Below are 72,089 nucleotides of genomic sequence, written 5' to 3'. Positions count from 1 at the left end.
ATAATTGTGAATATAATGTCACTTCATTAAACACGATTTTTAAATCATTAATATGCGCCGCCAGATGGAGTACCATTTGGCAGCGCATAACCTTGGGTTTCGGATTGTGCGGAAATTCTCGAGATCACCCTAAAACGGTCGAACGAGTAAGACTCTATGAACGTGCTTGCCATTCGAGGTCATCTAGACTCATAAAAAGATATTTTTCCTCGCAAATTCGCACCACGCACCAAACACCACCGACGGTTCATTGTGCTTGGTGTTTTGTGTCTTTGGCCAAAATGATAGATCTATCGTATCTTTTGACTCGTAGCTCCAATTTAGTCACCGTTTTTTCAAACCGTTTTTTTTTCGAGATCTATCCTTTGGCAAACTACCGTAGGCGGTTCGTCCCAAATATTTTACTAAACGAGACCTCGAAAGCCTTCAAATTTGCCTTTTTTTCTATTTTTGACCGTTTTGAATTTCTTTCATATTATTCCTTTTGTGTATGCATGACATAGCATGTTACGTATTTTTTTAAGGCCTATTATTTCACTCACAATGTAACTATGTATAACGCATATAATTTTGAATCTAGTGTCACTTCATTAAATACGCATTTTAAATCATTAATACGCGCCGCCAAATGGAGTACCATTTGGCGGTGCATAACCTTTGGTTTTAGATTGTGCTGAAATTTGCGAGATCACCCTAAAACGACCCTAACATCAACACTCTCAGAAAGTCTCTTGCCATTCGAGGTTATCAGGATGTCGTAAAAAGACGGTTTACTCATTTTTAATGTTCACTTTGAAAGTTTTCAATTTATATCGTATTATTCCTTTTTGAATGCTTGACTTAGCATGGTATATATAGTTTTAAGGCCTATTATTTCACTCGCAATGTAAATATGTATAACACACATAATTGTCAATGAAATGTCACTTCATTAAACACGCTTTTTAAATCATTAATATGCGCCGCCAGATGGAGTACCATTTGGCGGCGCATAACCTTGGGTTTCGTATTGTGCGGAAATTCTCGAGATCACCCTAAAATGGTCGAACGAGTAAGACTCTATGAACGTGCTTGCCATTCGAGGTCATCTAGATTCATAAAAAGACATTTTTCCTCGCAAATTCGCACCACGCACCAAACACCACCGACGGTTCGTTGTGCTTGGTGTTTTGTGTCTTTGACCAAAATGATAGATCTATCGTATCTTTTGACTCGTAGCTCCGATTTAATCACCGTTTTTTTTCAAATCGTGTATTTTTTTTCGAGATCTATTCGTTGGCAAACTGCCGTAGGCGGTTCGTCCCAAATATTTTTCGAAACGAGACCTCGAAAGCCTTCAATTTTGCCTTTTTTCTATTTTTGACCGTTTTGAATTTCTTTCATATTATTCCTTTTGTGTGTGCATTACTTAGCGTGCTACATATTTTTTAAGGCCTATTATTTTACTCACAGTGTAATTATGTATAACGCATATAATTTTCAATCTAGTGTCACTTCATTAAATACGCATTTTAAATCACTAATACGCGCCGCCAAATGGAGTACCATTTGGCGGCGCATAACCTTTGGTTTTAGATTGTGCATAAATTCTCGAGATCACCCTAAAACGACCCTAACATCAACACTCTCGGAAAGTCTCTTGCCATTCGAGGTCCTCAAGATGCCGAAAAAAGACAGTTTACTCATTTTTAATGTTCATTTTGAAAGTTTTCAATTTATATCGTATTATTCCTTTTTGTATGCATGACTTAGCATGGTATATATAGTTTTAAGGCCTATTATGTAACCACCCGGATTTTTCCGATCGTTTTATACATATGAGATTAATATTTACATAAGTTAAACATTACCAACATGATAAGCAATCCAAATTGTTGAGTCTTGTGTTTTTAAAAAGAGTTTTACACAGCGTTTGACCGTCCAATTTGATTGATGATATCACGAACTATATAACATACGATAATTATACGATTGTGTACATATACATATTTAACATGATCTAAGGATGGTTTAACATATCATTGTGTACTAATAACAATGAGTTATAAGTATACTTTGAGACTACTAACTTAAGTTTTCAAAACGGTAACTATACGTAACGTTCTTTGACATATATACCTATACTCTATAATGCTTATACAAGTATCGTATATGAAATGTCCCGTTCATATTGATTATAAACGTTCCATATTAATTGATTTCGTTGCGAGGTTTTGACCTCTATATGAGATGTTTTTCAAAGACTGCATTCGTTTTTAAAACAACCATAACCTTTATTTTATCAATAAAGGTTTTAAAAATATTACGTAGATTATCAAATAATGATAATCTAAAATATACTGTTTACACACGACCATTACATAATGGTTTACAATAGAAATATATTACATCGACATATGTTTCTTGAATGCAGTTTTTACACAATATCATACAAATATGGTGTAACGACCCGCACTTTTTCGATCATTCTATACTTATAAGATTAATATTTACATAAATTAAACCTTGCCAACATGATAAGCAATCCAAATTGTCGAGACTGATATTTCCGAAAAGAGTTTTACACAACGTTTGACCGTCTAGTTTGACCGATGATATCACGAACCATACAATATATGATAATTATACGTTTGTGTATATATATGTATATATACATATTTAACATGATTAAGGAATGTTTTAATATCTCATTTTATATTAATAACAACAAGTTATATGTGTATTTTGAAACTACTAACTTAAGTTTTCAAAACGATAACTATACGTAACGTTATTTGACATAAATACTTAAGACATATAATGTTTATACATATATTGTATAAGTAATGTATTTAATCACTTTTAAGAACTTAAATACATAAAATCATATAAGTGTATTCACAAAAGATAGCTATATTTGAATCCTCATTCCATTTTTCACAAAATTTCTATACGTATATCTAGAGTATAAGTACTCGTATCATACCTAGCTTCTATACGTATTTACTAATAGTAAATACACATCAAATCACCACCTAACCCACCCTTGTTACTGCCCTTGGAGCTAGGTAATTAGATTTTGGAAGCAAGCATGACAAATACACAAAAATACAACATGGGAATTTTGTCCATGTCTCCCATGGAACACGTTTTTGAGGTGTATATATGCACCATCATTTTGATTCATTTACTACTTCAATCTCTTAGCTAAAACACACACACTTACAACTCTTAAACACCTTCAACAATCCAGCAAAGTTCCATAAAGATCTAGCTTCAAAAACCATACTAAAACACCATAAGAAAACCATACAAAAACACTTCAAGAAAACCCTCCAAGAACACCAACTTACTTCCAATCTTTCATCCACTTCTATCACCCTTTTGATTCTAGCTTCTTACTCCTCTTTTACAGCAACTTCATCCAAGGAACTTGAGGTAGAATCTATATTCATAACATTATTCGATTCATATATATATAGCTATCTTATTTTGTGGTACAAAAGTTTAACAACAAGAACATAGTTTGAATGTTTTCAAACTTGTTTGCAAACTAAATAGATCCTTCTAACTTAACTTTTAAAATACTTCAAGACATGTAACATAACTTATTTATATGTTAATTTAACAAGGTAAAACTTGGTTTTTCAAAGTATAAGTATTTTTGGAAAAATGGTCATTAAATGATTTTGTTGTAACAAAATGTTTAACTTCATATGTTTCACTAATGTTTCACTTATGCCGTATGATTTTGAATACAAACCAAGGTATTTACAGTTCATAGTCTTAAAGAAGAACTCGATCCAAGAAGATGGCAATTTGAATCAACGAAAACGGATTTGTAACGAAGAAACTATGACCGAAACAAAATTGGTTATCCTAGATCATTTCAACTACGGGATCAATTGGAAAAAAATGATATAAATCACATATTTCTAAGATAACATGATATTTTATATATATGTACTTATAATTCAATTTTATATGGTTCAGGATCACCCGTAAACAACACGAGAAGATTAATCATAAGATCCCATGATTGTACGCAACACGTCATTTGACAACACCGGTACTTTATGTACGCAACACGTCATTTGACAACACCGGTACCATGGGTCAAGATTAATCTCGACCAATACATATACGATGGGGTTTTATTTATTTCGTTGGGGGTTTTATTTATTTCATTGCGGGTATATTAAACATCTAAAAATGAACCATTAAAATTGAATTACTAACAACGAACTACTAACTACGGACTAAGGAAATATTCAAAATATTAAAAGTATAACAAGTATATATATATATAACGTTTGTTTTAAAATGAAAACATATTGATATATTATATATGGATAGGTTCGTGATATCAACCGGAAGACCGAGTCAAATTATTTATATCATCAAGACAAGAGTGAGTATATAGTCCCTTTTAAACTCTAAATATTTTTGGGCTGAGAATACATGCGCTGTTTTTATAAATGATTTACGTTATGGACACAAGTAACTGAAAAATATATTCTACGTTGATTTGTACCACTGGCATACTTCCCTGTAGCTTGGTAACTAATATTTACAGCGGTATTGTAAACGCGAATCCTGTTGATAGATCTATCGGGCCTGACAACCCCAACCGGACTGGACGACCAGTATTCAACGGTTGCACAGTACTTCGTTTTGTGACTACACTTGGTACGGTGTAGTAAGATTTCATATTAAAGGGAATATGCGACGTGATTGAATGTTAAGTATGGTTACCAAGTGCTCAACCACTTAGAATATTTTTATGAAATGTTTATATACGAAATCTTGTGGTCTATATATATATATTGCTGCGCACTAAACCTATATCTCACCAACTTTATGTTGACGTTTTTAAACATGTTTATTCTCAGGTGATAATTAAAGCTTCCGCTGCATTATGTTGAATCTAAGCAGGATCATGCGTACTCATATTTGTGTCAAAAATAAAACTGCATATCCGAGGACGTGTGTTGTAAAATATGCTAGAAATCGTGTTGTTATTATCATTTGTAAAGTTTGTAAGTCGAAGATTATCGTTAAACGATAATCATCTTTTTATTGTCTAAAGCTTGTAACAAAAATAATGGTTTGGTTTGTAATGTATAATATATGCAGTTTTCCTTTTTAAAAATGTCGCATATAGAGGTCAATACCTCGCAATGAAATCATACGTTATCTAACACGTTCTTATGGTTAAGGACGGGTTATGACATGTGGTATCAGAGCGTTGGTCTTAGCGAACCAGGTTTGCATTAGTGTGTCTAACCGAGAAGTCGTTAGGATACATTAGTAAAGTCTGGACTTTGACCGGGTCTGATTTTAAAAAAAAAAAAAAAAAAAAAAAACCATTGCTTATCACTGTTGGTTAAAATTTATATGTAAATATTATATAAGTACTAATGGGTTAGTTGTTGTGTGATAGATGTCGAGCTCAAAAATTGTTATCACAATCAACGACTCCGAATCAGAATCTTCAGATGGCGTTCCAGTCATTAACCTGTCCGATGACGAAAATGATATCCTTGGGGAAGACTCACAAATTCCGGATGAACCAACTATAGAGAACCCGGAAAGTGAACCCGAGGAGGAAAGTGAACCCGAGGAGGAAAGTGAACCCGAGGAGGAAAGTGAACCCGAGGAAGAAATACAGGAAATTACAAAAGACGAGTTCGAACTAGGAAAGAAACGAAAGGCTAATGAATTAGAAAATCCAAATCCCGAGTTTAATGAGAATGATGTGGCACCAATTCCACTCAACACTACCACCCCTATTCCCGCTATTCCTATTCGTTCTGTCCCGGCATCCAGTTCTTCAGTCCCACAGCCAAAATATAGGCAGACAGTTAGGATAAGCGTTAAGCAAATCTTTGTGTCTAAACGTCCTAGAAAATAGATCAAACGATGCGCTGCTGTGTCAAACCATGGAACCGAATAATGTTTTGTATAATATTAATAGTGTGGTTTGCTTAATGTTCGATGTAAGATAAGCATATGTAAAATATTGAAGTATGAAATGCAATAATTTTCCATGGTTAAGTATTATTTAGATTGTAGTAATTGATTCTGTACTAAGCTATTAAGTATGAACATTAACGGGTAGGTACTACCCAAGATATAATTATAAAACGCTAATAAGAAGAAAAGGCTTTTATAATAATACCTAGTTCATATTATTAATAAGCTATAATGTACTATAAATACACACTACATCTATAATAATCCATGTGAATAATTATTTTCTTTCATTAGGAAATGGCGCGATTGAATCGAATGACGGAACAAGAACTCGAGGAACTCATCAACCAGCGAGTGAACGACAGAATGTTATGGGTTGAGGCTGCAAGAGCTGCTGCAGTTAATCCAAATCCTCGTGTAGGATGCTCCTACAAGACGTTCCAAGCTTGCAAGCCATCATCATTCAGTGGAACGGAAGGACCTATCGGTTTAACCCGATGGATAGAAAAGATGGAGACGGTGTTCAAAATCAGCGGTTGTGATGAAAAAGACATGACCAAGTTTGCATCGTGCACTTTACAAGATAGTGCACTCACATGGTGGAAGAATTATGTGAAGGCGGTAGGAGGAGATGTAGCTTATGATACTCCATGGGAAGAATTCAAAGCAATGATAATCACCGAGTATTGTCCAAGGAATGAGGTTATTAAGTTAGAAGATGAGTTACGAAGTTTGAAGGTGGTTGGTACTGAAATCACCAACTACAACCAGCGATTCATGGAATTAGTTTTGCTATGTCCTGAATTGGTTCCAACCGAAGAACGGAAGATTGAAATGTACAAAGCTGGTTTGCCCAAAAAGGTCAAGGCAAATGTTACAGCATCAAAACCTAAGACAATTCATGAAGCTATAACCATGGCAAACGAGCTAATGGATCAGGTCATCATGGATAAGAAAGTATCCAATACTGATGTGAAGGTATCAGGTAACAAAAGAAAGTGGAATGGAAATTATGATCGAGGTAACCAACAACAATCTTTTAAGAAACAAGAAAACACGCAAGGTGCGGGTAGTGGTTTAAGCTTTGGTTATAAAGGACAAAATCCTTTATGCAACCGTTGCCACAAACATCACTTTGGTTACTGTAGTGTGTTATGCACCAAGTGTAATCGACAAGGTCATCTTGCGGAAGATTGTAAGGCTCTCGTTACAAATGGCAACAAGACTCCTGCCACCAACGCAAATAGAACTGCTTTGGCTACCATTACTTGTTTTGGTTGTGGAAAACAAGGTCACTATAAGAGTCAGTGCCCGAATCAGAATGGCGGACCTGCACGTGGAAGAGCGTTTGTTATTAATGCTAGAGAGGCACGAGAAGACCCGGAGCTTGTTACGGGTACGTTTACCATTAATAACTTATCAGCATCTATTTTATTTGATACTGGCGCCGATAGAAGTTATGTGTGTAGAAATTTTTACACTAAATTGAATTGTTCATCATTACCTCTAGATGCTAAGTACATGATTGAGTTAGCTAATGGTAAACTAATTAAAGCCGATAAAATTTGTCGTGATTGTGAAATAAATCTAGCCGGAGAAACGTTTAAAATCGACTTAATACCCGTAGAATTAGGAGGTTTTGATGTAATAGTCGGCATGGACTGGATGTCCAAAATAGGAGCGGAAGTTGTTTGTGCTAAGAAGGCAATTCGTATTCCTGGTAAGGATAAAATACCGGTGATGATTTATGGAGAGAAGGGTAATTCAAAGCTAAAACTCATTAGCTGTTTTAAAGCCAAGAAGTGTTTAGAAAAGGGATGTTACGCTATTTTAGCACATGTTAATAAAGTCGAAAAGAAAGAAAAGTGCATCAACGACGTGCCTGTGGCAAGAGATTTTCCTGAAGTTTTTCCGGAAGAATTGCCGGGATTACCTCCATTTAGATCGGTAGAATTTCAAATAGATTTAGTACCAGGAGCTGCACCAGTGGCTCGTGCTCCATATAGACTTGCACCGTCCGAGTTAAAAGAACTTCAAAGTCAGTTAAAAGAATTACTGGACCGTGGATTCATACGACCGAGTACTTCACCGTGGGGAGCTCCAATTTTGTTTGTTAAGAAGAAAGATGGATCTTTTAGGATGTGTATAGACTATCGTGAATTAAATAAGTTAACTATCAAGAATCGGTATCCACTACCGAGAATTGATGATTTATTTGATCAATTGCAAGGATCATGTGTTTATTCAAAAATCGACTTAAGATCGGGCTATCATCAACTACGCGTCAAAGAAGAGGATATTCCGAAAACTGCTTTTCGGACACGTTATGGTCATTACGAATTTTTGGTTATGCCGTTTGGATTGACGAATGCGCCAGCTGTATTCATGGACCTCATGAATCGAGTTTGTAGTCCGTATTTAGATAAGTTTGTTATCGTTTTCATTGATGATATTCTTATCTATTCCAAGAGTGAGCAAGAGCATGAAGAGCATGTAAGGTTGATATTAGAGTTGTTAAGAAAAGAACAACTTTATGCTAAATTTTCTAAGTGTGCTTTCTGGTTGAAAGAAGTGCAATTTCTTGGCCACGTTGTTAGTAGCAAAGGAATTCAGGTTGATCCAGCAAAAATTGAAGCCATTGAAAAATGGGAGACTCCTAAGACACCAATGCAGATACGCCAATTTTTGGGTTTAGCCGGTTATTATAGAAGGTTTATTCAAGATTTTTCCCGAATAGCTAAGCCGTTGACAGCGTTAACGCAAAAAGGGAAGAAATATGAATGGACCTCGGAGCAGGAGAACGCATTTCAAATACTGAAGAAGAAGTTAACTACGGCGCCTATTTTATCGTTACCAGAAGGGAACGATGATTTTGAAATATATTGTGACGCTTCGCGACAAGGTTTTGGTTGTGTTCTTATGCAACGAAAGAAAGTAATTGCATTTGCATCCCGACAATTGAAGATTCACGAGCGGAATTATACGACGCATGATCTAGAATTGGGAGCAGTCGTGTTTGCATTGAAGATGTGGAGACACTACTTGTATGGGGTTAAATTCACTGTGTTTACTGATCATAAAAGCCTTCAACATATTTTTGATCAGAAACAATTGAACATGAGGCAACGTAGGTGGGTCGAGTTAATAAACGACTATGATTGTGAAATTCGTTATCATCCCGGGAAGGCGAATGTGGTGGCTGATGCTTTAAGCAGAAAAGAACGAGAACCAATTCGAGTACGAGCGATGAACATAAAAATTCGCATGAATCTCAACTCACAAATCAAAGAAGTTCAACGAGAAGCACTTACTAAAGAAAATATAGGAAATGAAATAATGAAGAAGTATGCGAAGCAACTCGTTATGCGGGAAGATGGAATTCGATATTTTGCAAATCGTATTTGGGTACCGAAGTTGGGTGGATTAAGGAAGTTGATATTGAACGAGGCACATAAGACAAGATATTCGATACATCCTGGAGTTGGAAAGATGTACCAAGATCTTAAGACGCATTATTGGTGGCCTAATTTAAAAACAGACGTTGCAACATATGTTGGGGAGTGTTTAACTTGTTCCAAGGTTAAAGCAGAACACCAGAAGCCGTCAGGGTTACTTCAACAACCAGAAATTCCAGAATGGAAATGGGACGGTATTACCATGGATTTCATCACGAAGTTACCAAAGACTGCCTGGGGATACGACACCATTTGGGTGATTGTTGATCGTCTCACCAAGTCTGCACATTTCTTGCCTATAAAGGAAACGGATAGAATGGAGAAACTATTACGATTGTATATAAAGGAAGTTGTTTCAAGGCATGGAATACCTATTTCCATTATATCCGATCGTGATAGTAGATTTACCTCAAAATTCTGGCAATCACTACAGGAGGCACTAGGAACTCGGTTGGATATGAGTACCGCATATCATCCACAAACCGATGGACAGAGTGAAAGAACGATTCAGACTCTCGAAGACATGCTCAGGGCATGTGTGATCGATTTTGGAAACGGATGGGATAAATATCTACCGTTAGCAGAATTCTCGTATAATAATAGTTATCATGCGAGCATTGGAGCTGCGCCATTCGAAGCATTGTACGGAAGGAAGTGTAGATCTCCTATCTGTTGGAATGAAGTAGGAGATCGACAATTAACTGGTCCCGAGATCATACATGAAACTACTGAAAAGATAGTACAAATCAAAGAGAGATTGAAAACAGCCCGTAGTCGCCAAAAGAGCTACGCCGATGTCCGAAGGAAACCATTAGAGTTTCAGATCGGTGACATGGTTATGCTAAAGGTGTCACCTTGGAAAGGTGTAATACGTTTCGGAAAAAGGGGTAAACTGAACCCAAGGTACGTAGGCCCGTTTAAGATCATCGAACGCATTGGACCGGTAGCTTATCGACTCGAGTTACCGCAACAACTCGCCGGAGTACATAATACCTTTCACGTCTCAAACCTTAAGAAGTGTCTTGCAAAGGAAGACCTCACCATTCCTCTTGAAGAAATTCATGTCGACGAGAAACTACAATTCGTCGAAAAACCAATCGAAATCATGGACCGTGAGGTTAAACAGCTCAAACAGAGTAATATACCGATTGTTAAGGTTCGTTGGAATGCTAGAAGAGGTCCCGAGTTTACTTGGGAACGAGAGGATCAGATGAAGCAAAAGTATCCACACTTGTTTTTCGATGACGCAAAATAGGTACAATTTTAAAATTTCGGGACGAAATTTATTTAACGGGGAGGTAATGTAACGACCCGCACTTTTTCGATCATTCTATACTTATAAGATTAATATTTACATAAATTAAACCTTGCCAACATGATAAGCAATCCAAATTGTCGAGACTGATATTTCCGAAAAGAGTTTTACACAACGTTTGACCGTCTAGTTTGACCGATGATATCACGAACCATACAATATATGATAATTATACGTTTGTGTATATATATGTATATATACATATTTAACATGATTAAGGAATGTTTTAATATCTCATTTTATATTAATAACAACAAGTTATATGTGTATTTTGAAACTACTAACTTAAGTTTTCAAAACGATAACTATACGTAACGTTATTTGACATAAATACTTAAGACATATAATGTTTATACATATATTGTATAAGTAATGTATTTAATCACTTTTAAGAACTTAAATACATAAAATCATATAAGTGTATTCACAAAAGATAGCTATATTTGAATCCTCATTCCATTTTTCACAAAATTTCTATACGTATATCTAGAGTATAAGTACTCGTATCATACCTAGCTTCTATACGTATTTACTAATAGTAAATACACATCAAATCACCACCTAACCCACCCTTGTTACTGCCCTTGGAGCTAGGTAATTAGATTTTGGAAGCAAGCATGACAAATACACAAAAATACAACATGGGAATTTTGTCCATGTCTCCCATGGAACACGTTTTTGAGGTGTATATATGCACCATCATTTTGATTCATTTACTACTTCAATCTCTTAGCTAAAACACACACACTTATAACTCTTAAACACCTTCAACAATCCAGCAAAGTTCCATAAAGATCTAGCTTCAAAAACCATACTAAAACACCATAAGAAAACCATACAAAAACACTTCAAGAAAACCCTCCAAGAACACCAACTTACTTCCAATCTTTCATCCACTTCTATCACCCTTTTGATTCTAGCTTCTTACTCCTCTTTTACAGCAACTTCATCCAAGGAACTTGAGGTAGAATCTATATTCATAACCTTATTCGATTCATATATATATAGCTATCTTATTTTGTGGTACAAAAGTTTAACAACAAGAACATAGTTTGAATGTTTTCAAACTTGTTTGCAAACTAAATAGATCCTTCTAACTTAACTTTTAAAATACTTCAAGACATGTAACATAACTTATTTATATGTTAATTTAACAAGGTAAAACTTGGTTTTTCAAAGTATAAGTATTTTTGGAAAAATGGTCATTAAATGATTTTGTTGTAACAAAATGTTTAACTTCATATGTTTCACTAATGTTTCACTTATGCCGTATGATTTTGAATACAAACCAAGGTATTTACAGTTCATAGTCTTAAAGAAGAACTCGATCCAAGAAGATGGCAATTTGAATCAACGAAAACGGATTTGTAACGAAGAAACTATGACCGAAACAAAATTGGTTATCCTAGATCATTTCAACTACGGGATCAATTGGAAAAAAATGATATAAATCACATATTTCTAAGATAACATGATATTTTATATATATGTACTTATAATTCAATTTTATATGGTTCAGGATCACCCGTAAACAACACGAGAAGATTAATCATAAGATCCCATGATTGTACGCAACACGTCATTTGACAACACCGGTACTTTATGTACGCAACACGTCATTTGACAACACCGGTACCATGGGTCAAGATTAATCTCGACCAATACATATACGATGGGGTTTTATTTATTTCGTTGGGGGTTTTATTTATTTCATTGCGGGTATATTAAACATCTAAAAATGAACCATTAAAATTGAATTACTAACAACGAACTGCTAACTACGGACTAAGGAAATATTCAAAATATTAAAAGTATAACAAGTATATATATATAACGTTTGTTTTAAAATGAAAACATATTGATATATTATATATGGATAGGTTCGTGATATCAACCGGAAGACCGAGTCAAATTATTTATATCATCAAGACAAGAGTGAGTATATAGTCCCTTTTAAACTCTAAATATTTTTGGGCTGAGAATACATGCGCTGTTTTTATAAATGATTTACGTTATGGACACAAGTAACTGAAAAATATATTCTACGTTGATTTGTACCACTGGCATACTTCCCTGTAGCTTGGTAACTAATATTTACAGCGGTATTGTAAACGCGAATCCTGTTGATAGATCTATCGGGCCTGACAACCCCAACCGGACTGGACGACCAGTATTCAACGGTTGCACAGTACTTCGTTTTGTGACTACACTTGGTACGGTGTAGTAAGATTTCATATTAAAGGGAATATGCGACGTGATTGAATGTTAAGTATGGTTACCAAGTGCTCAACCACTTAGAATATTTTTATGAAATGTTTATATACGAAATCTTGTGGTCTATATATATATATTGCTGCGCACTAAACCTATATCTCACCAACTTTATGTTGACGTTTTTAAACATGTTTATTCTCAGGTGATAATTAAAGCTTCCGCTGCATTATGTTGAATCTAAGCAGGATCATGCGTGCTCATATTTGTGTCAAAAATAAAACTGCATATCCGAGGACGTGTGTTGTAAAATATGCTAGAAATCGTGTTGTTATTATCATTTGTAAAGTTTGTAAGTCGAAGATTATCGTTAAACGATAATCATCTTTTTATTGTCTAAAGCTTGTAACAAAAATAATGGTTTGGTTTGTAATGTATAATATATGCAGTTTTCCTTTTTAAAAATGTCGCATATAGAGGTCAATACCTCGCAATGAAATCATACGTTATCTAACACGTTCTTATGGTTAAGGACGGGTTATGACATATGGACTCCAAATCTTGTCCATATTTTAGTATGCAACAGCGGAAGCTCTTAGTATTCACCTGAGAATAAACATGCTTTAAACGTCAACAAAAATGTTGGTGAGTTATAGGTTTAACCTATATATATCAAATCGTAATAATAGACCACAAGATTTTATATTTCAATACACATCCCATACATAGAGATAAAAATTATTCATATGGTGAACACCTGGTAACCGACATTAACAAGATGCATATATAAGAATATCCCCATCATTCCGGGACACCCTTCGAATATGATATAAATTTCGAAGTACTAAAGCATTTGGTACTTTGGATGGGGTTTGTTAGGCCCAATTGATCTATCTTTAGGATTCGTGTCAATTAGGGTGTATGTTCCCTAATTCTTAGATTACCAGACTTAATAAAAAGGGGCATATTCGATTTCGATAATTCAATCATAGAATGTAGTTTCACGTACTTGTGTCTATTTTGTAAATCATTTATAAAACCTGCATGTATTCTCATCCCAAAAATATTAGATTTTAAAAGTGGGACTATAACTCACTTTCACAGATATTTCCTTCCTCGGAAATAAGACTTGGCCACGGATCGATTCACGAACATACACAAATATGTACATATATCTCAAAGTATGATCAAAATATAATTACAACCATTTTTATTATGTTTTAAAGATTTGAGTGTATTAAGTCAGCTGTCCTCGTTAGTAACCTACAAGTAGTTGTCCACAGTTAGATGTACAGAAATAAATCGATATATATTATCTTGAATCAATCCACGACCCAGTGTATACACGTCTCAGGCTAAATCACAACTCAAAGTATATATATTTTTGGAATCAACCTCAACCCTGTATAACTAACTCCAACATTACTGCATATAGAGTGTCTATCGTTGTTCCAAATAATATATATACATGGGTCGATATGATATGTCAAAATATTTGCATACGTGTCTATGGTATCTCAAGATTACATAATATATTAAAATACATGTATAATACAATATAAGTTAGCTAGGATATGATTTGTATAGATTTGTTAAACATTTCCCGTAGCTAAAAAGATCAAAAATATCCAATCTTGTTTTACCCATAACTTTTTCATTTTAAATCCGTTTTGAGTGAATCAAATTGCTATGGTTTCATATTAAACTCTAATTTAAGAATACAGACAGAAAAAGTATAGGTTTATAGTCAGAAATTTAAGTTACATGTCAATTACTAAAGAGGTAGTCATTTCCGTCGAAAGAACGACATCTTGATGACCATTTTGAAAAACATACTTTCACTTTGAGTTTAACCAAGATTTTTGGATATAGTTTCATGTTCATATGAAAAATCATTTTCCTAGAAGAACAACTTCTAAATCAAAGTTTATCATAGTTTTTAATTATCCAAACCAAAACAACCCCCGGTTTCACTACGACGGCGTATATCCGATTTTATGGTGTTCATCGTGTTTCCAGGTTTTAAATCATTAAGTTAGCATATCATATAGATATAGAACATGTGTTTAGTTGATTTTGTAAGTCAAGTTAGAAGGATTAACTTTTGTTTGCGAACAAGTTTAGAATTAACTAAACTATGTTCTAGTGATTACAAGTTTAAACCTTCGAATAAGATAGCTTTATATGTATGAATCGAATGATGTTATGAACATCATTACTACCTCAAATTTTCTGGATAAAACTACTGGAAATGAGAAAAATGGATCTAGCTTCAAAGGATCCTTGGATGGCTTGAAAGTTCTTGAAGCAGAATCATGACACGAAAACAGTTCAAGTAAGATTTTCACTCGAAATGAGATTGTTATAGTTGTAGAAATTGAATCAAAGTTTGAATATGAATATTACCTTGAATTAGAAAGATAACCTACTGTAAATAACAAAGGTTCCTTAATCTTAGATGATTACTTGGAATGGATTAGAAAGCTTGGAAGTAGACTTGCAAACTTGGAAGTATTCTTGATTTTTATGAAACTATACTTATGGAATTTATGAAGAACACTTAGAACTTGAAGATGGAACTTGAGAGAGATCAATTAGATAAAGAAAATTGAAGAATGAAAGTGTTTGTAGGTGTTTTTGGTCGTTGGTATATGGATTAGATATAAAGGATATGTAATTTTGTTTTCATGTAAATAAGTCATGAATGATTACCAATATTTTTGTAATTTTATGAGATATTTCATGCTAGTTGCGAAATGATGGTTCCCACATGTGTTAGGTGACTCACATGGGCTGCTAAGAGTTAATCATTGGAGTGTATATACCAATAGTACATACATCTAAAAGCTGTGTATTGTACGAGTACGAATACGGGTGCATACGAGTAGAATTGTTGATGAAACTAAACGAGGATGTAATTGTAAAAATTTTTGTTAAGTAGAAGTACTTTGATATGTGTCTTGAAGTCTTTCAAAAGTGTAAGAATACATATCAAAACACAACATGTATATACATTCTAATGGAGTCGTTAAGTCTTCGTTAGTCGTTACATGTAAGTGTTGTTTTGAAACCTTTAAGTTAACGATCTCAATTAATGTTGTTAACCCAATGTTTATTATATCAAATGAGATGTTAAATTATTATATTATCATGATATTATGATGTATGAATATCTCTTAATATGATATATACATTAAAATATCGTTACAACGATAATCGTTACATATAAGTCTCGTTTCGTAATTCTTGAGTTAGTAGTCTTGTTTTTACATATGTAGTTCATTGTTAACACACTTAATGATATATTTAAATATCATTTTATAATGTTAAATATAGTGTATCAATATCTTAATATGATACATATATATTTAGTAGACGTTATCATAACGATAATCGTTATATATATCATTTCGAGTTTCTTAACTTAGTAATCTCATTTCTTATGTATATCACACATTGTTAATATACTTAGTAAGATACTTACTCATCATAATCTCATGTCAATCATATATATATGTCTATATATACTACAACATGTAGTTTTTACAATTTTGTAACGTTCGTGAATCGCCGGTCAACTTGGGTGATCAATTGTCTATATGAAACTTATTTCATTTAATCAAGTCTTAACAAGTTTGATTGCTTAACACGTTGGAAACATTTAGTCATGTAAATATCAATCTCAATTAATATATATAAACATGGAAAAGTTCGGGTCACTACAGTATAAATACGTATTTAATCACTTTTAAAGGGCTTAAATACATAACACAATATAAGTATATTCACAAAAGATAGTTATATTTAAATTCTCGTTCCGTTTCCTCAAGATTTCTACACGTATACCTAGGGTATATGTACTGGTATTATACGCAGCTTCTAGATGTATTTACTATTGATAAATACCAATTATTAGACCGCAATTATCTGCTCTTAGCAGCCTTGGTTAGTCAACAACATGTGGGATCAAGTAGGAAGACTTATGAGCTAAAAATCAAAAATTAAAATCTATATATATACATACATATACACGTTTACATATACATACATATACTTCCATATCAACTTTATTTCAAGATAAATGATCTTCTAAACTCTCTCATCTTCAACCTTTAAGTGTTCTTCAAGGTCTTCATAAGTTTCTAACTTCATAATCAAGGTAAAACTATGTTTAAACTTTGATTCAATTCATGTAAGTTAATTATCTTAAATCAAGATATAAACTTACTTACAACCTTTGTTTCTTTCATGATTTCACTTCTTAATCTTCCAAGTCATCAAGAACAAGTTCATATCTTATTTATTCAGTAACTTTCTTCATCATACTTGAGGTATAACCTTTGTTCATCATCTTGTTCAATTATAACTATCTTATTAAGAATATACAAATCATAACAACAAGAACATAGTTTGAATGATTTCAAACTTGTTCGCAAACTAAATAGATAATTCTAACTTGACTTTTAAAACACTTCAAGACCTGTAATATATCATAATGATATGCTAACTTAACAAGATACAACTTGATTTTACAAAGAACACCTTAAAACTGAATCTACATCGTTGGAGTGCAACCGGGGGCTGTTTTGGGTTGGATAATTAAAAACCATCTTAAAATTTGAATTGGAAGTTTATATTCTGGAAAAATGATATTTCTTATGAATATGTTAATATATAAAAATCTCATGGTGTAACTCAAAGTGTAAGTATTTTTGTAGAAATGATCATCTAGATGTTGTTTTTACGACGAAAATGATCACTTTCATAAGATTCACCAAAGTTTGACCTATAACCTGTGATTTTGAATGAAAACCAAGGTATTTACAGTTCATATTCATAAATAATGGCTCAATCCAAGGAAGTGGCAAGTTGAACCAACAAAAACGGAGTTGTATTGATGAAACTACGACTAAAACAAAATCGGGTATCCGAAGCTAGTTTAGCTACGAAAATAATTTGACTAAAACCAAACTAATCATATCTTGGCTAATTAATATGATATTTTATATATTTACTCATGATTTGATTTTACATATTTCAGGACCACCCGTAAACAATACGAGAAGATTAATTATAAGACCTCATGATTGTACGCAACACGTCATTTGACAACACAGTACTTTATGTACGCAACACGTCATTTGACAACACGGTACCATGGGTCGAGATTAATTCCAATCAATATGAATACGATGGGGTCTTTATTTATTTTATTGAACAACTAATTGTGAACTACTAACATCGGACTGCTAACTACGGACTATTAGATATTGAAAGTATTATAAGTATACATGTAACGATTATTTGAAAAGAAAATATGTTGATATATTACATATGGTTAGGTTCGTGATATCTATTGGAGACCAGGTCGGGTTATATATCTTCAAAGCAAAAGTGAGTATATAGTCCCATTTTTAAACTCTAAATATTTCGGGATGAGAATACATGCATTTTATGATTTACGTTATGGACACAAGTGATTAAAAATATATATTCTACGTTGAGTTGTACCACTGGCATACTTCCCTGTAACTTGGTAACTACTATTTACATGCGGTATTGTAAACGCAAATCCTGTTGATAGATCAATCGGGCCTGACAACCCCAACCGGACTGGACGACCAGTATTCAACGGTTGCACAGTACTTCGTTTTGGTGACTACACTTGGTACGGTGTAGTGAGACTTCATAATAAAGGGAATATGCGACGTTGATTAAATGTTAAGTATGGTTATCAAGTGCTCAACCACTTAGAATATTTTTATTAAAACGTTTATGTATATTAAATCTTGTGGTCTATATTTATAACGCTGCTAGCATTAAACCTATATCTCACCAACTTTATGTTGACGATTTAAGCATGTTTATTCTAAGGTGATAATTAAAAGCTTCTGCTGCATTATGCCGAATTTAAGCAGGATTTGGAGTATGCATATTTGTGTCAAAAATAAAACTGCATACCGAAAGATTTGTAATGTGAAATACGTTGGAAATCGTATTGTTATTATCAAATGTAAAGTTTGTAAGACTAAGATTATCGCTAAACGATAATCATTATTATGTTGTTTAAGCCTTTGGTTATAATAAAGGTTATGGGTTGTATCATAAAAACATATGCAGATTTTGAAAAATGTCACATATAGAGGTCAATATGAAATGTCCCGTTCTTATTGATTAAAAACGTTCCATATTAATTGATTTCGTTGCGAGATTTTGACCTCTATATGAGACGTTTTTCAAAGACTGCATTCATTTTAAAACAAACCATAACCTTTATTTCATCAATAAAGGTTTAAAAAGCTTTACGTAGATTATCAAATAATGATAATCTAAAATATCCTGTTTACACATGACCATTACATAATGGTTTACAATACAAATATGTTACAACAAAATAAGTTTCTTGAATGCAGTTTTTACACAATATCATACAAGCATGGACTCCAAATCTCGTCCTTATTTAAGTATGCGACAGCGGAAGCTCTTAATAATCACCTGAGAATAAACATGCTTAAAACGTCAACAAAAATGTTGGTGAGTTATAGGTTTAACCTATATATATCAAATCATAATAACAGACCACAAGATTTTATATTTCAATACACATCCCGTACATAGAGATAAAAATCGTTCATATGGTGAACACCTGGTAACCGACATTAACAAGATGCATATATAAGAATATCCCCATCATTCCGGGACACCCTTCGGATATGATATAAATTTCGAAGTACTAAAGCATCCGGTATTTTGGATGAGGTTTGTTAGGCCCAATAGATCTATCTTTAGGATTCGCGTCAATTAGGGTGTCTGTTCCCTAATTCTTAGATTACCAGACTTAATAAAAAGGGGCATATTCGATTTCGATAATTCAACCATAGAATGTAGTTTCACATACTTGTGTCTATTTTGTAAATCATTTATAAAACCTGCATGTATTCTCATCCCAAAAATATTAGATTTTAAAAGTGGGACTATAACTCACTTTCACAGATTTTTACTTCGTCGGGAAGTAAGACTTGGCCACTGGTTGATTCACAAACCTATAACAATATATACATATATATCAAAGTATGTTCAAAATATATTTACAATACTTTTAATATATTTTGATGTTTTAAGTTTATTAAGTCAGCTGTCCTCGTTAGTAACCTACAACTAGTTGTCCACAGTTAGATGTACAGAAATAAATCGATAAATATTATCTTGAATCAATCCACGACCTAGTGTATACGTATCTCAGTATTGATCACAACTCAAACTATATATATTTTGGAATCAACCTTAACCCTGTATAGCTAACTCCAACATTCACATATAGAGTGTCTATGGTTGTTCTGAAATATATATAGATGTGTCGACATGATAGGTCAAAACATTGTATACGTGTCTATGGTATCTCAAGATTACATAATATATAATACAAGTTGATTAAGTTATGGTTGGAATAGATTTGTTACCAATCTTCACGTAGCTAAAATGAGAAAAATTATCCAATCTTGTTTTACCCATACTTCTTCATTTTAAATCCATTTTGAGTGAATCAAATTGCTATGGTTTCATATTGAACTCTATTTTATGAATCTAAACAGAAAAAGTATAGGTTTATAGTCAGAAAAATAAGTTACAAGTCGTTTTTGTAAAGGTAGTCATTTCAGTCGAAAGAACGACGTCTAGATGACCATTTTAGAAAACATACTTCCACTTTGAGTTTAACCATAATTTTTGGATATAATTTCATGTTCATAAAAAAAATCATTTTCACAGAATAACAACTTTTAAATCAAAGTTTATCATAGTTTTTAATTAACTAACCCAAAACAGCCCGCAGTGTTACTACGACGGCGTAAATCCGGTTTTACGGTGTTTTTCGTGTTTCCAGGTTTTAAATCATTAAGTTAGCTTATCATATAGATATAGAACATGTGTTTAGTTGGTTTTAAAAGTCAAGTTAGAAGGATTAACTTTTGTTTGCGAACAAGTTTAGAATTAACTAAACTATGTTCTAGTGATTACAAGTTTAAACCTTCGAATAAGATAGCTTTATATGTATGAATCGAATGATGTTATGAACATCATTACTACCTTAAGTTCCTTGGATAAACCTACTGGAAAAGAGAAAAATGGATCTAGCTTCAACGGATCCTTGGATGGCTCGAAGTTCTTGAAGCAGAATCATGACACGAAAACAAGTTCAAGTAAGATCATCACTTGAAATAAGATTGTTATAGTTATAGAAATTGAACCAAAGTTTGAATATGATTATTACCTTGTATTAGAATGATAACCTACTGTAAGAAACAAAGATTTCTTGAGGTTGGATGATCACCTTACAAGATTGGAAGTGAGCTAGCAAACTTGAAAGTATTCTTGATTTTATGTAACTAGAACTTGTAGAATTTATGAAGAACACTTAGAACTTGAAGATAGAACTTGAGAGAAATTAATTAGATGAAGAAAATTAAAGAATAAAAGTGTTTGTAGGTGTTTTTGGTGGTTGGTGTATGGATTAGATATAAAGGATATGTAATTTTGTTTTCATGTAAATAAGTCATGAATGATTACTCATATTTTTGTAATTTTATGAGATATTTCATGCTAGTTGCCAAATGATGGTTCCCACATGTGTTAGGTGACTCACATGGGCTGCTAAGATCTGATCATTGGAGTGTATATACCAATAGTACATACATCTAAAAGCTGTGTATTGTACGAGTACGAATACGGGTGCATACGAGTAGAATTGTTGATGAAACTGAACGAGGATGTAATTGTAAGCATTTTTGTTAAGTAGAAGTATTTTGATAAGTGTATTGAAGTCTTTCAAAAGTTTATAAATACATATTAAAACACTACATGTATATACATTTTAACTGAGTCGTTAAGTCATCGTTAGTCGTTACATGTAAGTGTTGTTTTGAAACCTTTAGGTTAACGATCTTGTTAAATGTTGTTAACCCAATGTTTATAATATCAAATGAGATTTTAAATTATTATATTATCATGATATTATCATGTATGAATATCTCTTAATATGATATATATACATTAAATGTCTTTACAACGATAATCGTTACATATATGTCTCGTTTAAAAATCATTAAGTTAGTAGTCTTGTTTTTACATATGTAGTTCATTGTTAATATACTTAATGATATGTTTACTTATCATAGTATCATGTTAACTATATATATATCCATATATATGTCATCATATAGTTTTTACAAGTTTTAACGTTCGTGAATCACCGGTCAACTTGGGTGGTCAATTGTCTATATGAAACATATTTCAATTAATCAAGTCTTAACAAGTTTGATTGTTTAACATGTTGGAAACATTTAATCATGTAAATATCAATCTCAATTAATATATATACACATGGAAAAGTTCGGGTCACTACAGTACCTACCCGTTAAATAAATTTCGTCCCGAAATTTTAAGCTGTTGAAAGTGTTGACGAATCTTCTGGAAATAGATGCGGGTATTTCTTCTTCATCTGATCTTCACGCTCCCAGGTGAACTTGGGTCCTCAACGAGCATTCCATCGAACCTTAACAATTGGTATCTTGTTTTGCTTAAGTCTTTTAACCTCACGATCCATTATTTCGACGGGTTCTTCGATGAATTGAAGTTTGGATTTCATCTAACGGAATAGTGAGATCTTCTTTAGCAAAACATTTCTTCAAATTCGAGACATGGAAAGTGTTATGTATAGTCGCGAGTTGTTGAGGTAACTCAAGTCGGTAAGCTACTGGTCCGACACGATCAATAATCTTGAATGGTCCAATATACCTTGGATTTAATTTCCCTCGTTTACCAAATCGAACAACGCCTTTCCAAGGTGCAACTTTAAGCATGACCATCTCTCCAATTTCAAATTCTATATCTTTTCTTTTAATGTCAGCGTAGCTCTTTTGTCGACTTTGGGCGGTTTTCAACCGTTGTTGAATTTGGATGATCTTCTCGGTAGTTTCTTATATAATCTCCGGACCCGTAATCTGTCTATCCCCCACTTCACTCCAACAAATCGGAGACCTGCACTTTCTACCATAAAGTGCTTCAAACGGCGCCATCTCAATGCTTGAATGGTAGCTGTTGTTGTAGGAAAATTCTGCTAACGGTAGATGTCGATCCCAACTGTTTCCGAAATCAATAAAACATGCTCGTAGCATGTCTTCAAGCGTTTGTATCGTCCTTTCGCTCTGCCCATCAGTTTGTGGATGATAGGCAGTACTCATGTCTAGACGAGTTCCTAATGCTTGCTGTAATGTCTGCCAGAATCTTGAAATAAATCTGCCATCCCTATCAGAGATAATAGAGATTGGTATTCCATGTCTGGAGACGACTTCCTTCAAATACAGTCGTGCTAACTTCTCCATCTTGTCATCTTCTCTTATTGGCAGGAAGTGTGCTGATTTGGTGAGACGATCAACTATTACCCAAATAGTATCAAAACCACTTGCAGTCCTTGGCAATTTAGTGATGAAATCCATGGTAATGTTTTCCCATTTCCATTCCGGGATTTCGGGTTGTTGAAGTAGACCTGATGGTTTCTGATGCTCAGCTTTGACCTTAGAACACGTCAAACATTCTCCTACGTATTTAGCAACATCGGCTTTCATACCCGTCCACCAAAAATGTTTCTTGAGATCCTTATACATCTTCCCCGTTCCAGGATGTATTGAGTATCTGGTTTTATGAGCTTCTCTAAGTACCATTTCTCTCATATCTCCAAATTTTGGTACCCAAATCCTTTCAGCCCTATACCGGGTTCCGTCTTCCCGAATATTAAGATGCTTCTCCGATCCTTTGGGTATTTCATCCTTTAAATTTCCCTCTTTTAAAACTCCTTGTTGCGCCTCCTTTATTTGAGTAGTAAGGTTATTATGAATCATTATATTCATAGATTTTACTCGAATGGGTTCTCTGTCCTTCCTGCTCAAGGCATCGGCTACCACATTTGCCTTCCCCGGGTGGTAACGAATCTCAAAGTCGTAATCATTCAATAATTCAATCCACCTACGCTGCCTCATATTCGACTGTTTCTGATTAAATATGTGTTGAAGTCTTTTGTGGTCGGTATATATAATACTTTTGACCCCATATAAGTAGTGCCTCCAAGTCTTTAATGCAAAAACAACCGCGCCTAATTCCAAATCATGCGTCGTATAATTTTGTTCGTGAATCTTCAATTGTCTAGACGCATAAGCAATCACCTTCGTTCGTTGCATTAATACACAACCGAGACCTTGCTTTGATGCGTCACAATAAATCACAAAATCATCATTCCCTTCAGGCAGTGACAATATAGGTGCCGTAGTTAGCTTTTTCTTAAATAACTGAAAAGCTTTCTCTTGTTCATCATTCCATTCAAATTTCTTCCCTTTATGCGTTAATGCAGTTAAGGGTTTTGCTATTCTGGAAAAGTCTTGGATGAACCTTCTGTAGTAACCAGCTAGTCCTAAAAACTGGCGTATGTGTTTCGGAGTTTTCGGGGTTTCCCACTTTTCAACAGTTTCTATCTTTGCCGGATCCACCTTAATACCTTCTTTGTTCACTATGTGACCGAGGAATTGAACTTCTTTCAACCAAAATGCACACTTTGAAAACTTAGCGTACAATTCTTCCTTCCTCAATACTTCTAACACCTTTCTCAAATGTTCACCGTGTTCTTGGTCATTCTTTGAGTAAATAAGTATGTCATCAATGAAAACAATGACAAACTTGTCAAGGTATGGTCCACACACTCGGTTCATAAGGTCCATGAACACAGCTGGTGCATTAGTTAAACCAAACGGCATGACCATAAACTCGTAATGACCGTAACGTGTTCTGAAAGCAATCTTTGGAATATCATCTTCTTTCACCCGCATTTGATGATACCCGGAACGTAAGTCAATCTTTGAATAAATAGACGAGCCTTGTAGTTGATCAAATAAGTCGTCGATTCTCGGTAGTGGGTAGCGGTTCTTGATGGTAAGTTTGTTCAACTCTCGGTAGTCGATACACATCCTGAATGTACCATCTTTCTTCTTGGCAAACAAAACAGGAGCTCCCCACGATGATGTACTTGGTCGAGTGAAACCACGCTCTAAAAGTTCTTGTAATTGGCTTTGCAGTTCTTTCATCTCGCTGGGTGCGAGTCTGTAAGGAGCACGAGCTATTGGTGCAGCTCCTGGTACAAGATCTATTTGAAATTCAACGGATCGATGTGGGGGTAATCCCGGTAATTCTTTCGGAAATACATCGGGAAATTCTTTTGCAATTTGAACATCATTGATGCTCTTTTCTTCAGTTTGTACTTTCTCGACGTGTGCTAGAACAGCATAGCAACCTTTTCTTATTAGTTTTTGTGCCTTCAAATTACTAATAAGATGTAGCTTCGTGTTGCCCTTTTCTCCGTACACCATTAAGGGTTTTCCTTTTTCTCGTATAATGCGAATTGCATTTTTGTAACAAACGATCTCTGCTTTCACTTCTTTCAACCAGTCCATACCGATTATCACATCAAAACTCCCTAACTCTACTGGTATCAAATCAATCTTAAATGTTTCGCTAACCAGTTTAATTTCTCGATTCCGACATATATTATCTGCTGAAATTAATTTACCATTTGCTAATTCGAGTAAAAATTTTCTATCCAAAGGCGTCAATGGATAACTTAATTTAGCACAAAAATCTCTAATCATATAGCTTCTATCCGCACCCGAATCAAATAAAACGTAAGCAGATTTATTGTCAATAAGAAACGTACCCGTAAGAAGCTCCGGGTCTTCCTGTGCCTCTGCCGCATTAATATTGAAAACTCTTCCGCGGCCTTGTCCATTTGTGTTCTCCTGGTTCGGGCAATTTCTAATAATGTGGTCCGGTTTTCCACATTTATAACAAACTACATTGGCATAACTTGCTCCGACACTACTTGCTCCGCCATTACTCGTTCCGACACCATTTGTTCCTTTCGTTCTATTAACCCCTGGTCCGTAGACCTCACACTTCGCCGCGCTATGACCATTTCTTTTACACTTGTTGCAAAATTTGGTGCAGAACCCCGAGTGATACTTTTCACACCTTTGGCATAGCTGCTTCTGATTGTTGTTGTTGTTGCGGTTATTATTGTTGTTGGGATGATTGTTGTAGTTGCTGTTGTTGTTGTTGTTGTTGTTGTTGTTGTTGTTGTTGGGCCGTTTGTTGTAGTTGCGATTGATGTTGCGATTGTTAGGATAATTGTTGCGATTATTGTTGTAATTGCTGTTGTTGTTGTATTGGTGATTCTTATCACCGTTTTCCTCCCACTTTCTTTTGACTTGCTTCACATTGGCCTCTTCAGCAGTCTGTTCTTTAATTCTTTCTTCAATCTGGTTCACTAGTTTGTGAGCCATTCTACATGCCTGTTGTATGGAGGCGGGCTCGTGTGAACTTATATCTTCTTGGATTCTTTCCGGTAATCCTTTCACAAACGCGTCGATCTTCTCTTCCTCATCTTCGAATGCTCCCGGACACAATAGGCACAATTCTGTGAATCGTCTTTCGTACGTGGTAATATCAAATCCTTGGGTTCGTAACCCTCTAAGTTATGTCTTGAGCTTATTGACCTCGGTTCTGGGACGGTACTTCTCGTTCATCAAGTGCTTGAATGCTGACCACGGTAGTGCATACGCATCGTCTTGGCCCACTTGCTCTAGATAGGTATTCCACCATGTTAACGCAGAACCTGTGAAGGTATGTGTAGCGTACTTCACTTTGTCCTCTTCAGTACACTTACTTATGGCAAACACCGATTCGACCTTCTCGGTCCACCGTTTCAATCCGATCGGTCCTTCGGTTCCATCAAATTCCAAAGGTTTGCAGGCAGTGAATTCTTTGTAGGTGCATCCTACACGATTTCCTGTACTGCTAGATCCAAGGTTATTGTTGGTATGTAGCGCATCCTGTACTGCGGCTATGTTTGAAGCTAGAAAAGTACAGAATTCCTCTTCATTCATATTCACAGTGTGTCGAGTAGTCGGTGCCATTTCCTTCAAAATAGTCAAATGGAACAAGTTAATCATACAGAATATTAAGAGTAGTTAATAGTATTTCGTAGCATAATATGAACTCATTTATAAAAGCTTTTTCTTCATATTAGCGTTTTATAAGTTTAAATTCGGGTAGTACCTACCCGTTAAGTTCATACTTAGTAGCTAATATACCATTCAACTACTACAATTCTATATGAAAAACTGATTATAATAATACTTCGCGTTCAAACTTTTACACAATATTTTACAAACTTACAATACCGCTTATTTTACATATAGCATGAAATATATCACACAATAAATTTGATACAAGATGGTTGTGAAGATAATTCTAGCTAGTACACAAGTCGTTCAGCAAAGGCAATAAAGACACGTAATTCATACGTCCAGAAACAAGTCATGCATTCTGGTTTTACTAGGATTACTTCCCATCCTTGGTCTTGTGGAACATAACCGTTATGGCCATTGATAAGACAGCGTGTTGTAACGTCGTCAAAGGGACGAGGGTTACGTAATGTCCAACAGTCCCGTAACAATCTAAATCCTCATTTCTTACCCCAATTACCGACTCCGTCACTTGTGGGAACGTTTTGTTTAATAGTTGTAGCCCGATGTTCTTGTTCTCACTTTGGTGAGAAGCGAACATTACTAATCCGTAAGCATAACATGCTTCTTTATGTTGCATGTTAGCCACTTTTTCTAAATCACGAAGTCCAATATTCGGATATATTGAGTCAAAATAATTTCTTAACCCATTTGCGTAAAATAGCATTTGGGTTCCCCGCAATATATGCGTCAAAGTAAACACATCGTAACTTATGGATTTCCCAATGTAATATCCCCCATCTTTCGAACGAAAGCCTTTTATAAACCAAGGCATTCTTAGAACGTTCTTCGAATGTCTTACAAACTGATCTCGCCTTAAATAGTTGTGCCGAAGAATTCTGACCGACTCTAGACAAGATTTCATCAATCATGTCTCCGGGTAGGTCTCTTAAAATATTGGGTTGTCTATCCATTTTGTGTTTTTATACTGTAAAATAGACAAGAGTTAGATTCATAAAAAAAATACTTATTAATACAAGCAATTTTTACATATATCATAAAGCATAAGCACACTATATTACATATATTACACCACACGAATACAACTATCTTATTCCGACTCGCTTGTTTCTTCTTCTTCGGTTTTGGTTCGTTTTGCCAAGTTTCTAGGGATATATGATGTTCCCCTAATACGAGCCGTCGTTTTCCACATTGGTTTAGAAAAACCTGGTGGTTTAGAGGTTCCCGGGTCATTGTTACAACTTAAGGACTTCGGGGGTTGACGATACATATAAAGTTCATCGGGGTTGGAATTAGATTTCTCTATTTTTATGCCCTTTCCCTTATTATTTTCTTTTTCCTTTTTAAATTCAGTTGGGGTAATTTCTATAACATCATCGGAATTATAGTCGGAATCCGATTCATCGGAGAATTGGTAATCCTCCCAATATTTTGCTTCCTTGGCGGAAACACCATTGACCATAATTAACCTTGGTTGGTTCGTTGAGGATTTTCTTTTACTTAACCGTTTTATTATTTCCCCCATCGGTTCTATTTCTTCATCCGGTTCCGATTCTTCTTCCGGTTCCGATTCTTCTTCCGGTTCCGACTCTTCTTCCGGTTCCTCTTCGGGAACTTGTGAATCAGTCCACGAATCATTCCAATTTATATTTGACTCTTCATTATTATTAGGTGAGTCGATGGGACTTGTTCTAGAGGTAGACATCTATCACATAATATCAAACGCGTTAAGAGATTAGTATATCACATAATATTCACATGTTAAAAATATATAGTTTCCAACAAAATTTGTTAAGCAATTATTTTTCAAGTAAACACGGTCGAAGTCCAGACTCACTAATGCATCCTAACAAACTCGATAAGACACACTAATGCAAAATTCTGGTTCTCTAAGACCAACGCTCGGATACCAACTGAAATAGAGTTGGGGACAACCACCGTCCCACCCAGTGCCTTCCCAGCTAACCGCCTGGTGACCACTGAGTGTACCTCAGATAATGATTTTAGGGCCTGCCTCTCGGCTACTGCCAACCCTCGTAAGGGATCGCAAGGAGTAAGAGCCAATGCTTCGTCACAGGTAACACTGTGAGAACCTCCTTTACGATTAACCCGCCACACATGGACGGCGTTATACCAGCTCTGATACCAACTGAATGTCCCGTTCTTATTGATTAAAAACGTTCCATATTAATTGATTTCGTTGCGAGGTTTTGACCTCTATATGAGACGTTTTTCAAAGACTGCATTCATTTTAAAACAAACCATAACCTTTATTTCATCAATAAAGGTTTAAAAAGCTTTACGTAGATTATCAAATAATGATAATCTAAAATATCATGTTTACACATGACCATTACATAATGGTTTACAATACAAATATGTTACAACAAAATAAGTTTCTTGAATGCAGTTTTTACACAATATCATACAAGCATGGACTCCAAATCTCGTCCTTATTTAAGTATGTGACAGCGGAAGCTCTTAATAATCACCTGAGAATAAACATGCTTAAAACGTCAACAAAAATGTTGGTGAGTTATAGGTTTAACCTATATATATCAAATCATAATAATAGACCACAAGATTTCATATTTCAATACACATCCCATACATAGAGATAAAAATCATTCATATGGTGAACACATGGTAACCGACATTAACAAGATGCATATATAAGAATATCCTCATCATTCTGGGACACCCTTCGGATATGATATAAATTTCGAAGTACTAAAGCATCCGGTATTTTGGATGAGGTTTGTTAGGCCCAATAGATCTATCTTTAGGATTCGCGTCAATTAGGGTGTCTGTTCCCTAATTCTTAGATTACCAGACTTAATAAAAAGGGGCATATTCGATTTCGATAATTCAACCATAGAATGTAGTTTCACATACTTGTGTCTATTTTGTAAATCATTTATAAAACCTGCATGTATTCTCATCCCAAAAATATTAGATTTTAAAAGTGGGACTATAACTCACTTTCACAGATTTTTACTTCGTCGGGAAGTAAGACTTGGCCACTGGTTGATTCATGAACCTATAACAATATATACATATATATCAAAGTATGTTCAAAATATATTTACAATACTTTTAATATATTTTGATGTTTTAAGTTTATTAAGTCAGCTGTCCTCGTTAGTAACCTACAACTAGTTGTCCACAGTTAGATGTACAGAAATAAATCGATAAATATTATCTTGAATCAATCCACGACCCAGTGTATACGTATCTCAGTATTGATCACAACTCAAACTATATATATTTTGGAATCAACCTTAACCCTGTATAGCTAACTCCAACATTCACATATAGAGTGTCTATGGTTGTTCCGAAATATATATAGATGTGTCGACATGATAGGTCGAAACATTGTATACGTGTCTATGGTATCTCAAGATTACATAATATACAATACAAGTTGATTAAGTTATGGTTGGAATAGATTTGTTACCAATTTTCACGTAGCTAAAATGAGAAAAATTATCCAATCTTGTTTTACCCATAACTTCTTCATTTTAAATCCGTTTTGAGTGAATCAAATTGCTATGGTTTCATATTGAACTCTATTTTATGAATCTAAACAGAAAAAGTATAGGTTTATAGTCAGAAAAATAAGTTACAAGTCATTTATGTAAAGGTAGTCATTTCAGTCGAAAGAACGACGTCTAGATGACCATTTTAGAAAACATACTTCCACTTTGAGTTTAACCATAATTTTTGGATATAGTTTCATGTTCATAATAAAAATCATTCTCTCAGAATAACAACTTTTAAATCAAAGTTTATCATAGTTTTTAATTAACTAAGCCAAAACAGCCCGCAGTGTTACTACGACGGCGTAAATCCGGTTTTACGGTGTTTTTCGTGTTTCCAGGTTTTAAATCATTAAGTTAGCATATCATATAGATATAGAACATGTGTTTAGTTGGTTTTAAAAGTCAAGTTAGAAGGATTAACTTTTGTTTGCGAACAAGTTTAGAATTAACTAAACTATGTTCTAGTGATTACAAGTTTAAACCTTCGAATAAGATAGCTTTATATGTATGAATCGAATGATGTTATGAAAATCATTACTACCTTAAGTTCCTTGGATAAACCTACTGGAAAAGAGAAAAATGGATCTAGCTTCAACGGATCCTTGGATGGCTCGAAGTTCTTGAAGCAGAATCATGACACGAAAACAAGTTCAAGTAAGATCATCACTTGAAATAAGATTGTTATAGTTATAGAAATTGAACCAAAGTTTGAATATGATTATTACCTTGTATTAGAATGATAACCTACTGTAAGAAACAAAGATTTCTTGAGGTTGGATGATCACCTTACAAGATTGGAAGTGAGCTAGCAAACTTGAAAGTATTCTTGATTTTATGTAACTAGAACTTGTAGAATTTATGAAGAACACTTAGAACTTGAAGATAGAACTTGAGAGAAATTAATTAGATGAAGAAAATTGAAGAATGAAAGTGTTTGTAGGTGTTTTTGGTCGTTGGTGTATGGATTAGATATAAAGGATATGTAATTTTGTTTTCATGTAAATAAGTCATGAATGATTACTCATATTTTTGTAATTTTATGAGATATTTCATGCTAGTTGCCAAATGATGGTTCCCACATGTGTTAGGTGACTCACATGGGCTGCTAAGATCTAATCATTGGAGTGTATATACCAATAGTACATACATCTAAAAGCTGTGTATTGTACGAGTACGAATACGGGTGCATACGAGTAGAATTGTTGATGAAACTGAACGAGGATGTAATTGTAAGCATTTTTGTTAAGTAGAAGTATTTTGATAAGTGCATTGAAGTCTTTCAAAAGTGTATAAATACATATTAAAACACTACATGTATATACATTTTAACTGAGTCGTTAAGTCATCGTTAGTCGTTACATGTAAGTGTTGTTTTGAAACCTTTAGGTTAACAATCTTGTTAAATGTTGTTAACCCAATGTTTATAATATCAAATGAGATTTTAAATTATTATATTATCATGATATTATCATGTATGAATATCTCTTAATATGATATATATACATTAAATGTCTTTACAACGATAATCGTTACATATATGTCTCGTTTAAAAATCATTAAGTTAGTAGTCTTGTTTTTACATATGTAGTTCATTGTTAATATACTTAATGATATGTTTACTTATCATAGTATCATGTTAACTATATATATATCCATATATATGTCATCATATAGTTTTTACAAGTTTTAACGTTCGTGAATCACCGGTCAACTTGGGTGGTCAATTGTCTATATGAAACATATTTCAATTAATCAAGTCTTAACAAGTTTGATTGTTTAACATGTTGGAAACATTTAATCATGTAAATATCAATCTCAATTAATATATATAAACATGGAAAAGTTTGGGTTACTACACAATACCTCGCAATGACACCAATAAGTACGTGACGTTTATAATCGATATGAACGGGATGTTACAGGTGGTATCAGAGCGTTGGTCTTAGAGAACCAGAAAATTTGCATTAGTGTGTCTTATCGAGTTTGTTAGGATGCATTAGTGAGTCTGGACTTTGATCGTGTTTGATTTCGAAAACTATTGCTTATCCTTGTTGGTTAAAAATTAATATGAAAATATTATGTGGTACTAACGTGCTAGTTGTTGTGTGATAGATGTCTGGCTTAGAACTTGTTATCACATTCAGCGACTCCGAACCAGAATCCTTAGATAGTGTTCCATTCATTAACCTATCCGATGATGAAAACGACACCTTTGGAGAAGACTTACAATTTCTGGATGAATCAATTGAAGAGGAACCGGAAAGTGATCCTGAGGAGGAAGAAATACAGGAAATTACGAAAGACAAGTTCGAACAGGGAAAGAAACGAAAGGCTACTGAGTTAGAAAATCCAAATCCCGAGTTTAGTGAGGATGTTGTGGCACCAACTCCACCAAATACTACCACCCATATTCCCGCTGTTCCTATTAGTTCTATCCCGGCCTTCAGTTCTTCGGCCCCTCAGCCAAAACGCAGGGAGATAACCAGGATAAGCGTTAAGCAATTTTTTTGAACACAAACGTTTTGGGTTAAATGATGCGCTGTTGTTTTAAACCATGGGATCATATAACGTTTTGTATAATATTACTAGTGTGGTTTGCTTAATGTTTGATTTAAGATAAGCATATGTAAAATAGTGAAGTGTGAAATGCAATAATTTTCCAGGTGGAGTATTATTTGGATGGTAGTAATTAATTTCCGTACTAAGCTATTAAGTATGAATTTTAACGGGTAGGTACTACCCTAGATATAATTATAAAACGCTAATAGGAAGAAAAGGCTTTTATAATAATAATTGGTTCATATTGTTAATAAGATACGATGTACTGTAAATACACCCTACATCTATAATATTCTATGTGAATAATTATTTTTTTTCATTCTTATTGAAGAATATGGCGCGATTGAACCGAATGACGGAACAAGAAATCGAGGAACTCATCAATCAGCAAGTGAACGACAGAATGTTATGGGTCGAGGCTGTAAGTGGTGCTGCAGTTAACCCAAATCCTCATGTGGGATGCACCTACAAAACTTTTCAAGGTTGCAAGCCCTCATCATTCAGTGGAACAGAAGGACCGATCGGTTTAACCCGATGGATCGAAAAGATTGAGTCTGTGTTTAAAATCAGTGGTTGTATTGAGAAGGACATGACTAAGTATGCATCGTGCACCTTACAGGATAGTGCACTCACGTGGTGGAAAAACTATGTGAATGCCGTAGGAGGAGATGTAGCTTATGATACTCCATGGGAAGAATTCAAAACAATGCTAATCAACGAGTATTGTCCAAGGAACGAGGTTAGGAAGTTGGAAGCTGAATTACGAAGCCTGAAAGTTGTTGGTACTGAACTCACCAACTACAATCAGTGATTCATGGAATTAGCTTTGCTATGTCCCGAATTGATACCAACCGAAGAACGGAAGATAGAACTGTACAAAGATGGTTTGCCTAAAAATGTCAAGGCAAATGCTACAGCATCGAAACCCAAGACTGTTCATGAAGCCATCACCATGGCAAACGAGTTGATGGACCAGATTATTCTGGATAAGAACACCGATGTCAAGACATCGGAAAACAAAAGAAAGTGGGAAGGTAATCATCAACAATCCAACAAGAAACAAGAAACTACGCAAGGTGCGGGTAGTGGTTCAAGCTCAGGTTACAAGGGATGAAATACTTTATATAACAGATGCCACAAACATCACTCTGGTTATTGTAATGTGGTGTGCAACAATTGTAATCGAAGGGGTCATCTTACTGAAGATTGTATGGTTCCCGTTACAAATGCAAATGGCACCAAGACTCCTGCCACCAATGCAAATGGAACTGCCTTGGCCACTGTTACCTGTTATGGGTGTGGCAAACAGGGTCATTATAAGAGCCAGTGCCCGAATCCAGAGAAAAATAACGGATCTGCACGTGGAAGAGCATTTATTATTAATGCTAGAGAGGCGTGTGAAGACCCGGAGCTTGTTACGGGTACGTTTACCATTAATAACTTATCAGCATCTATTATATTTGATACTGGTGCCGATAGAAGTTACGTGTGTAGAGACTTTTATGCTAAATTGAATTGTTCATCATTACCTCTAGATGCTAAGTAAATGATTGAGTTAGCTAATGGTAAACTAATTAAAGCCGAAAAAATTTGCCGTGATTGTAAAATAAATTTAGCAGGAGAAACGTTTAAAATTGATTTGATACCCGTAGAATTAGGAAGTTTTGATGTAATAGTCGGCATGGACTGGATGTCCAAAATAGGCGCTGAAGTTGTGTGTGCCAAGAAGGCAATTCGCATTCCTCGTAAGGATAAAACGCCGGTAATGATTTATGGAGAGAAGGGTAACTCAAAGCTAAAACTCATTAACTGTTTGAAAGCCCAAAAGTGCTTGAAGAAAGGGTGCTATGCTATCCTAGCACATGTTAATAAAGTGGAAATGAAAGAAAAAGAGAAGTGCATCAACGACGTGCCTGTGGCAAGAGATTTTCCTGAAGTCTTTCCAGAAGAGTTGCCGGGATTACCTCCATTTAGATCTGTAGAATTTCAAATAGATATAGTACCAGGAGCTGCACCAGTGGCTTGTGCTCCATACAGACTTGCATCATCTGATATGAAAGAGTTACAAAACCAGTTACAAGAATTACTGGACCGTGGTTTTATTCGACCGAGCACTTCACCGTGGGGAGCTCCGATTTTATTCGTCAAGAAGAAAGATGGATCCTTCTGAATGTGTATAGATTACTGTGAATTAAATAAGTTAACTATCAAGAATCGGTATCCACTACCAAGAATTGACGACTTATTTGATCAACTACAAAGATCATGTGTTTACTCAAAAATCGACCTAAGATCGGGCTATCATCAACTACGCGTCAAAGAAGAAGATATTCCGAAATCTGCTTTCCAGACATGCTACGATCATTACGAATTTTTGGTCATGCCGTTTGGATTGACGAATGCGCCAGCTGTATTCATGGACCTCATGAATCAAGTCTGTAGTCCGTATTTAGATAAGTTTGTTATCGTTTTCATTGACGATATTCTCATCTATTCTAAAAATGAGCATGAGCAGCATTTAAGGTTGGTATTAGAATTGTTAAGAAAAGAACAGTTATACGCCAAATTTTCTAAGTGTGCTTTTTGGTTGAAAGAAGTGCAATTTCTTGGCCACGTTATTAGTAGCAAAGGAATTCAGGTTGATCCAGCTAAAATTGAGGCCATTGAAAAATGGGAGACTCCTAAGACACCAACACAAATACGTCAATTTTTGGGCTTAGCCGGTTATTATAGAAGGTTTATTCTTGATTTTTCCCGAATAGCTAAACCATTGACAGCGTTAACGCAAAAAGGGAAGAAGTACGAATGGACCTCTGAGCAGGAGAGTGCATTTCAATTACTGAAGAAGAAGTTGACTATGGCGCCTATTTTATCGCTACCTGAAGGGAACGATGATTTTGAGATATATTGTGACGCTTCGCGACAAGGTTTTGGTTGCGTCCTTATGCAACGAAAGAAAGTTATTGCGTACGCATCCTGACAATTGAAGATTCACGAGCGAAATTATACGACGCATGATCTAGAACTGGGAGCAGTAGTGTTTGCATTGAAGATATGGAGACACTACTTATATGGGGTTAAATGCACTATGTTTACCGATCATAAAAGCCTTCAACATATTTTCGATCAAAAACAGCTGAACATGAGGCAACGTAGGTGAGTCGAGCTGATAAACGACTATGATTGTGAGATTCGCTATCATCCCGGGAAAGCGAATGTAGTGGCTGACACTCTAAGCAGAAAGTAACGAGAACCAATTCGAGTACGAGCGATGAACATAAAAATTCGCATGAATCTCAACTCACAAATCAAAGAGGCTCAACGAGAAGCTCTTACTAAGGAAAACATAGGAAATGAAATAATGAATAAGTATGAGAAGCAACTCATTATATGGGAAGAGGAAATTCGATATTTTGCAAAACGTATTTGGGTACCAAAGTTGGGTGGATTAAGGAATTTGATATTGAACGAGGCACATAAGACAAGATACTCGATACATCCTGGAGTTGGAAAGATGTATCAAGATCTTAAGACGCATTATTGGTGGCCTAATTTAAAGAAAGACGTTGCAACATATGTCAGGGAATGTTTAACTTGTTCCAAAGTCAAAGCAGAACACCAGAAGCCGTCAGGGTTACTTCAACAACCAGAAATCCTAGAATGGAAGTGGGACGGTATTACCATGGATTTTATCACGAAATTACCCAAGACTGCATGGGGTTATGACACCATTTGGGTAATAGTTGATCGTCTCACCAAATCTGCACATTTCTTGCCTATAAAAGAAACGGATAGAATGGAGAAACTATTACGATTATACATAAAGGAAATTGTTTCAAGGCATGTAATACCTATTTCCATTATATCCGATCGTGATAGTAGATTTACATCAAAGTTCTGGCAATCACTACAGGAGGCCCTGGGAACTCGTTTGGATATGAGCACCGCATATCATCTGCACACTGACGGGCAGAGTGAAAGAACAATTCAGATTCTTGAAGACATGCTCAGGGCATGTGTGATCGATTTTGGAAATGGATGGGATAAATATCTACCATTAGCAGAATTCTCGTATAATAATAGTTATCATATGAAAGGACCCGTTCTAATCCATCCGGAAAAAGTCCACATCGATTACAAATGATTCACAATAGTTGATTACATCGCGAGGTACTTGACCTCTATATGATACATTTTACAAACATTGCATTCGTTTTGAAAACACAACTTCCTTACATCGAAAATTGACGATATGAATACCATTTCATAATATATCTAATTATAATTATCTTAATAATAATCTTGAAGAACTCGACGACTCGAATGCAACGTCTTTTGAAATATGTCATGAATGATTCCAAGTAATATCTTTAAAGTGAGCAAATGCACATCGGAAGATTTCTTTCATACCTGAGAATAAACATGCTTTAAAGTGTCAACCAAAAGGTTGGTGAGTTCATTAGTTTAACATAAATAATCAGTTCCATCATTTTAATAGACCACAAGATTTTCACATCTCATAAATAAACGTACCATGCATAGAGACAAAAATATCATTCATATGGATTGAACACCTGGTAACCGACATTAACAAGATGCATATAAAATATCCCCATCATTCCGGGATCCTCCTTCGGACATGATATAAATTTCGAAGTACTAAAGCATCCGGTACTTTGGATGGGGCTTGTTGGGCCCGATAGATCTATCTTTAGAGTTCGCGTCAATTAGGGTGTCTGTTCCCTAATTCTTAGATTACCAGACTTAATAAAAAGGGGGCATATTCGGTTTAATAATCCAACCATAGAAAGTAGTTTCGATCACTTGTGTCTATTTCGTAAAGCATTTATAAAAGCAGCGCATGTATTCTCAGTCCCAAAAATATATATTGCAAAAGAATTTAAAAAGGGAATAATGAAACTCACGCATATAAATATTGTAAAACAGTTAATAAAGCATTTGCATGTATTCTCAGCCCAAAAATGTAAAGAGTAAAAGGGATCAAATGAAACTCACAATACCGTATTTTGTAGTAAAAATACATATGACGACATTGAACAACTGAACAATGCAGGGTTGGCCACGGATTCACGAACCTATATCATTTATATATTCATTAATATATATACATAATCGTGATCAAATAAATAAATATACTTATTATTATTAGTAATATAATGTTTATATTAATAACTTATATATATATATATATATATATATATATATAGGTATATATATATTATTTGCTTGTGAAACTCGTAATCATCATAATGCTTAAATGATATTTGTCATAAAAAAAATATTATTTTTGGTAATACTTAATATTACTAATAATGATAGTAATGATATTAAAATTTCAAATATGTTAATAATACCAATAGAAATGATACTAATACTAATATTAATAAAAATATTAATAAATTTTATTATTTTCATAATAACATTAATAATAATAATCATTATCATTATAATATTAATAAATGAAAATTTTTATCTTAATACCTATATTTGTAATAATAATAATTATAGTTATAACACTAATGATAGTTATAATAATGATAATCTTAATATTAGTAATATTAATAATAATAATAATAATAATAATAATAATAATAATAATAATAATAATAATAATAATAATAATAATAATAATAATAATAATAATAATAATAATAATACTTATAGTGATACTAGTAGCAAAACCGACGATAATACTAATATAGTTGCTACAATAATAATTTTTAACAACAACAATGCTAATAACGTTAATACTAGTGTTATTAATAATAATATTACTTACAATAATAATAATAAAGATACTAATACTTAATACTTAATAATAATAATAATAATTATAATCATAATCATAATAATAAATGTTAATAATAATAATAATACATATTATAATAATAACAATCATAATAATAATAGTTAGTATTTGACAATAATAATATTAAAGTTTAAGGAATATACCCTCTTCATGAAATTTTTATAAAAAGAAGGTCCCAACCGGAATCGAACCCGAGACCTCCCGTTCCCTCACCAACATGCTAAACCATTCCTCCATCCCTCGATTCTCTGAATTATGCCCCCTTATAATTTTCTTAAACCACTATCTGTTTTATCTTCTTCATCTTCTAAGTTCAATCGAACTCAACCCAAAATAACACACATCAACTGAGTTACCAATTTAACTTGGGTTTTAAGATTAGAAACAGAAACATTTTAGAATGAGTTAAAAAGTAATTAGCAAAAAAATAAAAAATAAAAAAAAATAGACAGCATCAGCTGCTGTTCGTCATTTAGAAAAAAAAAATTGAATTTGAAATTTAAAACGTTTTAGATAAAAATTCCTAAATAAAATAAGTTCTAAATCGTTATTAGAATCTGTCTTGATCATCAATTGAACCTATAACATCGAAACAATTATGAATTTCCTCATGAACACAAGGTTTGACTTTTTGTATAAATAGCTTTGACTCGAAAATTTGATCTTGTTTTGAAGAATTTGGATTTCATATTTCACAGATAGTTTGAATGGAATAATCCTAACACGATGGCATTTCAGGATTTTGCTATATGGTTCGAAATTGAATTAGGAAAGAAAAAAAAAATATGAAACAAGCGTACAGAGGAAAAAAAAAAATCAGTGTTCTTCAATTTCAAATGGATTTTTCTTTCTCTTCAAAGTAGTGATAGTTAGTCACATATATTCCTTCCACATAATAGAAATCGAAGAAGAAGAAAAATAAAATAAATTTTGGGAGTGGTTGACACAAGTTCACGGGTCTAGTCGCAATAAGAAAATCCAAAGCAGATGAAAACAAAAAATTACGCGTGATATATCTGTATGGATGAAGACTTTTCAATAAAACATATAAATATAAATAATAATACCTTTAATATTAATAATAATATCTCTATTAATAATAAATAATAATAATACATAAATATTATTAATAATAATATAATAATACTATAAATAAAGAGAATAATGATATTTATAATAATGACATGGTAATACTAAGTCTGATTATACTAATATTAATAATAATGATTGATGATAATTATAATAATATTTATGATAGTAATGATTTTATTAATGATAACAATAATAATAATAATAACAATATATTTCATGTATCAACTCCAATATTAATGTTTATATTAATAATGAAAGTACTAATAATATTACTATAGTCATTATATTGTAATTTGTATTTAATATTATACATTATGTAATAACTATATATTATATATATTGAATATTTAATATTTGTACAATTTATATATATATTTATATACATATAATAATTATGTATAGAAACCATATATATATTACGTATATCAATCTACCATTGTAAATTTTCATTTATTCGTTATTAAGTTCGCTGAGAAAAATAAAACTAGTATCTCTAAATACTGTGTTCAAAGTTTTTAATATGATTTGAAATATATTATGTATATTTTTCTTACCTAACAATTTTATATTTTTAAATCATAAACTATTTATATTTATAATTTCAACAACTAAACCGTATAGCATTTTAATAATATATTTCAGTTTATAACATATATACATATACATATATAATATTACATATCTATTTATAATCAGTTGTTCGTGAATCGTCGAGAGTAGTCGAAGGTCAATTGAATATATGAACATTGTTTAAAAAAATTTTTTATACTCAACATTACATACATTGCTTATCGTATCGAAATCATATAAAGATTAAGTTTAAATTTGGTCAGAATTTCCCGGGTCATCACAGTACCTACCCGTTAAAGAAATTTCGTCCCGAAATTTGAGTAAGGTGGTCATGGCTAACAATAAATATGTTTTCCTGACGAATATAAGCTGATAAATAGAGTTTTATCACTATTTATTCATATGAATAAAACGATTCGATTATGTGAAGCGTACGAATGAAGTTATCATAAAATAGTGAAATGAGAAAGATAAGTTTCATCATAACTTTTGACTAGTCATGGTTGAATTTAGAATATATGGTGCGTCATAGCTTTTGATGTCGTCTTGATTGAATTCCGGAATTCAAGGGATTTTAAGAAAATTTTCAAAATCTAAAAGATTTTATTTTTCGGTGAATAAGAGAATTAAGATCTCTATAATTAAATAGGTTGATCTACCTCGATTACTCTGTCTGATATTTTCATTATAAATTTACCTTTTCCGTTCCATTAGTTTCCACCACTTCTATACCTTCTTTCTCACTTCATACATCCAAAAGATTATAATAATGCTTAATCCGGTTCTAATCCTTGTTCTTATTCTGACTATCGCAATGATCGTTCTTCTTTTCCAACTCCCATTGGAAGATTCTGTTTATTTCTACTATGCTCTAGGGATTATTGTATTTATAATCCTCCCGTGTCTTTATATTGCTATACGCACTGATATCCACAGTTTGTAATTTCGATGTTGTTGTTGGGCTTTATATTTTCTCTTATATTGTGGAGCTCTTTGCTCTTTTATTAACTTGTCGACCTCTATTAAAGCGAGTAACGGTCCAGAATTCATAGGTATGAAATTTTGTATGATTATAGTATTCCAAGCAGAAAGGAATGTATTAGAACGATTTGATTTGTCAAACTACCAGATTCACTGAGAATAGAACTATCAAGAATGTACCTTCCTGATATGTTCAGAAGTTAAGCAGAATGAAAGAGTTATGTAACATGGCACATGATGACGTTATGATCTGTGAATCATCACGTCCCATTAGAAACTCAGCATGACTTACTATAATATAATCACGTTGATCAAGTGTCATTATATTATACTAACTCATGCATCAGTTCCCAACATTACTTCAATACATTCATATTTTAAGCTTGAAAGTTTACAGAATATAGAAACCAACAGTTTTTATATGATGTAATACTGATAGCACGAAGAGATTAATGATTTCAAATGAAAATAGTTATAAAAATATCTCCAGAAATATGGAGGATATTTATAATGAAAGATACGATAATATCTCGAAATATCTAAGATCAGAGGATGATAGAAACTATTATCTGCAAGGGTTTAGAGTAAGGAGCAAGATATTCACTAAAGACTTTAGCAGACATTGAATAATTTGGATTCTTTGAAGTCAAACTTATTCTTTGTGATTTGTCCACGGCTTTCTTCATAGTTTCGCATAATCTGCTTTTGGGTTCTAAATTTTCTATTGAATGTTTCCAATATAATGATACACAGGAAGCACGAAGTGGTATATAATCTCAGACGAGAATATTTATGAAAATATCCTCAGAAATATCGAAGATATTGATGATGATATTTTTGAATTTCTAAGTTCGATGGTTGATGAGGAAGATTTTCTGCAAGATTTTAACATGAGTACGGAGCAAGATATTCGTTGAAGGTTTCATCGGATCCAGAATTACCTGGATTCTTTGAATATATGGTATGGTCCTTGTATTTGTCCTTGTTCTCCTTCGTGGTTAGCTCAATCCGTTTTCCAGTTTCAACTTTTCTGAGCTTTTCTAACATACTATTGTTTATCATCAAACTTTCGATAATTAAGGTCGTTTACGGTTGTCTATGGTTTCTGCTGCTTCATTCAACTTTTTCAACATTTATAGTATTGATTTGTGACTGAGTGCTTTTCAGAATTTCAGAATGAGAGATCATAATTCTAAGAGATAAATGTCATACATATAACTGTTGATGTAGATATGCTGTGAGTTTTCAAAGTACTGACTGCTGATTCCCGGTAATTGGTATGGTAGTTCTCGTTACAAGATGCTAATGATTATATGAAAGGGTTTCAATGAATAAATATAATGATTTGTCAGAGAGATTCAAGTCAAGAAGCAACGAGGTTGCTGGTAGTATGGTGGAATATAAAAGAATTCTCCGGTATCAAAAGGGTAATTGTATATATCTGGATTATAGTAAAGCTACTTCGAATGAAAGGTCGAAGCTGACTTGCTGGAGCTGTGACAAAATTGGCTACTTTGAAAAGGGATCGCAAAGTTATTTTTGCTAATAAATGCCAAAGGACCTGATGCGGCTACGTGTTAAACTTTTACTCAATTGTCGAGAGTTTCTCAGGTGCATAACTATATGCATAAATCTTTCCTTCCGTAGATGAAGTGCAGTTGATTCATCCTATTGATTGAGGTGTTTTCAAGAATCATGAAAGGTTTGAATGCAGATTGTAATTGTCGAGATACAATGAGGTTTAAGATGAAATCAAGTGGCAAACTTGAAGAATTGTTTAGTTTCATATGTTATAATCAATATTTTAATTCATTTTAATTGTCTAATGTTGATAGTCCACAGTTACTAGTCCACAGTTAGCATTTCAATAATTCATATATAATATTCGAATTAATTAATACGTGTCGTGACCCGTATACGTCTCAGACTCGATCACAACTCAAAGTATATATATTATTTGAGAATCAACCTCAACCCTATATAGAGAACTCAATCATTACTGCATATAGAGTGTCTATGGTGATTCCAAATAATATATATAGATGCGTCAATATGATATGTCAAAACTTTGTATACATGTCCCGATATTTAAAGTGCGTAAAATAAATAACCGAAATTAAATGACGATAAATAAAGTGCGTAAAGTAAATAACAGAAATTAAATGACGATAAATAAAATTGCGAGAATGTAAATTGCGATAAATAAACTGCGATAAATAAATTGCGATAATTAAATGGTGGTACGGAATTAACAATTAGCTAGGAACAGTTAGCTAGGATTTTGTCAGCGTGGATTCTTAATAGAATTTCATATTGTTAATTAATCTGTTTCTAATCAATTTTTATTGTGTCCATTATTTCTTTATTATGCCATTTGTTGGATTCTGATAGGTCAAAATCCAAATATGTATTTGGATGAATATGGTTATTCGGTGGTGAACGGATTTGTATATCGGTGGATGTAAGTAGGATAGTATATGACTGTTGAAACAGATTCGAAGAACGTACAATGTAACTTATTAATGTGAAATTTAAATAGTCCTTGGGTATTACCTACCCGTTAAAATATTTTCACCATTAACAGTTTGTACAAGAGAATTTTTAATTACAATCTTTATGAAAACATATATACATATATATTTTCTTCAGATGTATTCATGGATTTAATGAGTTAATATAATATTAAACTCATTTGCTTTTCGGTTGGAACTAGAATAAATAATCTTTAAAACTTTAGAGATTACATATTCGACATGTCGAACGAAGATCATACTCAAAGTACAGATGATGATATTGAAGCATGGATTGTTGATGGTACTGGTGCTGTTATTGATGGTACTGTTGGTGCCGGTGATGTTGCTGAAGCTGGTACATTTTGCACCATATTCTTCGAATTGATTATTCGAGCGCGAAGTTCGTTGACTTATTACTTCAGGATGATTGTCGGTCGGAACGAGCGGATGAATAAGGTTCAGAATTGTGGATAGAATATAATCTTGTCGAGTTACCCTGGAAATGAGACTGAAAACGGTGTCTCGAACAGGTTCGCCGGTAAACGCTTCAGGTTCATTGTCAAGAGGTAAATTCGGTTGGTGGAAGGGATTGCCTTCTGCGCGTTTCCATTAATTAAGTCGACTACGAACCCATCAGATGAATTGATAATGGCTGATTGGTTGATTCATGCCGATGACGCTGTTTTCGGAGCTTAGGTGAACATCTATGTCGGAATAGCTGTCGGAATAACTATCGGAATAGCTATCGGAATAACTATCGGAATAGCTATCGGAATCTGAGGGACTCGAACTGGTTGCAGGATTCATCTCGTACGATCAGATGAAGGATTTTTGATAAGAAATAGATTATAGGATGTAGATTAGTACCCTGCAATACATACTTTACATATGCATATATAATACTAAAATCCCATAAGTTCGGAGGAATCCACGGAATATGTCAGGCAAAGTAACAATAACAGATACGCTAAGATATAGATTAGCAGATACGATAAGATACAAATTTTGTCTATACACTATTCATGCAATCATTGCAGTAAGATGTGTCTAGACTAAGAATGTTAAGCAGGTAATTTCCTAAGGATGATAAGCAGATAATTTCCGACTAGAAATGATAAGCAAAACTTTTGACATGCAGACACGGTCGAAGTCCAGACTCACTAATGCCTCCTAACGACTTATCAGTTAGACACACTAATGCAGACCTGGTTCGCTAAGACCTCCGCTCTGATACCAACTGAAAGGACCCGTTCTAATCCATCCAGACAAAGTCCACATTGATTACAAACGATTCACAATAGTTGATTACATCGTGAGGTACTTGACCTCTATATGATACATTTTACAAACATTGCATTCGTTTTGAAAACACATCTTCCTTACATCGAAAATTGACGATATGCATACCATTTCATAATATATCTAATTATAATTATCTTAATACGGAGTAATAATCTTGAAGAACTCGACGACTCGAATGCAACGTCTTTTGAAATATGTCATGAATGATTCCATGTAATATCTTTAAAGTGAGCAAATGCACAGCGGAAGATTTCTTTCATACCTGAGAATAAACATGCTTTAAAGTGTCAACCAAAAGGTTGGTGAGTTCATTAGTTTAACATAAATAATCAGTTCCATCATTTTAGTAGACCACAAGATTTTCACATCTCATAAATAAACGTCCCATGCATAGAGACAAAAATATCATTCATATGGATTGAACACCTGGTAACCGACATTAACAAGATGCATATAAAATATCCCCATCATTCCGGGATCCTCCTTCGGACATGATATAAATTTCGAAGTACTAAAGCATCCGGTACTTTGGATGGGGCTTGTTGGGCCCGATAGATCTATCTTTAGAGTTCGCGTCAATTAGGGTGTCTGTTCCCTAATTCTTAGAGTACCAGACTTAATAAAAAGGGGGCATATTCGGTTTAATAATCCAACCATAGAATGTAGTTTCGATCACTTGTGTCTATTTCTTAAAGCATTTATAAAAGCAGCGCATGTATTCTCAGTCCCAAAAATATATATTGCAAAAGAATTTAAAAAGGGAATAATGAAACTCACGCATATAAATATTGTAAAACAGTTAATAAAGCATTTGCATGTATTCTCAGCCCAAAAATGTAAAGAGTAAAAGGGATCAAATGAAACTCACAATACCGTATTTTGTAGTAAAAATACATATGACGACATTGAACAACTGAACAATGCAGGGTTGGCCACGGATTCACGAACTTATATCATTTATATATTCATTAATATATATACATAATCGTGATCAAATAAATAAATATACTTATTATTATTAGTAATATAATGTTTATATTAATAACTTATATATATATATATATATATATATATATATATATATATATATATATATATATATATATATATATATATATATATATATATATATATATATATATATATATATATATATAGGTATATATATATTATTTGCTTGTGAAACTCGTAATCATCATAATGCTTAAATGATATTTGTCATAAAAAAAATATTAATTTTGGTAATACTTAATATTACTAATAATGATAGTAATGATATTAAAATTTCAAATATGTTAATAATACCAATAGAAATGATACTAATACTAATATTAATAAAAATATTAATAAATTTTATTATTTTCATAATAACACTAATAATAATAATCATTATCATTATAATATTAATAAATGAAAATTTTTATCTTAATACCTATATTTGTAATAATAATAATTATAGTTATAACACTAATGATAGTTATAATAATGATAATCTTAATATTAGTAATATTAATAATAATAATAATAATAATAATAATAATAATAATAATAATAATAATAATAATAATAATAATAATAATAATAATAATAATAATAATAATAATAATAATAATAATACTAGTAGCAAAACCGACGATAATACTAATATAGTTGCTACAATAATAATTTTTAACAACAACAATGCTAATAACGTTAATACTAGTGTTATTAATAATAATATTACTTACAATAATAATAATAAAGATACTAATACTTAATACTTAATAATAATAATAATAATTATAAACATAATCATAATAATAAATGTTAATAATAATAATAATACATATTATAATAATAACAATCATAATAATAATAGTTAGTATTTGACAATAATAATATTAAAGTTTAAGGAATATACCCTCTTCATGAAATTTTTATAAAAAGAAGGTCCCAACCGGAATCGAACCCGAGACCTCCCGTTCCCTCACCAACATGCTAAACCATTCCTCCATCCCTCGATTCTCTGAATTATGCCCCCTTCTAATTTTCTTAAACCAATATCTGTTTTATCTTCTTCATCTTCTAAGTTCAATCGAACTCAACCCAAAATAACACACATCAACTGAGTTACCAATTTAACTTGGGTTTTAAGATTAGAAACAGAAACATTTTAGAATGAGTTAAAAAGTAATTAGCAAAAAAAAAAAAAAAAAAAAAGACAGCATCAGCTGCTGTTCGTCATTTAGAAAGAAAAAAAATTGAATTTGAAATTTAAAACGTTTTAGATAAAAATTCCTAAATAACATAAGTTCTAAATCGTTATTAGAATCTGTCTTGATCATCAATTGAACCTATAACATCGAAACAATTATGAATTTCCTCATTAACACAAGGTTTGACTTTTTGTATAAATAGCTTTGACTCGAAAATTTGATCTTGTTTTGAAGAATTTGGATTTCATATTTCACAGATAGTTTGAATGGAATAATCCTAACACGATGGCATTTCAGGATTTTGCTATATGGTTCGAAATTGAATTAGGAAAGAAAAAAAAATATGAAACAAGCGTACAGAGGAAAAAAAAATCAGTGTTCTTCAATTTCAAATGGATTTTTCTTTCTCTTCAAAGTAGTGATAGTTAGTCACATATATTCCTTCCACATAATAGAAATCGAAGAAGAAGAAAAATAAAATAAATTTTGGGAGTGGTTGACACAAGTTCACGGGTCTAGTAGCAATAAGAAAATCCAAAGCAGATGAAAACAAAAAATTACGCGTGATATATCTGTATGGATGAAGACTTTTCAATAAAACATATAAATATAAATAATAATACCTTTAATATTAATAATAATATCTCTATTAATAATAAATAATAATAATACATAAATATTATTAATAATAATATAATAATACTATAAATAAAGAGAATAATGATATTTATAATAATGACATGGTAATACTAAGTCTGATTATACTAATATTAATAATAATGATTGATGATAATTATAATAATAATTATGATAGTAATGATTTTATTAATGATAACAATAATAATAATAATAATAACAATGTATTTCATGTATCAACTCCAATATTAATGTTTATATTAATAATGAAAGTACTAATAATATTACTATAGTCATTATATTGTAATTTGTATTTAATATTATACATTATGTAATAACTATATATTATATATATTGAATATTTAATATTTGTACAATTTATATATATATTTATATACATATAATAATTATGTATAGAAACCATATATATATTACGTATATCAATCTACCATTGTAAATTTTCATTTATTCGTTATTAAGTTCGCTGAGAAAAATAAAACTAGTATCTCTAAATACTGTGTTCAAAGTTTTTAATATGATTTGAAATATATTATGTATATTTTTCTTACCTAATAATTTTATATTTTTAAATCATAAACTATTTATATTTATAATTTCAACAACTAAACCGTATAGCATTTTAATAATATATTTCAGTTTATAACATATATACATATACATATATAATATTACATATCTATTTATAATCAGTTGTTCGTGAATCGTTGAGAGTAGTCGAAGGTCAATTGAATATATGAACATTGTTTAAAAATTTTTTTTAGACTCAACATTACATACATTGCTTATCGTATCGAAATCATATAAAGATTAAGTTTAAATTTGGTCGGAATTTCCCGGGTCATCACATCATACGAGTATTAAAGTTGCACCATTCGAAGCACTGTATGGAAGGAAGTGTAGATCCCCTATCTGTTGGAATGAAGTAGGAGATCGACGATTAACTGGTCCCGAGATCATACATGAAACTACTGAGAAGATAGTACAAATCAAGGAGATCATACATACATTAGCCCGTAGTCATACATACATTAGCCCGTAGTCGCCAAAAGAGCTACGCCGATGTCCGAAGGAAACCATTAGAGTTTCAGATTGGTGACATGGTTATGCTAAAGGTGTCACATTGGAAAGGTGTAATACGTTTCGGCAAAAGGGGTAAACTGAACCCAAGGTATGTAGGCCCGTTCAAGATCATCGAACGCATTGGACCGGTAGCTTATCGACTTGAGTTACCACAATAACTCGCTGGAGTACATAATACGTTTCACATTTCAAACCTTAAGAAGTGTCTTGCAAAGCAAGACCTCATCATTCCTCTTGAAGAAATCCAAGTCGATGAGAAACTACAATTCATAGAAGAACCAGTCGAAATCATGGACCGTGAAGTTAAACAGCTAAAGTAGAGTAACATACCAATCGTTAAGGTTCATTGGAATGCTCGAAGGGGTCCCGAGTTTACTTGGGAACGAGAGGATCAGATGAAACAAAAGTACCCACATTTGTTTCCCGAGAACGCAAAATAGGTACAACTTTAAAATTTCGGGACGAAATTTATTTAACGGGTAGGTACTGTAACGACCCGGATTTTTCCGATCGTTTTATACATATGAGATTAATATTTACATAAGTTAAACATTACCAACATGATAATCAATCTAAATTGTTGAGTCTTGTGTTTTTAAAAAGAGTTTTACACAGCGTTTGACCTCCAATTTGATCGATGATAACACGAACTATATAACATACGATAATTATACGATTGTGTACATATGCGTATTTATACATATTTAACATGATCTAAGGATGGTTTAATATATCATTGTGTACTAATAACAATGAGTTATAAGTATACTTTGAGACTACTAACTTAAGTTTTCAACACGGTAACTATACGTAACGTTCTTTGACATATATACCTATAATCTATAATGCTTATACAAGTATCGTATAAATACGTATTTAATCACTTTTAAAGGGCTTAAATACATAGCACAATATAAGTATATTCACAAAAGATAGTTATATTTGAATTCTCGTTCCGTTTCCTCAAGATTTCTACACGTATACCTAGGGTATATGTACCCGTATTGTACCCGTATTTTGACTCGTAGCTCCGATTTAGTCACCTTTTTTTTTCAAATCGTGTATTTGTTTTGAGATCTTTCTGTTGGCAAACTACCGTGGGCGGTTTGTCCCAAATATTTTTCGAAACGAGACCTCGAAAGCCTTAAATTTTAACTTTTTTTCTATTTTTGACCGTTTTGAATTTCTTTCATATTATTCCTTTTGTGCATGCATGACTTAACATGGTACATATTTTCTTAAGGCCTATTATTTCACTCACAATGTAATTATTTATAACGCATATAATTTTGAATCTAGTGTCACTTCATTAAATACGCATGTTAAATCACAATACGCGCCCCCAAATGGAGTACCATTTGCAGGCGCATAACCTTTAGTTTCAGATTGTGCTAAAATTCTCGAAAAGTCTCTTTCCATTCGAGGTCCTTAGGATACCAAAAAAACACAGTTTACTCATTTTTAATGTTCATTTTCAACGTTTTCAATTTATATCGTATTATTCCTTTTTGTATGCATGACTTAGCATGGTATATATAGTTTTAAGGCCTATTATTTCACTCGCAATGTAATTATGTATAACGCACATAATTTTGAATCTAATGTCACTTCATTAAACACGCTTTTTAAATCATTAATATGCGCTGCCAGATGGAGCACCATTTGGCGGCGTATAACCTTGGGTTTCGGATTGTGCGGAAATTCTCGAGATCACCCTAAAACGGTCGAACGAGCAAGACTCTATGAATGTGCTTGCCATTCGAGGTCATCTAGATTCATAAAAAGACATTTTTCCTCGCAAATTCGCACCACGCACCAAACACCACCGACAGTTCATTGCGCTTGGTGTTTTATGTCTTTGGCCAAAATGATAGATCTGTCGTATCTTTTGACTCTTATCTCCGATTTAGTCACCTTTTTTTTTCAAAACGTGTATTTTTTCGAGATCTATCCATTGGCAAACTGCCATAGGCAGTTTTTCCCAACTATTTTTCGAAACGAGACCTCGAAATCCTTCAATTTTGCCTTTTTTCTATTTTTGACCGTTTTGAATTTCTTTCATATTATTCCTTTTGTGTATGCATGACTTAGCATGGTACATATTTTCTTAAGGCCTATTATTTCCCTCACAATGTAATTATGTATAACGTATATAATTTTGAATCTAGTGTCACTTCATTAAATACGCATGTTAAATCACTAATACGCGCCACCAAATGGAGTCCCATTTGGCGGCGTAACCTTTGGTTTCAGATTGTGCTGAAATTCTCGAGATCACCCTAAAACGACCCTAACATCAAGACTCTCGGAAAGTCTCTTGCCATTCGAGGTCCTCGGGATGCCGAAAAATGATGGTTTACTCATTTTTAATGTTCACTTTGAACGTTTTCAATTTATATCGTATTATTCCTTTTTGTATGCATGACTTAGCATGGTATATATAGTTTTAAGGCCTATTATTTCACTCGCAATGTTAATATGTATAACGCACATAATTGTGAATGAAATGTCACTTCATTAAACACGCTTTTTAAATCATTAATATGCGCCACCATATGGAGTACCATTTGGCGGAGCATAACCTTGGGTTTCAGATTGTGGGGAAATTCTCGAGATCACCCTAAAACGGTCGAACGAGTAAGACTCTATGAGCGCGCTTGCCATTCGAGGTCATCTAGATTCATAAAAAGACATTTTTTCAAATTCGCACCACGCACCCAACACCACCGACGGTTCATTGTGCTTGGTGTTTTGTGTCTTTGGCCAAAATGATAGATCTATCGTATCTTTCAACTCGTAGCTCCGATTTAGTCACCGTTTTTTTTCAAATCGTGTATTTTTTCGAGATCAATCTGTTGGCAAACTGCCATAGGCAGTTCGTCCCAAATATTTTTCGAAACGAGACCTCGAAATCCTTCAATTTTGCCTTTTTCTATTTTTGACCGTTTTAAATTTCTTTCATATTGTTCCTTTTGTGTATGCATGACTTAGCATGGTACATATATTTTTAAGGCCTATTATTTTACTCACAATGTAATTATGTATAACGCATATAATTTTGAATCTGGTGTCACCTCATTAAATACGCATTTTAAATCACTAATACGAGCCGCCAAATGGAGTACCATTTGGTGGCGCATAACCTTTGGTTTCAGATTTTGCTGAAACTCTTGAGATCACCCTAAAACGACCCTAACATCAAGACTCTCGGAAAGTCTCTTGCTATTCGAGGCCCTCAGGATGCCGAAAAACACAGTTTACTCATTTTTAATGTCCACTTTGAACGTTTTCAATTTATATCGTATTATTCCTTTTTGTATGCATGACTTAGCATGGTATATATAGTTTTAAGGCCTATTATTTCACTCGCAATGTAATTATGTATAACGCACATAATTGTGAATATAATGTCACTTCATTATACACGATTTTTAAATCATTAATATGCGCCGCCAGATGGAGTACCATTTGGCGGCGCATAACCTTGGGTTTCGGATTGTGCAGAAATTCTCGAGATCACCCTAAAACGGTAGAACGAGTAAGACTCTATGAATGTGCTTGCCATTCAAGGTCATCTAGATTCATAAAAATACATTTTTCCTCGCAAATTCGCACCACGAACCAAACACCACCGACGGTTCGTTGTGCTTGGTGTTTTGTGTCTTTGGCCAAAATGATAGATCTGTCGTATCTTTTGACTCGTAGCTCCGATTTAGGCTCCGTTTCTTTCAAATCGTGTGTTTTTTCGAGATCTATCCGTTAGCAAACTACAGTAGGCGGTTCGTCCCAAATATTTTTCAAAACGAGACCTCGAAAGCCTTCAATTTTGCCTTTTTTCTATTTTTGACCGTTTCGAATTTCTTTCATATTATTCCTTTTGTGTATGCATGACTTAGCATGCTACATATTTTTTTAAGGCTTATTATTTCACTCACAATGTAATTATGTATAACGCATATAATTTTGAATCTAGTGTCACTTCATTAAATACGCATTTTAAATCACTAATACGCGTCGCCAAATGGAGTACCATTTGGCGGCGCATAACCTTTGGTTTTAGATTGTGCTGAAATTCTCAAGATCACCCTAAAACGACCCTAACATCAACACTCTTGGAAAGTCTCTTGCCATTCGAGGTCCTCATGATTAAAAAAAAAGACAGTTTACTCATATTTAATGTTCACTTTGAAAGTTTTCAATTTGTATCGTATTATTCCTTTTTGTATGCATGACTTAGTATGGTATATATAATTTTAAGGCCTATTATTTAACTCGCAATGTAAATATGTATAACGCACATAATTGTGAATGTAATGTCACTTCATTAAACACGCTTTTTAAATCATTAATATGCGCCGCCAGATGGAGTACCATTTGGCGGCGCATAACCTTGGCTTTCGGATTGTGCGGAAATTCTCGTGATCACCCTAAAACGGTCGAACGAGTAAGACTCTATGAATGTGCTTGCCATTTGAGGTCATCTAGATTCATAAAAAGAATTTTTTTCTCGCACATTCATACCACGTACTACACACCACCGACTGTTCGTTGTGCTTGGTGTTTTGTGTCTTTGGCCAAAATGATAGATCTATCGTATCTTTTGACTCGTAGCTCCGATTTAGTCACTGTTTTTTTTCAAATCGTGTATTTTTTTGAGATCTATCCATTAGCAATCTGTTGTAGGTGGTTCATCCCAAATATTTTTCGAAACGAGACCTCGAAAGCCTTCAATTTTGCTTTTTTCTATTTTTGACCGTTTTGAATTTCTTTCATATTATTCCTTTTTTGTATGCATGACTTAGCATGCTACATATTTTTTAAGGCTTATTATTTCACTCACAATGTAATTATGTATAACGCATATAATTTTGAATATAGTGTCACTTCATTAAATACGCATTTTAAATCACTAATACGCGCCGCCAAATGGAGTACCATTTGGCGGCGCATAACCTTTGGTTTTAGATTGTGCTGAAATTCTCGAGATCACCCTAAAACAACCCTAACATCAACACTCTCGGAAAGTCTCTTGCCATTCGAGGTCCTCAGGATGCCAAAAAAAGACAGTTTACTCATTTTTAATGTTCACTTTGAACGTTTTCAATTTATATAGTATTATTCCTTTTTGCATGCATGACTTAGCATGGAATATATAGTTTTAAGGCCGATTATTTCACTCGAAATGTAATTATGTATCACATAATTTTGAACCTAATGTCAATTCATTAAACACGCTTTTTAAATCATTAATATGCGTCTCCAGATGGAGTACCATTTGCCGGCTCATAACCTTGGGTTTCGAATTGTGCGGAAATTCTCGAGATCACCCTAAAACGGTCGAACGAGCAAGTCTCTATGAACGTGCTTGCCATTCGAGGTCATCTAGATTCATAAAAAGACATTTATCCTCGCAAATTCGCACCATGCACCAAACACCACCGACGGTTCGTTGTGCTTGGTGTTTTGTGTCTTTGGCCAAAATGATAGATCTATCGTATCTTTTGACTCGTAGCTCCAATTTAGTCACCTTTTTTTCAAATTGTGTATTTGTTTCGAGAGCTATCCATTGGCAAACTACTGTGGGCGGTTTGTCCCAAATATTTTTCGAAACGAGACCTCGAAAGCTTTAAATTTTGCCTTTTTTCTATTTTTGACCGTTTTGAATTTCTTTCATGTTATTCCTTTTGTGTATGCATGACTTAGCATGGTACATATTTTTTTAAGGCCTATTATTTCACTCACAATGTAATTATGTATAACGCATATAATTTTGAATCTAGTGTCACTTCATTAAATACGCATGTTAAATCACTAATACGCGCCCCCAAATAGAGTACCATTTGGCAGCGCATAACCTTTGGTTTCAGATTGTGCTGAAATTCTCGAGATCACCCTAAAACTGAAAGGACCCGTCCTAATCCATCTGGACGAATACATTACATTTGGTTACATCGCGAGGTACTTGACCTCTATATGATACATTTTACAAACATTGCATTCGTTTTTAAAATACAAACTTTCATTACATCGACAGTTGACATCATGCATACCAATTCATAATATATCCAACTATAATTGACTTAGTAATAATCTTGATGAACTCGACGACTCGAATGCAACGTCTTTTGAAATATGTCATGAATGACTCCAAGTAATATATCTAATATGAACAAATGCACAGCGAAAGATTTCTTTCATACCTGAGAATAAACATGATTTCAAGTGTCAACCAAAAGGTTGGTGAGTTCATAGGTTTATCATAAACAGTAAAATTTTATCATTTTGAGAGACTACAAGATTTAAATGCTGCATGGTACAAATGGGCCCGAATCCTATACCCACCTGTAATGTACATGTGATATCTTTTAAATACAGTACACCTTTCTCGTGTACGAAATCCTTTTTCATAAATCTTAGTATCCGTACACATTTCTCGTGCACAAAAATAACATACACATAACCTGTGTATAAAATCATTCTCTCGATACATAACATTCACTTTGCTTTCATAACTTGGCTTGGTAACCGACCTTAACATATAATGCGCATAATAATATCCCCAAAACAGAACATCTCGTCTGTATAATAATCATATAAACTTCGAAGTACTAAACACCATGCCCACTAGCCCTTCCATCTAGTGAACATTCTGGGTGGGGATGTTAAACCCGGTAGCTACCTTTAGGATTTGCGTCAATTAGGAGTGCACTAATTCTCAAAATTAGTGATGTTCCCTAATTCTTAGGTTATCAAAGCAATAATAATCAGGGGAAAAATATTCATATCAATTGTGTCAATTATCACGTCCACATAATTCAATGGTGGCAATTATCACGTCCACATAATTCATTCGAGGAATGTTTTGCTTGTGCCTATCTCGTCAAACATTTATAAAAGTATTTCATGTATTCGCAGTTCAAAAATATATTTTAAAAGCATTTAATAAAGCAGTTGTAAAAACAGCGCATGTATTCTCGGTCCCAAAAATGTAAAGAGTAAAAGGGAATCAAATGAACTAACAATACGATATTTTGTAGTAAAAATATGCATACGACGGTACTGAATAATGCAAGGTTGGCCTCGAATTCACGAACCTATATCAATTATATATATATATATTAAAACCTATAATCGTAACTGAATAAATTTATTTATTATATATTTATATATTATATATTTAATTTGTGTATATATTCAAAATAATTTAATATCTATATAGTTATATTAATATATCCATATTTATTTATATACATTATTATTTAGTGATATATTTAAAATCAATAGTCTGTTATATGTACGTATTTAAATAAATAATATTAGTAAGTTTGATTTATATAGTTATATGATATATTAATATATTTATAGTATATGTAATAAGTGTATTTTATGTACAAAATATGTATCTGTTTAAAAGATAGTTTTTGATCATAATAATGATGTACTAATAATAATAATAATAACTTTGTTAATGATAATACTAATAATTAGTAATTTACTTAAATTATAGTTTTATCCATAGTTTTTAAATCCATACATTTTATATAGATTCTTATAATCTTAATGACGATATCTTTAAAACTTTTATGGTCATAATCATAATACTTTTAATAATAATGATATTGATCATACTATTACTAATAATAATGATAGTAAAGATGTTATTTTTTAATGATAATATTAGTTTTAACAAAAATGACAGGTTTGAAAATAAAGTTACTTTAGTAATAATGGTAGTAATAATAATACTAATAATGATAAGTTTACTACTAATAATATTATTAATACTTATAATGATAATAATAATAATGACAATAATCCTAAATAATAATACATGCTCGTGATATTAATATTAGTAATACAAATGTTAATATTAACTATAGTTGTTATAATTGTAGTAATCATAATAAGTAGTAAATAACAATGATAATAATTATAAGTCTAACAATAATAATAATAACAATGATAATAATAATAATAATAATAATAATAATAATAATAATAATAATAATAATAATAATAATAATAATAATAATAATAATAATGGTAATAGAAATAAAATAAAGATTACACCCTTTTTTAAAAGCTTCTATAAAAAGAATGCCGCAAACAAGGCTCGAACCCATGACCTCTCGAATACCCGAACCATAAACAAACCATTCTTTCGTTCCCTTTTTTCCTAATTAATCCCAGACCCGTACTTATTTAAGATGATTTCTATTTTCTATCTCTATCCTCTTCAAAACAACAAATCGATTGGGCTTTTAACAATACCAAATAACAAATTTATTTGCTTGATTTAATACTTGCTAAACAACCCAAAACGACCTCTGTGATATCCTAATTATTAGACAACAATAAAAAGTTTTTAAACAGCAAAACAGTGACGCGAAGAACACTTTGAAACCTCAACACTGATTTTGATTTTTAGACCCGTTTTAGATAAAAATTGATACTTGAAATATGTTATAAATCCTTTATAGAAGCTTCATGAACCATTATTTGATCCAGAAACATCACAACAAACTCGAATTTTACAATGAACACATCAGTTGACTTTTGAAATCGAAACTTTGACTCCAAAATTCGAAATTAATAAAAGGAATTGGAAGCTGAGTTTTCACTGATAGTTTGAATAAATGACTCCTAACATAACTGCATTATTAGATTTTGAGGTTTCGTTCAAATTCGAGGTTTTGGAAAAATCATTCAAAAACAGAGAAGGTCGAGTTTTATTTTGTTATTTTTTTTGTTTTTAATTTCAATGCAGTTATGATATAGTTGTATGTATAGATGATAACTGAATAATTTAAGCTAGAAGCACTGATATGATTAATTGAGAGGGACCGATAACAATAGCAGACATAAGAATCGAATTTTGAATAAAATCAATTAATAAAGCAGAAAGAGTTAAATAATTTCTGTGTTTGGAGCATGACCTGTAATGGAATCCGACATAAACAAAAACTAGATACAGTTTGGATTAAGATGGGGAACTGAATTGGAAGAAAACAAAGAAAAATTATACGTAATCAGATTTCTTTTATTTACCATTAATATTAATAATTAATTAATATTAATATTAATAATAATATTTTAATATTTTTAAGAATAACATCAATAATATAAATAACTATGATAATAATAATTATACTAATAATGATATTAATAATAATGATAACACAAAAATATTAATGATATTATTAATGATATGAATAATAATACTAATTAAAATAATATTAATATTATTAATGATAATAATACTATATAACATTTTATTCATATCAAATTTCATTTTTATGTTATATGTAATAATTTTATTAATACTGATTTTTACTATTAATATTTCTTTTAATGAAAGTAATAATAATATAGTAATTATATTTAAACTTGTTATTACATTTAATATACTAATATTATGATTTATTAATTATGTAGTTTTTAACATGTCTTTTATATTTAATATTTATACATTTTATGTAGTTTACAATATACATGTAATATTAATTGTATATAAAAGTCATATATATATTTATTTCAATAACAACTCAATTACTCTATATATTATTTTATATTTTAATTTAAATGATTAAAGTATACTTTATTTGTAATGACCCGGAAATTTCTGACCAAATTTAAACCTCAATCTTTATATATTTCCGACACGATAAGCAAAATCTGTAATTTTGAGTCTAGAAAGTTTGAAATCTTTATTCAGTTAATCAATTACCCTTTGACCATGTCTGGCGATTCACGAACAATTATGTGTATTAGATATATAATACTTTACATGAACGTATTTTGCTTAAATATAAGTTTATTATAGTTATCGATGCAATTACAAGATAAATTATAATTAATATATTAAAATTATCATTACTTGTATTAATATCAATATAAATACTATTACTATATATAATATAAAGATTATGAAATTGGATACAGTTAAGTTATTATTACTATTACTAATATTATTATTGTCATTATTATTATTATATGTATCATTATGAAAATAATGCAAACCATTATTATTATCCATAACAAATATTAACATTATCATTTTTATAATATATATTATCGTATTATTATTAATAATTATTATTATTGGAATTGTTAATGTTATTACTATAAAAATTAATTTTGAATATTAATGTTTGAAAAATTAATATTATTAGGTTCCCTTATATATATATATATATATATATATATATATATATATATATATATATATATATATATATATATATATATATATATAGTCGATGTAGTTAGATACAAATACATATATATATATATATATATATATATATATATATATATATATATATATATATATAATATAGCTATAGATATAATGATAAATACAAAAATTCAGTACAGATACAAATATAAATACTGTATACGCATGTGTTATAAACAGATGAAAATAAAATAAAATATATATATATATCACGTAATATCTGTTTTTTTTCCTATCACTATCATCCATATTTTTCTGTACCCTCGTGATTTCCTGTCTTCAGTTAAATCCATTGGATCGAATTTTGTTACCAGCTATAAATAACCGTTCATCATCAAACTGATACAGATAATCGCCTATGAAGTTTTTTTTATTTTATTTTTTTTTCTTTTATCCCTGCTCGTATAATATTTTTGCTCTTTATTCGAAAACGAATCAATCTTTAAAATCTAAGAGTGCAGTTGTGTTAGGAATCGTTTATGCAAACTTTCTCTAAAATCTCAGCTTCCAATTCTTATTATTGAATACGAATTCAAGAGTCAAAGTTTAAAAATGTAAAAGTCAACAGTTGTTCTTCAAGTAAATTCGAAAATTCTGTTTCCATTTGAGTTCAATTGATAATTTTTATAGATTCTAGGAGTAATTTGAAAAACAAGTTGTGTTATAACATTAAGCTGAAACTTTTTAAAAATCAAAATTTATTTAAATGTTCTTGTTTTTTTTTCCACGACACAGAAACAGCAGGTATTGCTGATATATATATATATATATATATATATATATATATATATATATATATATATATATATATATATATATATATATATATATATATATATATATATATATATATATATATATTTTCTTTTCTGCTTAATCTGAAGTCGTAATTACGAGTAGATGTCATTTAATCACAAGTATTAAAATTAACGTTTGATGGGGATACTATTTTCTAGTCTCTGATCGATTTGGAAAAAAATAAAGGAGAAGGGATACAGTGATACGGGGTTAAGTAAATTTGGATAGGAGGATTAATCAGATATACAGAGACAGACGAGTGGCTTGGGGTGTAAGTGGTTTAGCAAGGGGTCACGGGTTCAAGTCCCGTTCAAGGCAGAAATATTTTTTTGAAAAACTCCTTAAAGGTAGCATTCCATTTTGTTATTATTATTATTATTATTATTATTATTATTATTATTATTATTATTATTATTATTATTATTATTATTATTATTATTATTACTATTATTATTATTATTATTATTATTATTAATTGCTATTATTAGTAATTAGTATTATTATTCTATACTAAGATGTATAAAATAATTATTAATATCGCTAATATTATTATCGTTACTAGTTTTGTCATTAAAAATTACTAATATGATTATTAGTGATGTTATTATTAAACTCATTATCATTAGTAGTACAATTATTATTTGTATAATTGTTATTATTATAAGTATTATTATTATTACTACCTTTAGTACTAAAAATATTAATATTTTCTTTAGAATCTATTATTTTATTAAAAATTAGTATTATCGTATAGTTACATATAACAAATTATGTATTTTTAAAATAATACTAATAGATATTAATATAACTACAAGAATTATTTTAGATATATATATATATAACACATAATTTAAGGTATAATATAAATATATGACTTTAAATGAAAATTTAGTGTAAATCTTATATAACCATAAATACATATATAACATGTATTAATAAATGAAATTATGTGACTTCCAATATACGTTTTAATATATAAATGAATAATATAGGTTCGTGAATCCAAGGCCAACCTCATACGTGTTCAATGATGTTATATGTATTTTTACGACAAAATACAGTATGGTGAGTATATAGTCCCTTTTAAACTCTAAATATTTTGGGATGAGAATACATGCATTTTATGAATTACGTTATAGACACAAGTGATCAAAAATAAATTTTATGTTGAGTTGTACCATGGCATATTTCTTTATACTTAGTAGCTAATATTTACATGAGGAATGTAAACGCGAATCCTGTTGATAGATCTATCGGGCCTGACAACCCCAACCGGGCTGGACGACCAGTTTTCAACGGTTGCACAGTACTTCGTTTCTGTATACTACACTTGGTACGGTGTAGCGATTATTTAAGAATATGCTGCGATGATTTAAATATTAAGTATGGTTACCAAGTGCTCAACTACTTTTACATACACTTGCGAGTGTATTATGTTTAAATATATGAAATCTTGTGGTCCATAGTTATAACGCTGCTAGCATCAAACCTATATCTCACCAACTTTATGTTGACTTTTAAAGCATGTTATTCTCAGGTACGAATTAAGTCTTCCGCTGTGCATATGTTCATTTTAAGGACATTATTTGCAGTCGATCATTACAATGGGACCAAATGTTGAGGACTTCGTCCGGATGGATTAGTAGCGTGAAATGTCCCGTTTTTATTGATTAAAAACGTTCCATATTAATTGATTTCGTTGCGAAGTTTTGACCTCTATATGAGACATTTTTCAAAGACTGCATTCATTTTTAAAACAAACCATAACCTTTATTTCATAAATAAAGGTTTAAAAAGCTTTACGTAGATTATCAAATAATGATAATCTAAAATATCCTGTTTACACACGACCATTACATAATGGTTTACAATACAAATATTGTAACATCCTCAAGTGGGCCTAGATGTAAGATTACTATTTTGCCCTTAAGTTAGTGTAGTGTTATTATATGCTTTTATTTTTATTTAATGTTTGGTATTATTTAATGATGAGGTTAGGACTAGTTTGTGACAAGGGTCACAGAACAGGTTTGTTTATTTAATTTGGACTTCGTTTGGGTTGCCAAATGATGTACGAAAGATATCAGATAACTGATAAATACCCATGTGCCACACAGTGTGGGATTTTAACCCACTTTTGATGCCTTATGCAGTGCATTTCTTGCACTTTCCAGACCCTTCCCAAATATTACCCAGTACCTAAATTCTTCCCCTTTGAAACCCTAATTGCTAAAACTAGTTCTTGAGCTCAAATTGTTCTTGCAATTGTGTTCCTTGTGATTTACTGATTCTAGCAAGGTAAGATTCATAGCTTTTCATACTCTAATCTTTGAGAAATTGAAGGTTTTGTGTTAGTTTTGATAAAAGTGTAAATTTGTGTCAAAACAAGTGATTTAAGTGTTGTTATGGTCAAATTGTTGTGGGTTTATAGTCTATAACATGTAGTAATTGAGTTGTGGTAAGTTTTGATGTCGAAAACAAGCTCTAGATCGAGTTTTGGAGATTTTAGCTTGAAGTCCGTAACTTGTGTTCAGCTTCTGAAGAAGATGAACACAGTCGGCCGACTGTCGGTCGACAGTCGACCGACTGAGGGTTGAACCGGCCGATTAACGAAGACAACCGACCGACTGAGATTTACATTCGGCCGATTGATGTAATACCAAGTGAGTCGACCTACTGAGAAGGTCAGTCGACCGATTGTGTCGACAGTCGACCGACTGTAAGAGTCAGTCGACCGACTGAGTGTCCAGGGCAGAATATTTTACCAAAGTGTTGAGTTTTAGCCGTTATGCTGCCCGTTTGTATTTTGATGATTTTGATGTAAATTTTGAAAGTGCATAAAGTGTTAAGGAGAAAAATTTTAGCGGACAGTTTTTCTGACAAAAATTTTTATATTGTGTTATTTGGTGTTAACGGACAGAAACTAACTTGTGTATATGTTTTCTCAGGAGAAAAGGAAAAAGAGAAGGTTCAGTGATTAGATAGCTGAATACCTTCTCGTTCGCTGGTATTTGGTGAGTGGGACTAACTAGAGAATATAGTATATTGTAGCATGTTATATTATGATTGCCATGCTTGTTAGATATACTTATTGTTGTGATTAGTTAGTACCTTGTGATGACTGCATGTTAGTTGATGCTTGTCTGCTGGAGCCCAGTGCGTCCCTATCTTGTGGTAGCCTAATTCGATAGGAGAGATCAACCTGCGGGTTGGGTTCCTCATGTGGTAGCCTATTTGCATCCGTGTAGTATATGTTTGAATGACGCGTACGTCGCGTGTGGATGATTTATGCAGCACGGTATGTAGGAGGAACTTCCGGTAAACCCCAGCCCGATCAACTGGAGGTTAATGGTTTGGCCGAACCGCCGGAGTCTCTGTAGACTGCACTACTGGGTGATGTTTGTGTGTTAGACTATGTGACATGATTAGTATAACACTTATGTATGCTATGGCCTGTAGTTAGTCGTACTCACTTAGCTTCGTGCTAATTCCCCTCCCTCTCCTCCCTGCAGGTTATTAGCTTTTGTAGTTTATGCTTTTCGGGAGAAGACGGGCATGAAGATGTTATGTTTGACAGGAGTCAACTCTGATGTTGTCTTGATTTATGAAAACAATAATCTTTTTGTAAATATGTCTTCTCTGTATAAACAAGTATTTTGTAATGACACGTGACACAGGTTGTATTAACAATAGTTAATGTGGATATCGTATTAAATTAATATTATGCTTCCGCCACGTATAAAAAAAAATCAGCGGTGTCACAAGTTGGTATCAGAGCTGAGTTTGGCAGCATGTGCACTGTGATCTACATGTCATGTTCCCAAACTTAGAAGAGTCATGTCAAACATAACATGCTGGGGATGGGTTAAGTGAGTATTAGGACAGGTTATGTGTTAGTTGTTAGTACTAACAGAGTTTATACTAAGCTTTGGTGTGAGTGTTGTGGTAGTGCAGTAATGGCAGATAACGAAGCTAACGCTACTGGCCCCACTGTCCCTGGAACTGGTACTTTTAGAGCCCCTAACGAAGATGGACATGTGTCTTCAGAAGAAGAAACTTCTCAAGAAGTAATAGAACTTCAAAGTCGGTTACTAGAAGCTCTTAAGGAATTAGAACAAGAACGGGCGCAATGGAACCCAAATACCACTGCGTTGAACACAACCTTTCCTCCTAATTTTTATAATCAAGCCGGTGGCAGTTCTCAGTCACAATTTCCACAAAATACCTATCAAAACTATCAAATGCCATTTTCGTTTAACCAGACTTTTCCTAATCAAATGATGTACCCATTTCAAGTCCCTGAGACAAGAAGGAAGTGTACCTATAAATAGTTTATGGACTGCAAACCTCCTGTGTACAGTGGTCACACAAACCCTACAATGACCCTTAATTGGCTAAGAGAAGTAGAGAGAGCGTTGGAAGCATGTTTTTGTGAGCCTGAATCTATGGTACTGTTTGCTAGTAGGCTTCTCAAGGGTGAAGCAATGGAATGGTGGGACTCTATCACTGCATATTTACCCAAAGAACAGATCAGTCAGATAACTTGGGAACAGTTCGCTGCTAAGGTTCGGGAGCAGTATTGTTCTGAGTATGAGATGGAAAGATTGAAAACTGAGTTTCTGAGTATGAAAATGACCGAAAACATGATGATTGATGAGGTTTTCAGAGATTTTACATCGAAGTTAAGGTTTGTTCAACAGTGGGTACCAACTGAAAAGGATAAGATTCAGCATTTTATGCGGGTGATTAAGCCAGAATATAGAACAGTTGCAAGATTTGCAACCACGTTGGCACAGGCTCATGAGATGGCGAAGATTACTGAAGGTGATATCGTGGCAGCGAAAAGAGAAAGTTCGAAAAGTGGATCTTTTGGGGGAAAATCAGAAAGTCAAACTGGTGGTCAGTCTGGTCAGCAATCAAGTAAGCAATCAGGATTTCGTGGGAAGAAGTCAGGTGGGTTTAAACAGAAGAGTAAGTCCGGTATAAGCGGATCGAGTTCAAGTCAGCCTGATTGGTGTAATGTTTGTAAGTCGACTCATGCCGGACCGTGTTCTCCAATGACCCGAAGATGTTTGAAATGTGGAGTGAAAGGTCATGAATCAACAGCTTGTTCTTTTAAGTCAAATGTTTGTTGGAGTTGCCATAAGGAAGGTCATAGATCGGCGGATTGTCCATCTACGTCAAGAGCTGGTTCTGGGGCAGGGTCAGGGGCGAGGTCAGTTACTTCCGGGGGATCTTCTGCTTCTTCTGCCGGGCAGAAGAGGAAGAATCCTCCAACCGCAGAGGCATGGGCGTTTCAGATGATGGTAGACGCTGCAACCGCTACCGATGACGTCATTACCAGTATGTTCTTGGTTAATTCCTTGCCAGCTCGTGTGTTATTTGATTCTGGAGCGAATTGATCTTTTATGTCCTTAGGCTTCTATGATAAGTTGAAGTTGCCTGTTAGAATGTTAGATGCGCCTTTGGGAATAGAAGTAGCTGATGGTAAAATGGTTCCATGCACATCATCTGTGTCTGGAATTACCATCGAAATTGACGGCCATTCCTTTCCTTTAACCTGTTTGTTGATGCCTATACCTAGCTTTGATGTAGTCATAGGTATGAATTGGTTAAGAGCTAATAGGGCTAATATTAAGTGTGATAAGAAGATGATTTCTTTCCGTTTGGCCGACGGATCCCGAGTGATAGCTAGGGGAGAGCGCAGTGGATTTAACTTTCCTATGGTTTCCCTAATGAAAGCTCAGAAGGCAATAACGAAAGGGTGTGATTCATTCTTAGCCTACGTGATTGATGTCAAGAAAGAGAAGAAGCAGGTGACCGATATTCCCGTTGTGTCAGAATTTCCAGAAGTGTTTCCAGATGATCTACCAGGGTTACCTCCAGTACGTGAAGTAGAGTATAAAATTGATTTGGTTCCAGGTGCTACGCCAGTGGCAAAAGCTCCTTACAGATTAGCCCCATCAGAAATCCGAGAAATGATGTCTCAAATTCAGGAATTGTTAGATAAGGGGTTGATCCGACCAAGTTCTTCACCGTGGGGTGCTCCTGTTTTGTTTGTGAAAAAGAAAGATGGGTCGCTTCGAATGTGTATAGATTACCGCGATTTGAACAAGAGAACAATAAAGAATAAGTATCCGCTACCAAGAATAGATGATTTATTCGATCAGTTACAGGGTGCTTCTTACTTTTCAAAGATTGATTTACGTTCAGGGTATCATCAGGTACGTGTTGCAGAGAGTGATATACCGAAAACAGCGTTTAGAACTAGATATGGTCATTATGAATTTTTAGTTATGCCATTCGGGTTAACAAACACGCCAGCAGTGTTTATGGATTTAATGAACAGGGTGTGTCGTCAGTATCTTGACAAGTTTGTGATTGTCTTCATAGATGATATCTTTATATATTTGAAAACCGAGAAAGATCATGCTACGCATCTGAGGTTGATGTTAGAACTTTTGAAACAGGAACAATTGTACGCTAAGTTCTCCAAATGTGAATTTTGGTTGCGAGAAGTACAGTTTTTGGGTCATGTGATTTGTGAAAAGGGTATTAAAGTAGATCAGTCTAAGATAGAGGCCGTAATGAATTGGAACTCACCGAAAACGCCGACAGAAATTAAGAGTTTTCTGGGTTTAGCAGGTTATTACCGCCGATTTATCAAAGATTTCTCTAAAATAGCAGGTCCGTTGAATAAGTTAACTAGAAAAGATGTAGCCTTTCGATGGACTGATGAACAAGAAAAGGCTTTTCAGACTCTTAAGCAGTTGTTATGTCAAGCGCCGGTTTTAGCTTTACCAGAGGGAACAGAAGATTTTGTGGTTTACTGCGATGCGTCACGTGCAGGTCTGGGTTGTGTTTTGATGCAGAGAAATAAGGTTATAGCATATGCTTCACGACAGTTGAAGAATCATGAACGAAACTACCCTACTCACGATTTAGAGTTAACTGCAGTTGTGTTTGCTTTGAAGCTTTGGAGACATTATTTATATGGTACACATTGTGAAATCTATACAGATCATAAGAGTCTTCAATATATCTTTTCGCAGAAAGAATTAAATATGCGTCAACGTCGATGTTTAGAATTGATTAAAGACTATGACTGTGAGATTAAATACCATCCGGGTAAAGCAAATGTGGTCGCAGATGCTCTGAGTCGCAAGAAAATAGTCGAAAATGTTAGATTTAGGAGAATTGAGATAGTTTCAGACTTGATTGATCGATTGAAAACCGTACAGTTAGTAGCTTTGAATGACGAAAATATAAAGACTGAACAAGTGACTAAAAGAAAATTTGACCTATGCAATGACTCTAGAGGATTAAAGACCTATAAAGACCGAATTTGGGTGCCTATGCTTGGAGATTTGAGAGATTTAATCCTTACTGAAGCGCATAAATCGAGATTATCAGTGCATCCAGGTAGTACAAAGATGTACAGAGACTTGAAAACATTGTATTGGTGGCCGACAATGAAGACAGATGTTGCAAATTTTGTCGAAAAATGTCATATTTGTGCGCAAGTTAAGGCAGAACATCAGAAACCGTATGGATCTCTAAGACAGTTAGAAATTCCTCAGTGGAAGTGGGATCATATAACGATGGATTTTGTAACCAAGTTACCCCGAACCCAGAAAGGACACGACATGATATGGGTGATTGTGGATCATTTAACAAAGAGTGCTCACTTTTTAGCTACTCGTGAAACAGCTTCGTTGAGTGATTTGGCAGAGTTGTACTTGAAAGAAATCGTTAGTCGACATGGTGTACCATTGTCAATAGTTTCCGACAGGGATACTAGGTTTGTATCTAACTTCTGGAACAGTTTACAACAGAATCTGGGTACGCGTGTGAATCTTAGTACAACATATCATCCACAAATAGACGGTCAGAGTGAACGAACGATTCAAACGTTAGAAGACATGTTGAGAGCATGTGTCTTAGAGTATGGTGGTTCTTGGGATTCACATCTTCCATTGATAGAGTTTGCTTACAACAATTCATAACATTCGAGTATCGGAATGCCACCGTATGAAATGTTGTATGGTCGAAAATGCAGAACTCCTACGTGTTGGTTAGAAGCAGGTGAGAAACAATTTGCAGGTCCCGAGATTGTTCAGATAACTGCAGAAAAAGTTGAAATTGCACGTGAGAAATTAAAGGCAGCTAGAGATCGACAAAAGGTATATGCTGATCCGCGCAGACGTCCGGTGACATTTAATGTAGGTGATCGTGTTTATCTGAAAGTTTCACCGTGGAAGGGAGTGATCAGATTTGGTAAACGTGGTAAACTAGCTCCGAGGTTTATTGGGCCATTTCCAATCAAAGAAATTTTGAATGATCAGACTGTTGTTTTAGATCTTCCATCAGAGTTAGCAGGAATTCACAACACATTCAATGTGTGCTATCTGAGAAAGTGCAAAGTAGACGATGAAAGTCAGATTCTTCCATTGAAAGACTTGAAAGTTGATTTGACTAAGAAATTAGTGGAAGAGCCGATTAAGATAGTAGATAAGAAAGTCACCAAGTTAAGAAGGAAGCTGATTCCAATGGTGTTAGTAGAGTGGCGACATAGTTTAGGCTCCAACCTGACGTGGGAAACCGAGGAGTTAATGAGAACGCGCTATCCCCATTTGTTTGACCTTGACCAGATTCTGAGGACGGAATCTTCTTAAGGGGGGAAGATTTGTAACATCCTCAAGTGGGCCTAGATGTAAGATTACTATTTTGCCCTTAAGTTAGTGTAGTGTTATTATATGCTTTTATTTTTATTTAATGTTTGGTATTATTTAATGATGAGGTTAGGACCAGTTTGTGACAAGGGTCACAGAACAGGTTTGTTTATTTAATTTGGACTTCGTTTGGGTTGCCAAATGATGTACGAAAGATATCAGATAACTGATAAATACCTGTGTGCCACACAGTGTGGGATTTCAACCCACTTTTGATGCCTTATGCAGTGCATTTCTTGCACTTTCCAGACCCTTCCCAAATATTACCCCGTACCTAAATTCTTCCCCTTTGAAACCCTAATTGCTAAAACTAGTTCTTGAGCTCAAATTGTTCTTGGAATTGTGTTCCTTGTGATTTACTGATTCTAACAGGGTAAGATTCATAGCTTTTCATACTCTAATCTTTGAGAAATTGAAGGTTTTGTGTTAGTTTTCATAAAAGTGTAAATTTGTGTCAAAACAAGTGATTTAAGTGTTGTTATGGTCAAATTATTGTGGGTTTATAGTCTATAACATGTAGTAATTGAGTTGTGGTAAGTTTTGATGTCGAAAACGAGCTCTAGATCGAGTTTTGGCGATTTTAGCTTGAAGTCCGTAACTTGTGTTCAACTTCTGAAGAAGATGAACACAGTCGGCCGACTGTCGGTCGACAGTCGACCGACTAAGGGTTGAACCGGCCAATTAACGAAGACAACCGACCGACTGAGATTTACATTCGGCCGATTGATGTAATACCAAGTGAGTCGACCGACTGAGAAGGTCAGTCGACCGATTGTGTCGACAGTCGACCGACTGTAAGAGTCAGTCGACCGACTGAGTGTCCAGGGCAGAATATTTTACCAAAGTGTTGAGTTTTAGCCGTTATGCTGCCCGTTTGTATTTTGATGATTTTGATGTAAATTTTGAAATTGCATTTTTGATGATTTTGATGTAAATTTTGATAGTGCATAAGTGTTAAGGAGAAAAATTTTAGCGGACAGTTTTTCTGACAAAAATTTTTATATTGTGTTATTTGGTGTTAACGGACAGAAGCTAACTTGTGTATATGTTTTCTCAGGAGAAAAGGAGAAAGAGAAGGTTCAGTGATTAGATAGCTGAATACCTTCTCGTTTCCTGGTATTTGGTGAGTGGGACTAACTGGAGAATATAGTATATTGTAGCATGTTATATTATGATTGCCATGCTTGTTAGATATACTTATTGTTGTGATTAGTTAGTACCTTGTGATGACTGCATGTTAGTTGATGCTTGTCTGCTGGAGCCCAGTGCGTCCCTATCTTGTGGTAGCCTAATTCGATAGGAGAGATCAACCTGCGGGTTGGGTTCCTCATGTGGTAGCCTATTTGCATCCGTGTAGTATATGTTTGAATGACGCGTACGTCGCGTGTGGATGATTTATGCAGCACGGTATGTAGGAAGAACTTCCGGTAAACCCCAGCCCGATCAACTGGAGGTTAATGGTTTGGCCGAACCGCCGGAGTCTCTGTAGACTGCACTACTGGGTGATGTTTGTGTGTTAGACTATGTGACATGATTAGTATAACACTTATGTATGCTATGGCCTGTAGTTAATCGTACTCACTTAGCTTCGTGCTAATTCCCCTCCCTCTCCTCCCTACAGGTTATTAGCTTTTGTAGTTTATGCTTTTGGGGAGAAGACGGGCATGAAGATGTTATGTTTGACAGGAGTCAACTCTGATGTTGTCTTGCTTTATGAAAACAATAATCTTTTTGTAAATATGTCTTCTCTGTATAAACAAGTATTTTGTAATGACACGTGACACAGGTTGTATTAACAATAGTTAATGTGGATATCGTATTAAATTAATATTATGCTTCTGCCAAGTATAAAAAAAAAACCAGCGGTGTCACAAATATGTTACATCGAAATCATTTTCTTGAATGCAGTTTTTACACAGTATCATACAAACATGGACTCCAAATCTTGTCCTTATTTTAGTATGCAACAGCGGAAGCTCTTAGTATTCACCTGAGAATAAACATGCTTTAAACGTCAACAAAAATGTTGGTGAGTTATAGGTTTAACATATATATATATATATCAAATCGTAACAATAGACCACAAGATTTCATATTTCAATATACATCCCATACATAGAGATAAAAATCATTCATATGGTGAACACCTGGTAACCGACATTAACAAGATGCATATATAAGAATATCCCCATCATTCCGGGACACCCTTCGGATATGATATAAAATTCGAAGTACTAAAGCATCCGATACTTTGGATGGGGTTTGTTAGGCCCAATAGATCTATCTTTAGGATTCGCGTCAATTAGGGTGTTTGTTCCCTAATTCTTAGATTACCAGACTTAATAAAAAGGGGCATATTCGATTTCGATAATTCAACCATAGAATGTAGTTTCACGTACTTGTGTCTATTTTGTAAATCATTTATAAAACCTGCATGTATTCTCATCCCAAAAATATTAGATTTTAAAAGTGGGACTATAACTCACTTTTACAGTTTTTTTACTTCATCGGGAAGTAAGACTTGGCCACTGGTTGATTCACAAACCTATAACAATATATACATATATATCAAAGTATGTTCAAAATATATTTACAAAACTTTTAATACCTTTTGATGTTTTAAGTTTATTAAGTCAGCTGTCCTCGTTAGTAACCTACAACTAGTTGTCCACAGTTAGATGTACAGAAATAAATCGATAAATATTATCTTGAATCAATCCACGACCCAGTGTATACGTATCTCAGTATTGATCACAACTCAAACTATATATATTTTGGAATCAACCTCAACCCTGTATAGCTAACTCCAACATTCACATATAGAGTGTCTATGGTTGTTCCGAAATATATATAGATGTGTCGACATGATAGGTCGAAACATTGTATACGTGTCTATGGTATCTCAAGATTACATAATATACAATATAAGTTGATTAAGTTATGGTTGGAATAGATTTGTTACCAATTTTCACGTAGCTAAA

This window comes from Rutidosis leptorrhynchoides, chromosome 1 (assembly GCF_046630445.1).
Source record: "Rutidosis leptorrhynchoides isolate AG116_Rl617_1_P2 chromosome 1, CSIRO_AGI_Rlap_v1, whole genome shotgun sequence".
Classification (NCBI taxonomy): Eukaryota; Viridiplantae; Streptophyta; class Magnoliopsida; order Asterales; family Asteraceae; genus Rutidosis; species Rutidosis leptorrhynchoides.
This window is presented reverse-complemented; position numbering follows the sequence as displayed.